Raw genomic sequence first — 72,089 nt, 5'->3', positions numbered from 1 at the left:
TGTTATTCTATTTCACAGGCAAGAAAAACAAAGCCTCTGAGGTTGTAACCTCACTACCCCTTGTGAGTGATGGACACAAAATCAGAACCCAGATCATACTTCAAATTCCATGTCTGAAAACTGTGCCCCATTGGGTTAATAAGATTGAAGGTAGCAGAAACTTTGAAGCTTGTTTTTCAGAGAACTGTTTCCCCATAATCAGCTACTGTGTCTGTCATTCCAGACCCCACTAACAAATCCACCAGCTGTCTCTGCAGAAGCCTGGACTCAAAGTCAACTGATATGGTTCCAGCCTGGGAACAAGCAAGGCCCTGCATTCCGTACCCAAGAGAAGGAGCCCAAGCCCCTGTCCAGTTTATACTTGTTCTCGGAGCATACTCAGAGTCCCTTTGCTTGTCCTAAGAAAATCTTCTGATGTCAGGGGCTGAATTCTGCCTCTTTCTGGTGTTAAGTCTCCACCTCAAGTGAACATAGGATGTATATTACATAGACGTTTGCTCAATGCGCATGCTCCATCTTCACTCATGAGTAGTCAAAAGGTTCCCTGCTGTTTTCATTAATATGTATATAATCTCCCATCCTGAATTTCCCATTTATTATTTATTATTTTCCCCTTTAATTTTGTTATAGTTTATTTATTTTGAGAGAGAGAAAGAGATAGCACGCATGAGAGAGAGACAGACAGAGAGAGAGACAGACAGACAGAGAGTGAGAATCCCAAGTAGGCTTGAATGTCAGTGCAGAGTCCAATTTGGGAATCCCACAAACCATGTGATCATGACCTGAGCCGAAACCAAGAGTTGGACGCTCAACCGACTGAGCCACCCAGGCACCCCTGAATTTCCCCTTAAAAAACCCACTCCTTAACCCAGAACCCAGGGGAGGGGATAGTCTTTGGATGTCAGTCTGCCATCTCCCCAGGTTGCTGGCCTCCTGAATAAAGCAATTTTCCTTTCCAACCAACACTTATCTCTCGAGTGTTGATTTTTGAATGAAGAGTAGCCGAACTTGGGTTTTGGTAACAGTCTTCACATCACAGTACCAATTGAAGGGGAGGAACCACAGGATGTGGCCAGGTACTTTGCCATAAGGGCTGCTTTTCAAAGTGCTCTCTTGGCATTTATCATTGATTTATCCTTGGCAGTTATTATTGATCCCCAAGTGTGAATGGAGAGAAACAACATTAAACATTCTTTTTGAGGAGTAGGGTGCTTCTGCTGTCATGACCACTGTTGAAAAGGGCAGAGCATTAAGCAGAACAGTGTAGTCTAAATATGCAAGTCTGCCCAGGTGCATTTCACCCAGACCTTTCCTCCTTTTTCTGCTCTGCTGCTGACCTTATAATATGAGAGAAATCTTCCACATGACTCTAGGCTACTTTGGATTGATATCCTTTCAATTTGTCATCTTTTACTATTTGCATACTTGAGTCCAGAATTGTAAGAAATCACTTAAGTGTATAAAACATCAATCCTTTTGCTTTGTAAAAAAAAAAGGCTCCTGACTTCAGAAAAGACCTCACTCTAGGGTTCCTTTAACTGGAGGTCTCCAAGCTTTTTTAGTATAAACTATTTTTAAGTATTAGTTGGCAAAATTGCCCAAGGACAGAGAAACTTAAAACAAGATTGTGTGACATACTGCCAGTTGACGATAAAACAGAAATCACAACACAGAACGATATACATCAGTGGGAAAATGGAGTTGCAGTTATAACCAGAAGTTTCCCACTGGCTTCTCCTGTAAGGGAAGTCCAACTCTGCCTAGGATTTCTGATAAAGAACAGAAATGTTGACAGTTGGGCATCCGGAAGCACTGGGCTCCACCATCAATTGCCTGGGCAATGGTGTTTGTGCTTTGTTCTCTTAAAACCATTTGTCATGGGATCTCACTTAAGACTATTTTGGTGGAGTTCTTCAGAAAACCATGAAGCCTGGTCTGAAGTTCTGATGGGAATTCCTGCCAGCAGCTCACACGCTGTGCCTCAAGCCCTTGCAGTACTGGAACACGTCCAGAAGATGGCGCAAAATATCTCTGGTCCTTTGGAAGAGACGTTCACCAAAAATGGCTGCTTCCTCCCTCATTCCCTTCCTCCTTTCCTCCCTATTGTCCTCTTGCTCCCTTCTCTCTGTCTCTCCCTTTCTTCTTTTATTCATTGATTAATCAAATGTCTGTGAAAGCCTAAAACTGAGCTCTGTGCAAGATAGTGGAGACATGAAAATTAGGGCAAGGTCCTTGCCTTCGAGAAGCCCAGAGCATACAAAAAGAAATACAATAGACAAGTGGGGCTGACAGGTTGCTAAGGGAATAGTAACATTCTTGAGCTCCATTAGCTCAGTCTATGGGTTTGGGAGTTAGACCTGTCTTGTCTATCTTCAGGGCCCAACTGCACACTTACTGTGACCTTGTGTAAGCGCCTTAATCTCTCAAAGCCTCAGTTTTCTTATCTGCAGAATGGGGATACGGATTACCCCGTGAGATTTTCATAATGTTGGAATAAATGAGTTAATATATATAAAGCATTAGCATATGAAAATGCTCAAAGCGTTATTTAAAACATGTAACTCATTCATTCTTTCATTCATGCATTCATTCCATAGGCATTTGTTGAATGTAACCACAATAAAAAGACCATTCTTGTTTTGAGAGGCACATTTACAGATAAAAGGAACCTCCCTGTGCTCTGGGCAGCTATGCTCAGCGTGAATACTTGTTCTGGTACTTCTGAATACCTTCTCCAGTGAAAGTGTAAAAATCTATCACAACTGAAGTTGTAACACCAGCTTAGACTATAATGAGAAAAAAGCAGCCCTGGTGTTAGCCGGGGGGGAGGAACAGACTCAGAGAGCCAGCTGCACCCTTCCCAGGAAATAGAATTTCTCCCAAGGTCAGGCTGCAGCAGGAAAATGCCTCAGAACCCCCTCTTTGAGTGATCAGTGTCTTCTAATCCCTGACTTACGCCCCACGCTCAATTTTGCTCCTCTTCTCCTTTACTGGGGGCATCCAGTCACAGAACCACCTTTGCTGGGGAGGGACCCTACTCTGAGCTAATCCTAATGCACGGCTCCTTCTCCTGCCCCAGGAACAGCAGCCAGCACACCACTGACCCACTTCCCCTAGGTCCTCCTCACACCTTGCAGGGCAGCCTGCACCTTCCAAAAGAATCTTCTGGCCTCCTTCTCACTGAGCAGTGTGCCACGGCTCAACTAGAATGTCCTCCCAAGCAATAAATCAGATTTTGTCAGACTACAGAGTGTGCCTCTAAAAGGGAGGTTCACTCACTTCTTCCGGGAGCATCCTTGGGCTAGGAATTGCGTTTGCTCACAGATGGCGGCACAGATGCCTCAGGCCAGTCCCTGCACGCCCGAACCCCTAGGCCTAGGACGATTCCCTCCAGACCCAGTGACAGTAGGGCGATCCACCAGGGGGAGTGGGCTCTGGAGCAGGTGACACCTGTGTGGTCTTAACCATGGGTCTGAGGGAACCCCCAGTGTTTCAGTTCCGGGACCTGGGCCAACAAATGGCTCTTTGCAAGCCCATGGCACTGCTGGTTTTGGCTCAGTGGCTGGTGACTCGGTTGTTTGCCAGGCAGTGCTAACTGCCCTTCTGGGCCACAGAGAGTGGCCCCAGTGCCGGGTTAGGGCACATCAGCCTACAGGACACCAGGGCCTTCACTCTCCTTGAGTTTGGGGGGTGAGAGATGCAGCTCCTCCCTGGTCTGGTGGGCTGTGGGGCCCTCTGTCTCCTCTTCCAGAAGTGGATCACAGCGCGCATGGTGCTGGGGTCAGAGCCCCCATTTCAGGATGGGGAGGAGGAAGAAAAGTGGGTCCCAGGAAAAGAAATATGGGCTGAGTATCCAGGAGGACAAATCGCGTGATGAAATGTGTGGTCCCAAACACACCCCTGCCCCTCTCCTCCTCCTCCAGGCCTGGCACTGTGAAGACTCTTAAGCAGCCTCCCTCCCCTGCTGTCCACCCCTATCTATTGAGTGCCACCTGCATGCCAGGTGCTAATTCCACAGATGCTGCTCTTAATGTCCTAGATGCTGCCTTCAAGGCATGGCCTACACTCTCACCTTTGGAGACCATGCTCTCTGGCTGTCTGTTAAGGACAAGGACCGATGTTAATCTGATGAAGTTTTGATCTTGCTGAAACTGAGGTCAGGCCAGAGGCAGGGATCCAGAAGGCCTGAATTAGCCTGTGACCACAGCATTTCACTTCACTACTTTGGGTTCCAACTCCACAGGATTTTAAATTTTGAGTTGTGGCCCTCCTCTGCCATTAGGAAATATATTTTACATTACAACCCACACCATACCATAGATGTTAGGATGGTAGCCTAACATGCTCTTACTGTTTTCAATGCATTCTGCAGTTTTGTATTCTATTCTGGTTCGTGGCTTGGAAATGATGATCACAACCCACTAAACAGACATCACAACACACTAAGCACCCCGGGTTAGTTGTCAGTGATGCTCCACAGTGAACTGGTGGCTGCCTAGTGCCAATGGCTCCATGTTTCCATTGGCTAAAGTGCCCCCACATCCAGTGGAGCTCAAGGAGGGGCACACTTGGTTACACGGGGACTTAGGCTCCCTCTCTTCCCACTGACCTGGGTGTGCAATGTCCGGGGGTGGAACACTCATGATGCTCAAGTGGTTTCAGCACAGCATCAGGCTGGGGGGCTCTCCTCCTGCTCAGCCTAAGGCCCTCCTCCCACCAGTGGGATATGGGGGTCTAGGCACCACAGGCCCTGGGTTAGTCACTCAGCTGGGGTGGACACCCAGCAGGCAACTTGTCCTGAGCTCCTTCTCCTTGGCTTTGCTGATACACCTCGTGCTGACTCTGGCTGAAGCATCAGAGCTGTGCTTTGCTTGCTCACCTGCTATGGGCTCGGCAGCTCTCCCGTCACTAACATGCACAGAAATGGCTCAAAATGCCACAAGAACAGCCCAGTAACATCATAACTTATTTGGGTGCTACATTTTGCTTTTATGTGGCTTTATTCCTGTGTTGATTTCAATTGCAGCAGGAACCTAGGGCCTCTGGGCCTCTCAGAGCCTGTAAACTGCAGCTGGGGAGGGGCAGGGGCCCTGCCCTGTCCGGAGGTAGGTGGCAGGAAGAAGGCACCATAGACCCAGCTCTGGGTACAAACTTGGTATCCCCAAACCTACGTACCCCTTCCTTTCCTCTAGCTCCAAAGCCCTGGCTCCAGCCACATTGGTTGTACTCTTCCAGAAAACAAAACACCAAAATAATTACATTCCCCAGCGGCAATCTGGTGACCGTCAGTTGTGAGCTGAGCTTTCAAAGGTCAGCTATTTATTATAGGGCTGTATTTATGCTGATTGCTAGGCTCTGCTCCTCAGGCTCCTAATGGAAATAAGACCTTTTCTCAAAAGTGCATTTCGGAAAGTCCTGAAGTGGCAAAGAACCACAGGAAGAGGGATCTGGAAACACAGCGCTGACTTGCTCTCCTGTGAGGCTGCCCATGTGGTGGCCTGGTGGCCGTCTCCCTGGGAAGCCCATGCACTTAGCAGCTGACCTACAGCTTTACGGTTGTCTGGAGGAGTTGGTGACACTGTTGCTGCAAGAGGAAGAAATCTGCTACCTGTTTCCTGTCCAAGACCCTGGGATTTCCCCCCTTCATTCTGAAACAGGGGCCCATCACTTCGTTTTTTCCAAAGCCAGCTTCTGACGTTTCATATGGAATACCGACCTCTTCCAGTGTGGGACTATGCATCTCTGTGGCAGTCTTAGGTTTGAAGAGCCAAGGAGTAAGAGGTCTCTTTTTCTTTCAACAGAGCTGTCTCACCCTTCCTGCTGAGAAAGGGTCAAGGGGGTCGGTCAGGTCCTGGAGAGACAGCCATTCTGGAATGCATGTGTTTCCTCCTGAGGCTGGCACAAATCACTACAAACTAGTTCCCTTTCAGTTCTGGTGGTCAGAAGTCTAACACAGGTCTCACTGGGCCCAAATTAAGGTGTCCTCATGGCTGCCTTTCTTCTGGAGCATCTAGGGGGAAATCTGTTTTCCAGAGTCCAGCTTTGCCCTTGCCAGGTTCTATATCCCATGGCTCATGACTCCCTTCCATTTTCAAAGCCAGCAACTGCATTGCTCTGACCTCTGCTTCCACCATAGCGTCTCTGCCTCTGACTTTCCTGTCTCCCTCTTTCACTCTCAAGGACCCTCGTGATTACACTGGACCCACCAAGAAAATCCAGCAATCTCATCTCAAAATCCTTAATTCATTCAAATCTGCAGAGTCCCTTTTGCCATGTAAGTTACGTTCCCAGATCTTGAAATGAGAACATGGGCATTATTATTTTGCCTACTCCACGGGGCCTCAACTGTCAGCCTGTGGGCACTCAGCCAGGCTCTGGGCTCTTAGGTGTATGTTGTGACTGCCCTATTGTGGTTGGCCATAAATTCTGCCCAGCTCCTTGCCCACCAATGATACGTGTGCCGGGTTATATGGTCTAAATGTCAGGATCCTTGCACCACAGCCCTCTCCATTCTGGGCCCCACCGGAAGTCAGCAGCTCTTGGTTCAGCTTGCATGCGGGTTAGAGCCGCATCTCTAGATATGAAACACGGTGCCTCCAAATCTAAAGAGGCTTTTAAGATGCTGTGCTTTCTTCACTACAGGAGGTGCAATAATGTGTACTTTACTTTGGGTGGGATGTCCTGTATGCCTCTCATAACTGGATCCTCTCAAGATTTTACTGATGTGGCAAGCCCTGTGTTTCTGCAGGGTTTATCTCCCATCTTCTGGAATGCATATATTTTACCTGGGCCTTCTACTTCTTGCTTGTCTAGGATCAGAATCAGTGGTACAGTGGATTAACGTGATGTTCTGCTGAACTCCCAGATGGTCCAGATCTCTTCAGACTATACCATGACAGAGGGCAGAAGGGTCAACATTAGTCCAGAGGAAAGACTGTAAATGTATATATTATTTGTTTCATGTAAACGCAAAGTGCCTCTTTTCTGATAGGAAATGCATTTGCTAAATTGGTATCTGTACACCATTTGCCGCAGCCCAAGTTAATATGTCCTAGCAAAGACCCATCATCTGGCATGGCTGCCGCAGTCAGAGGAGTCTGTTCTCACTTGCCGACATCCACCAGGAGTTTTGTTTGTTTTCTTTTTGAGAGAGAGGGAGAGAGAGTGTGAGCAGGGGAGGGGCAGAGGGAGAGGAAGGAAATCCTAAGTAGGCTCCATGCTGGGCATGGCTCTATCCTACAACTGTGAGATGATGACCTGAGCTGAAATCAGAAGTCAGTCATCGCTTAACCAACTGAGCCACCCCGGTGCCTGGACCAGGATTTTTCAAGACTTGATTAGTAAGTTAAATGGAGAAATGATGGGATCACTATCTCTGCATCTTTTGGCTATGTAACAGTGACACAAATTTCTGCCACCCCACTGGGACAAGATATTGTTTCAATTTACTATCTTGGCTGAGGTAGAGGGGGAACATTTTCAGAGGCTTCCACTTGCCCTTCCCCACTAGGATAGCTCTTACCTCTTAGGCCAAGGACACTAATGTAGGTTTATTCTGTTTATACATTCAGTCACCAGGGGGATCTGTGAACCAACTGACCCACAGTGACTTGGATTCTGACTGGGACTGCATTTATTACCTGGTCCTCACATGCTCCACTCCAGTAGGGGTGCCATGATGGTGCTTCATGCACCTGGGTAATGATATGGCCTTGGATCCTGTGTTCAAGAGTCCTTGAAATGTGAAGTATTCCTCTTCCCCTGGTATGTTGTTAGCTGAATGAATGGTTGAAGGTGTCTCTGGAAAAGGACCAGGGAAACTTACCATGATGTTGCAATTCCCTTTCCTCTTAGGAATCTTGTTATCTTCTTCCTTCAACAGGTTCTGGACCTGGAACTGACTCAGATAAGGAAGGTGGGGAAATGAATTTGAATTGAAGAGCAACTCTTCTTCACCTCTTGACTTCTTTGGGTAGTACAAACTGAGTAGCTCCCTTGTTGGCTGTCCACTTATTTTGCCCCATAGACACCTTGTTTTAATATCCATCCTAGTACTCTATCTATGGGTCAACAGCATACCTCCCTCCACACCTCAGGCATTAGAACACATTATAGTAACTGTTCACCTGGGTTCTGTCAGTTCTATGCTCTCATGTGGCTTCTATTCCTTTGGAAGTCTATAATCCAGTTGCCATCAGTAGGCTGGGTTCTGTAATGCCCTTTTCTATCATCAGCTCTGGGTTGGATTTTAGGGTTGCTGGGACTCCTTTCACTAGGGCACTCTCCCATCTCCTGGGGTCCTTACTACTGTGTTAAGTAAATCCTGAATCTTAGGAAACTTCTCACAAATTGGTCAGCTATCTTGTAAGCATGTTATATTCCAATCCCTCTGATGGAACACCCCAGAATCCCATCCCACACAGTCTCCTGCCTTTTGCTGGTACACATGGGCTAAGTCTTGCTGTTTTTTGTGATACAGTACTCTCTTTAACCTCTTTAGGAGGCTCAGAATATCCCTGGGTGGGTTCACTATGACTTTATCCTATTGTAGTCTTAGTGACCAGAAGGGCAGGTGGGGGTAGATGCCAAGGAGTACAAGGTGTTAGCCCCTATTGTAAGGAGACTTTGCATCATTTCTAAGATACTTCTTTGGATAGGTCATGTAAATGAAAAATAAATCTTTGCCATTTGAAGACAATGAGATTGGGGGAATGCTTGTTACTGTGGCATCACATAATCTGTCCTAACTGATACATCTGACTTCATGCTGAAAGAAGGGAAAAGATCTTTCAAGTCTCAAGACCATAAAAAGGAACATTTCCCCAGAATGCTATGCCTTTTCTTTTTTAAACACATTGATTCAATAGTCATTGTGAGCACATAGGTAGTGAGGTAGACAATTTTTTTCATATCTCCATGTTCTTAGTAAGTTATACCTAATTCACTGGCTTGGGCCCCAGTTTGCTAAAACAGTCAACAGGCCTGAAGGGGGGCCCAGAAGAAGGCACTGAGGTGGGCCACAGGGCTGGGAGTGGGCAGATTTCTGGACAAAAAGCCAAGGTTAAAACTGAATTAAATAAAAAATGCAGTTTCTCAGCCACATTAACCACACTAAGTGCTCAACAGCCACCTATGGCTAGTAACTACCATATTGGCCACTATAAATAAACATTTCCATCATCCCAGAAAATTCTGTTGGATAGTACTAAAGGATTTAAGATTAGTCACTACATGAGATATCTCAAAAAATGCCTGTATCATACAGCTGATATACAAAAGAATATCAATTTAGGTTTTCCCAAATTTGGCAACAATCATAATAATTTAAATGACATAACCAACAACTTGTGAAAATTAAAAGAAACTTCTAAATCATAAAACTTTTTCAACAACCACATGAGAGAAAGAATTTAAATATCATCCTCTCTGGGGAAACTAATACAAAATTGTCATAGGAAGAGGTGATCAAAGTAAATGCAACCAAAACACAAACAAAAAAAAACAACAAACAAAAAAAAAAAGAAAGGAAGGAAATGTATCATAAAGGTGTCAGACGTTTAATGAAAATAGTTTTTAGTATTTTGCAATGAGTGTGGTATGCCAGCTTTAAAAGTTTTTAACTTACTCCTTTTAATATTCTAAATAAATATACAGTTTCATAACCTAGTTCTGTATTTGAAATTTTATATTCCTTTTTTGAGGAAGTCGTACCCCACACTCAGTTCCTATAAAAGCTTATATGCCTTGGATAGAATTGTTCTTAAAACGTAATTTTTGTTTTTAAGACAAAGCCATTTGCAGCCTCTTCCCTATTTTTCTACTACCGAATCAATCTGGAATAGTTCCACATCTGCACTGGGTTGAAGTATTCTTTGGGACAGGGTCTTTGCGGATGTAATCAATTAAGATCGTGTCTGCTGGATTAGGGTGGGCCTAAATCCAATGACTCATGTTCTTATGTAAGAAAGGTGAGATATGGACACACACAGGCAGGTAGGCCATGTGATGACTGAGACAGACATGCAGTTAGGTGGCACGAGCCAAGGCCTGCTGGCTAGACAACCATGAGCTAGGGGAGCCAGAGAAGGATTCTTTCTGGGGCCCTTGGAGAAAGTATGATCCTGCTGATGCCCTGATTTGGGACTTCTAACCTTCAAACCTGTGAGAGAATAAATTTCTGCTGCTTCAAGCCACTGAGTTTGTGGTGACTGGTTGGAGCAGGCCTAGGAAACAAATATGATATTCTACACATTGAACTGACCTAACTTCCAGTCGTTGTACCCTATTACTTGGGTGCAATTATTTATTAAAGAGCATTTACAACACTGTAAGTTTTATTTACTACAAATATCACATTTCAGATATCGAATTCCAAGGAATGAAAATGAACAGTACAAGAATACATGAAGTAAATACTGCAACATTTAAGACTGGACTCACTGAAGTGACAAGAAATGCCAAATATTGTTATTACATCTTTAACCTTGACTTGAACTTAAAAAATAAAAGCCAGTAAGAATAATCTACATTACATGAATGTGAAAACACATTGCCTATTTCTGAACAGGTAAAAGTATAACACAATTGTAAGTTTATCTACATCGACTTATTGGTTCGAACCTGCGTTTCTAATTAAAAAGAAAAAATTACACATCAAATTTTTAATTCGTAAAATCATTTCAGTTATAAAAAGCGCTAATGATACCACTCTCTACTAGCACAGAACAATATACAAATAGAGCTGTCCAACCTATCTTCACAGTTTTCTTTCCCAGAGTTCACTGGAAAATTGTGTGTATAGGTTGGGGGTGGGGGAGCGGAGGGTGGGGAGAAAGAAGCATGAGAGATAAGATAAGCCAGTCAGTGATCAAACTGTTAGCATCCAAAACTTGACCGAACCATTCAATTTAAATGACCATGGTAAATAACAAAGGTCCCAATGCAGTGCTTCAAATGATCCCTGGAGATAAAAGATTAGAGATATTCCATGTTGCAAATGCCATTTTTGTCCTTGAGGGCCACATATACCAGCTCAGTCTCATGACTTAGGCAGACCTGCTCGGTGTAGTCTGTCATAAACTAGGTTCAAACTCTTAACGTGGGGCTGGCTCATGCTGAGGAACCTGTGCTCCACACACCTGCTCCTTTGCTGCAAGACTATGACACTGGTTCTACTGCTGCGCTCTGCACACACAAAGGTGTGTGCTCGCAGCCCCAGGCCCCATCTCTGTAGAGAAATACCAACTCATTGGAGAGTACATGCCTCTTAAAGAAGCTAAAGCCAGAAATGCTAGAATGAGCATGTCTTTAAAATATTTTGTGACATTGTGGCAACTAGGTGGCCTTCCTGACTGGGGAGAGCCTGTTCCTTGTGGACTGGCCAATTCTTAGAGACAGCAAACGGCCCACCAGGGAACACACCTTTCATATGAAAACCAACCAATCCAGAGCCCACACTCTGAGCCACTTTCTCTGTCTGGTTCTTACCCTCCAGGAGGCAATATTCTTCTGTCCTAATCACCCAGGGTCAGCACCACACAACTAGATATCAAGCTGCCCTATACATTGCCCAGAGCCGGCAGACATTACCCAAACTAGCCAATCCTAAGCTGTTCCCCTGCCCTTTCCTGCAAAAGCATTAACACTTCTCCCCCATGCTTCCCAGCACTCCTCCTGCCTCCTGACTAGCTCTGGCGCGCTTCTTTGTGGCCTCTTGTGGCATGGCATAGCTTCTCCATGTTGTTACTCAGTCACCTTCATAAATTATCCTGTGGGTATATTTTAACAATGCAGCAAGAAGGGTGACTGGTTTTGACACAGGGGCTTGCCTCTTGACTTACTAAACAGATTCACTAAGTAGCCCACGCTGCCTACAAAAGCACAGATGCTGACACGCCCGCACTCCAGCAGCTTCCACTTACGTCACACCTGCCATACACTGACACGGTTCTCCAGCCTCACCTGCAGAAGGACCTCAGAGGCGTGCATATCCATGATCCTCATTTACCTTAGGTGCTCTAGCCTAGGCTGATGGTAATCCACATTCCCTAGTGGGCACCTTCTGGGATAAATAATTGGATCCATGGGTCCCACATGATTTCCTACCCTGATTTGCTTAGTTTCTGGACTGATGACCCCTCCATGACTAGGATAAGTGGCCAAAATACAAGCCAGAGGCTTTTCGCAACAAGAAGTGAGGAGTAACTTTCTCTGACAGACTGTGTTGGGACATAAGCCTGACTGACTGAGCCAGCAAAGCCCAAATCAGTGAGGGCTGCACAACTGACTCACCTTCCTCCTCATTCTGTGAACTGATGCCATCACACTGATGCCAACTTCCACTAGACTGTCTCCTTTTTAGAAAGTGTCTCTGGCAGAAGTCCGAGTGTGAGTTCTAAGTACACTCTCGGGACCCGCTGGTGACACAGTGCTGAGTGCCCTCCTCGTGGAAACCGTGGCCCCCAAAAGGCTTAGAAAGTTGCTTCAATGGTGGATCTCGTTGTTGTCACTTGCCTTCCTGCTATTGCAATTTGTCCCGAGACCCAGAGTGATAGAAGAAACCCTTTCCATGGAGACCAGAAACTCAAGGTTCAGTATAAATTCCATCTCAATAAAGAGAGAAGAGGGAGGGACAGCTGATTACATTGACACAGCTAGGCCAGCTCTTCATCAGGCTTCCTCTGACACCACACGGGAAGGAGGGGGAAAGGACCCTCCTTCCTTCAGATGGAAGTGGACGTCTAGGCTCTCCATTCAGCCTTTGCCGACAGAGGGTCTTATATGCTTTGATACAGAGGAGCAACTTCGATTTTCAGCCCATTTGTAGAGTTTCAGGGCTACCTCAAGAAACAAGCCAAAGTACACATGGTGGAGAGTCCCAAATACCACTACGAGTAGGAAAATAAAATACCCAAGGTCTCAACAAGAGAGATCAAGAGAAACCATTCAAAGAACACTTTCTCAACGGACAAGGCTCTCTGGACAAAGAGCCTTCTTTGGTACAGCAGCACTCACAGGTGCAGAGTGCATAACAAGCTTTTAAAACTAACAAGAGATAGAAAGTTAACCAAAATGATGACACGAAAGAGCTCTCTCCAGAAATTCCAGGAAGAAATGACAGCTAAAGTGAAGAGCCAAAAATTAAGTCCTCCATTAAGAGCCACCTCGGGCTGCACGTAGCCCCAGTCCCAGTCCCAAGAAAAGCCTGAGACTGTTCAAGGCTAAAGCCATCCTCGGACCGCCCTCAGTTCAGCTAATCAAAAAGAAAAAAGAAACATTCCTACGGTCTGAGTCAAGGCTGGGAACTGCAGATACAAACTAGCCAATTTCTCACCGCTTGCCTGAACCCCACGTGGGCCCTTTGAACTCACCTCACAATTGGTCATTTTCAAAGGATTCTCAAGAGTCATGATTGGGTCCCACCAAAAGTAATGAACACCTCACAGACACTGAATGGTCAAAGCTGTAATTGTAATTGGTGCTTATGTGATGATGCTACATGTACTGTAACACCCCCATCCCTTACTCCTTAAAAACCCTGTTCGCTATTGTTCTTCGCTTCACCTTGCTGCCATGACACCGGCAGGCTGGTGAGCCCCTGCTCGAGCTTGTAATAAAGACCCTTTTGTACTTGCATCGGTGCCGGCTCCTTGGAGGTCTCTGGGACTTGCGATTTGGGCACAACAAAAGAACTGTTCAAAACAGATATAAGCAAAATAACTGAACAAGAATTTAGAACAATGGTCATAAAATTAATCGCTGGGCTTGAAAAAGGCATGGAAGACATCAGAGAAACTATTGCTACAAAGACTATGGAGCTTAAAAATAGTTGTGATAAATTAAAAAGTGCTATAAATGAGATGAAAAATAAAATGGAGGCATCCAGGGGAGGGGCAAGATGGCGGAGAAGTAGGAAGCTCCATACATTGCACTTGCCCCCATATCTCACACGGAAAAGATCTGAAGCCATAGGAAAACTTACAGAACCCAAAAGATTGGGAGAAAAAGGATGCAGGATCCATTAAGAAAGCCTTCTTCATGTTAGCCTTCGCACTAACATGAGTGCGAACTGAGGAAGGTAAAATCGGGCCAAGATCGTAGACTCAAGGGGCAGGGGCGATGCTCCTCTGAGGGGAGTGAGAGGGGAAAAAGAGAGAGTCCGAAACTACTCAATATACGGTCCCTGTCGCTGGGAAACAGAAAAACCTGTGCTCGGGGCACAGAAGGACCCTGCGCGCCAAATCTCTGCGCACCAGGTCCCCGCATGCCAACTCGTCCTGGAGGGGCCACGTGCGCGGACTGCTCCTTTGTGCTCCTGGCTGGCTGGACCCCTGGAGGAACCACGTGTGTACCGGGCGTCCGCGCTCCTGGCTGGCTGGACCTCTAGAGAGAAGGCGAAGGGCTTAAAACTGGGAGATTTGCCTGCAAGTATGTGTTTCGGGTGACAAGACACAGAGGGACCCGGTTTCCCTCTCTCCAGCGGGCCCGGCATGCCCCCTAGGTAAATCCCCGTCCTTGCTCGCCAACCTGACCCAGAGGAGAAGGGAGCAGGGATTCTGGCTCCACCCCCAGGGCTACGCATGAGGCTTGGAATTGCCCCGAGCGGATTGCCTGCGAGGTTGTGTCTAAGGCAATTTCAGTGGGGCACGCGGACTGGGATTTGGAAACTAAGCCTGGCCTGAGTTAAAGAGCGAGACCCACTTTGGCTGTGCCCCCGGCACAGGGAGTTTACACACCCAAAAAAGCGAGGCTCAGCGCTTGGTTCAAGAAGGGACTGGAGCGCCGCCACTCTCCTCCCCACAACCTCCAAGGCAGAGCTCCTGCCTGACGCGTTGGATCACACCACGCCCATCCCTGCTAGAGAGCTGCCTCCTCCTTTTTTTTTTCTTTTTCTTTTTTTCCCCGGAACACTGACCCGATTAACTCTGGTCACTGGCTTGCTTAAACAGTCACATTTAGTCCCTTCTGTAGATGTAAATTCTACACCTACTGACCTTTTCATCTCTTTCTCTCAGGACTAATTAGACTATATAGTTTCTCTGGATAAAACCAGCGTCCTTCTCTCACCCCTCCAACCATATTCCACCCTTTAGCTTTTTGAGAAAAGCTTCTTATCCCTTCTGCCTGTCATTCTATTTCCAATTTTGTCTCATCCACGCCCTGTCTTCTCTTTCTCTATGCTCTTCAACCAGCACTGCATACACCCAGCTATTTAATTGTAGCTGGGAAATCCGGTTATATGCTTTAAACCATTCTTTATCCATCGGTTTTCTTCTTTTTTCCTTTTCTTTTCTTCTTTTTGACCTTTTTATGTATTTTTTTATTTTCTATTATTCGCCTTCCCACCTCCGTCTTATCTCCTAACTTTTTCGTTTTCCCTCTCAGTTTGCATGTTAGTTGGATTTGTCTGTATGTTTGTGTGCCTCTGCTCCCTGTGTGTCTGTCTGTTTTCTTCTCCAGGGCTACCTCAAGAAATAAGCCAAAGTACACATGGTGGAGAGTCCCAAATACCACTACGAGTAGGAAAATAAAATAACCAAGGTCTCAACAAGAGAGACCAAGAGATACCATTCAAAAAACACTCTCTGAAAGGATAGGCCCTTGACAGTCAAAGAGTCTTCTTGGATAGAGCAGCGCTCACAGGTGCAGGGAGCATAACAAGTCTTTAAAACTAACAAGAGACAGAAAGCTAACTAAAATGACGAAACGAAAGAGCTCTCCTCCAAAGAAATTCCAAGAAGCACTGACAGCTAATGAACTGCTCAAAACGATGNATGGAGAAATATATATCATGCTACTGGAAATCAAAAGAAATCTGGAGTAGCTATACTTATATCAGACAAACTGGACTTTAAATTAAAGACAATAACAAGAGATGAAGAAGGGCATGATATAATAACTATAGGGTCTATCCTTCAGGAAGAGCTAACAATTATAAATGTCTACACACCAAATATGGAAGCACCTAAATACATAAAACAATGACAAACAGAAGCACTCTTATCAATAAGCACNTATATGGAAACAAATGAAAATGAAAATACAACAATCCAAACTCTATGGAGTGCGACAAAGGCAGTCCTAAGAGGAAAGTACATTGCACTCCAGGACTATTTCAAGAAATTAGAAAAAGCACACCTAAAGCAACTAGATGGAGAGCAACAGGAGCATCCAAATCCAGTAGAAGAAGAGAAATAATAAAAATTAGNTCCAAAAAACAGAAATTGAAGGAAAACTTCCAGACTCATTTTATGAAGCCAGCATCACTTTGATTCCCAAGCCAGACAGAGACCCAGCAAAAAAAGAGAACTACAGGACAGTATCCTTGATGAATACAAAAGCAAAAATCCTCAACAAGATACTTTCAAATTGAATTCAACAGCATATAAAAAGAATTATCCACCAAGATCAAGTGGGTTCATTCCTGGGTTAAAGGGTGAGTCCAGTACTCGCAAATCAAACGATGTGATACATCACATCAACAANTAAACCTAACCAAAGATATAAGAGATCTGTATGATGAAAACTATAGAAAATTTATGAAGGAAATTGAAGAAGACACAAAGAAATGGAAAAACACTCCATGATCATGGATTGGAAGAATAAATATAGTTAAAATGTCATTAGCATCCAAAGCAATCTACACATTCAATGCAATCCCAATAAAAATTGTACCAGCATACTTCTCAAAACTAGAACAAACTATCCTTAAATTTGTATGGAACCACAAAAGATTCCGAATAGCCTAAGTAATATTGAAGAAGAAAACCAAAACAGGAGGCATCATCATCCCAGACTTTAGCCTCTACTACAAAGCTGTCATCATCAAGACAGTATGGTATGGGCACAAAAACAGACACATAGACCAATGGAATAGAATACAGAACTCAGAATTGGAGCCAAATGTGTACAGCCAACTAATCTCTGACCAAGCAGGAAAGAATATCCAATGGAAAAAAGACAGCCTCTTTAACAGATGGTGCTCGGAGAACTGGACAGCAACATGAAGAATGAAACTAGATCATTTTCTCACACCATACAGAAAAATAAACTCAAAATGGATAAAGGACCTGAACGTGAGACAGGAAATCATTAAAACCCTAGAGGAGAAAGGCGGAAACAACCTCTTTGACCTCAACTGCAGCAATTTCTTACTTGACACATCCCCAAAGGCAAGGGAATCAAGAACAAAAATGAACTATTGGTACCTCATCAAGATTAAAATCTTCTGCACAGCAAAGGAAACAACCCATAAAACTAATAGGCAACTGACGGAATGGGAAGAGATAGTTGCAAATGACATATCAGATAAAGGGTTAATATTCAAAATCTATAAGGAACTCACCAAACTCCACACCTGAAAAACAAAGAACCCAGTGAAGAAATGGGCAGAAGATATGAACAGACACTTCTCCAAAGAGGACATCCAGATGGCCAACAGACACATGAAACGATGCTCAGCATCCCTCCTCATCAGGGAAATACAAATGAAAACCACACTGAGATACCACCTCACACCGGTCAGAGGGGCTAAAATGGGCCAATCAGAAGACTCTAGATGCTGGCAAGGATGTGGAAAAACAGGCACCCTCCGTTTCTGTTCGTGGGAATGTAAACTGGTACAGCCCCTCTGGAAAACAGTGTGGAGGTTCCTCAAAAAACTAACAATAGAACTCCCCTATGACCCAGCAATAGCACTGCTAGGAATTTACCCAAGGGATACAGGAGTGCTGATGCATAGGGGCACATGGACTCCAATGTTCATAGTAGCACTCTCCACAATAGCTAAAACATGGAAAGAGCCTAAGTGTCCATCAGCTAATGAATGGATCAAGAAGATGTGGTTTATCTATACGATGGAATACTACATGGCAATGAGAAAGAATGAAATCTGGCCATGTGTACCAACATGGATGGACCTTGAGGCTGTTATGCTGAGCGAAATAAGTCAGGCAGAGAGGGACAGCTACCATATGTTTGCTCGTATAGGAGGATTAGGAGGAGCTTAACAGAGGACCGTGGGGGAGAAGATGGGAGGAAAATAGTGGGGGAGAGGGAGGGAGGTAAACCATGAGAGACTCTTTAAGCCTGAGAACAAACTGAGGACTGATGGGGGTGGGGGGGAAGGCAAGGGGGGTGATGGGCATGGAGGAGGGAACTTGTGAGGAAGCATGTAGCACTGGGTGTTATATGGAAACCAACTTGACAGTAAACTATTAAAAATAAATAAATAAATAAATAAATAAATAAATAAAGTAAAAAAAAAAAAAGAGAGAGAGAGAGAAGAGAAAGGACAAAGAAAAGGTGTAGTCTGGTTCCCGCTCCCATTAGGATGTGAGGAAGGTTCTCAGCTCATCCGAGATTATAAATCCCCTGGCTGCTGTGTCTGGACACTCGTGCCTGTCAATGTGCTCTGAGACTCCTCTTTAAAACTATGTGCTCACAGAGGTCCCTGGGTGGCTCACTTGGTTAAGCCTCTGACTCTTGGTTTCACTTCAAGATCTCATGTTCATGGGTTCAAGCCCCACACCGAGCTCTGCACTGGCAGTGTGGAGCCCGCTTGGGATTCTCTCTTTCCCACTTTCTCTGCCCCTCCCCCACTCTCCCTCTCTCAAAATAAATACATAAATGTTAAAAAGACAAACTACGTGCTCACACACTCAGGATGCTTCCACCACTGCTCTCTTGGATACAACAACAAATTATATAACAACATTTTATATAACAAATTATGTAGAATAATCATATATGAAGAAAATATATATTAAAATTCATATACTAAAAGATTTATATAGCCAAAAGAGAAAATTTTCATTGGTTTTTGTGCCTCTACAAACTAGGTTCTAAATTACCTTGAACATTTTGCTAAAACGCACTAATTAACAAAACTTGACTTAGTCAATACTGGGGCTTAAACTATAGTTATACCTGGGGATTCTACCAAGTTTAGACATTGTACCTCCTATAATCTGAAAAAAAAGTAACCACATAGAAAACAGAAAAACATCTAGAAACACACAGATATGTCTCACTGTAAATGTAGCCTTGTCTCAGTCTCCTGAGTGATAGTACCCACTCCCCTAAAATACCGCATGTCTGGTGTAGATACTCTAACATAATGAGTAATAAACTAAATTACAGTAAGTCTTTGTCACTTACAAATTAGATTGATAAAAATGGGACTCCATGATCCACCCTCTCTTTTAAAATAGTTTATCTGGCCCAACGTTAAGTTAATAAGGCCTTTCAAGAATTAAAATTTATTAAATTTATTCTAGGGGCTGGCTGCCGGGTGGCTCAGTCAGTTGAGTGTCTGACTTTGGCTCAGGTAATGATCTCATGGTTCATGAGTTCGAGCCCCACATCTGGCTCACTGCTGTCAGTGCAAAGTCCACTTGGGATCCTCTGTCTTCCTCTCTCTCTTCCCCTCCCTAGCTCATGCTCTCTCAAAAATAAACAAACATAAAAAGAAAGGAATTAAAATGTATTCTATATAACCTAATTCACAAAGGGGTGATTATCTCAAAAGCTTCTCCATTTTTACAGCCCAAATATGCCAGTTCTTAAACCCGGGAAACATAAAGCGTCCCTCATGGTGATTAATACAGCCTTGTTGCTATGGTCCTATTGTATTAGGGTCCTCATGACCAATATCCAATATTCTTAAAATTACTAATTCTATTCTATCAGTGATTGGTAAATATTTTGCTCCTACAGACGGCTAGTATGCTCTGCTCAGCACCTACTTAAACAGTCTCTCAGGCACACTTTGCCTCCACCTCAAAGGGATGTACCCATCTTCTCCAGGCTCCCTGTGGGGGCACCTCAGCAGCTTTACAGACAAGATCTTTGCTGCACCCATCTTCTTCAGGAACACAGGCATGGCATCACAATGATGCCATCCTTGCTCCAAGGAGACTCACCTGACACACTCACCAAGTGACACATGAGCCCAACATCTTTCAGTATTTTAGGGGTTCTGAACCAGTCTTCTGAAATATAATGTAAATAGTCCTCATTTACAAATTGTCCTTAATCTCATGGATGCTGCTACTTACAAATCAGTCCCCTAAAATGGGGCTCCTTTAAAAAACCTCTGAAATCTGATCAAATTAACATCAACAGGCACTGCCCTCAGAGACTCCTTCACTCAAGAGATGCTGGCCACCTCTTCTCACCTCTTCTCAGGTCTCCTGGCATCTCTGGACCACTGATGTGGCTATAAGTGGCCAAAAGCTATAGATGCAAAAAACTGAGTCTCTCGGTTTCATGCTATGTACCATTAAACAAATGACTGTCCACATACCGGACTCTCCTGAAAACAGAGGCTCTCACAGACCCTGGGTTGTATCTCTGTATCCAGGTGCCTTGAGTCATGAAACTAGCACCCCACATGGTCTCATGAGTATTGAGGTTTTCCTGATACAGGATAGAGCCAAACCTGGACTCTTTGACACAGTTCAGCTACAAGAGAGGGTGGGCTCCCCTGCCCTTAATTCTTTGCCAGATGCCACTGTGCCAGAAGAGGTCACGCTCCCCAGACTCCCTGGCTACCTGAGAAGCCCTTGGGATTAACTGAGTGAACAGCAGTTAAGATTCATAGACCACATGCGTAACACTGCCCACCATCATAAAAATGATGGCGCTCAGTTGAACACTGCAACTTTCTGTCTCTTAGCCAGGATGTCTCTAAAAGGATGGGACCCCAACGGTCAGCAAAACCAGCCAAACTGTAGGCAGTCATATTGAGCGCTGGATTCTCTGCTCGGCAAATATCACAACTGCTGCCATTGCCTAAGGGCTGTCCCTTTTGGGATAAAAATCTCTGGGAATCGTCTTCCTCACAGCTATCTAAAACACAAATCTCACACACACACACACACACACACACACACACACACACACACTAGACCCACAGCATAAGCCCTTGCCAGGACAGTTGTTACTCCCCTTGGGGTTACAGGCATTTTCGATAGTAACCAAGACATACATGTCACTTCTCAGAATATGCAATGCCGGGCTTTTGGAAAACATGTTCAAAAGAACTTACGTGACTCTGTTAGGTTCCAGATAACCAGTTTAAGAAATAATGATGTCCTCAAATACCTTTACAAAGTCAAGTCTAGCAAACAGATCTTTTGATGGCCCCAATCGTGCCCCAGGCATCAATGTCTCTTAAATTCAGGGCCTCTTGGCTGACTCGCTCCTCATACAAACTTTTAAAAACTCCCCCCCGCCACAAATATTTGGTGAGTTGATGGGTAGGTAGGCCCAATGCTACTCTCTACCCACAAAAAAACAACAAAAGCAACAAATAACTCCATGCCAGTGGGAATAGCTCTGGACTACAAAAAAAACAGCAGCAACAATCCTGCAGAGGTCAAAACCTGAGAGTGGCCACTAAGAAAAGTGTAGGAAGGGGTGCCTGGGTGGCTCAGTTGGTTAAGCATCCAACTTCGGCCCAGGTCATGATCTTACGGTTCATGGGTTGGAGCCTCGCATCGGGTTCTGTGCTGACAGCTCAGAGCCTGGAGCCTGCTTCAGATTCTGTGTCTCCCTCTCTCTGCCCCTCCCCAACTCGCACTTTGTCTCTCTCTCTTAAAAATAAACATTAAAAAATTTTTTTAATTAAAAAAAAGAAAAGTGCAGGAAGCATTTTATATTCACCGCCCCAATCTCAGTCCAAAGCAGCTAAGCACTAAGGGGGATCCCCTCAGAGGATGTCACTCCACAGGAAAAGGAGAGCAGTGCCCCCCAGTAGTGGGCATTTGCAGCCTTTATTACTGAGGACCAGACAGTCTTCACTGGTGCTGAACCCAGCTAAGGGAGCTGCACAGGGTCTTCTTCCTGGGACTGGAGTGGTCCCTGTGATGAGACCTGCCCCCGAGGTCCTAAGTCACAGCCTAGTCACAAGCTTGTGTTGTTGCAGCTCTGTGTGTGACCCCAGGGTTCTAATTGGGGCTTTAACCCACCATTACTGGGGCAGAGGTGCGGCTGCTCCACACCTTGTCCCTAGGTCCTAAGTCACAGTTCTGCCCTGCTATCATCAGGCCATGCCACTGCAGTTCTGTGTCCCCCCTGGTCCTTAGTTGGAGCTTTGATCCAGCATAACTACTGGCCAAGCTGCTGTTGCTCTTCCTCCTGCCCCCTGGACTCAGAGTTGGAGCTTTGACACACTACCCCCAGGGTGTGCTGATGGATGCTGGCCACCACCCCCGAGGCCCAGACCACCGCTGCACTCTGCCATCCTAGGGTCTGTGCCACTACTGTATCCCCTGCTCCTAGAGCCCAAGTCATGCAGCAAGCTCCAGACCCTGGTCCCATGGCAGATCTGCAAATGCCAGTACCTCATCATGGGTATCGCAGCTGCAGCGGGTGCACCTGTGCCTCAGAACCCAGGCACCATGGTAGTTCTGCATGCAATGAACCTGGACCCCAGCTCCACTGACTATCAGTGTCCTGACTTGATGCGGGAGGGATGCTCTCAGCTAGAACTTTCTTCCATGGGCAACAAAACAGAACAGGAGAGCTCTAGCAACCTTCACCACCAAGGACTCCAGTAGTCCTAGGTGCCACTGCCACCAGCAAGTCTTGCACAGTCTTGGCCACTAACGATCCCCACAGTCTTTATTAACACTGACCTCATCTAACAGACCTCTATGGGGGCACCTGGGTGGCTCAGTCAGGGGAGCATGTGACTTCAGCTCATGTCATGATCTCACAGTTCATAGGTCTGAGCCCCACATCGGGCTTTGCACTGACAGCACGTAGCCTGCTTTGGGTTCTTTGTCTCCCTCTTTCTCTCTGTTCCTTCACTGCTAGTGTTCTCTCACGCTCAAAAATGAATAAACATTAAAAGATTTTAAAACTTGAAAAAATTAACAGACCTGCATGGAGACTATGTCACTGTACCCTCCCCACAAGAAAATGCATCCTATTAAGCCAGTGCCCTCACTCACAGCCCACCTTCAGATGAAAGTCTTTCCCTACCAAAGCCAGTCTGAAAAGCTTAGAGGAGGTGAATTCTCCCTCAAATGCTCAGACATCAATGTAAAACCCACTAGAAACATGAAAAAGCAAGGAGACATGACATGACAAGAGGAACACAATTAACTTTCCAGCAACTGACCCCAAAGAATTGGAACTCTACAAGTTACCTGAAAAAAAAACTCAGAATAATTATGTTTAAAAAGCTCAGTGAAATTCAAGAAAACATAGATAAACAACTCACTGAACTCAGGAAAAAATAATGCATGAACAAAACAAAGAGTTCAACAAAAATTAGAAATCAGAAAAAAAGAACTACACAGAAATTCTAGAATACAATACTGTGAAGAATACAATAAATTAAATGAAAAATACAACAGAGAGCTTCAATATCAGCCTCAACAAGTTGAAGAAAGAATCTTCAAACTTAAAGACAGAGCACTGATATCCAATCAGTGGCTAAAAGAAAGGAAGGAAGGAAGGAAGGAAGGAAGGAAAGAAGGAAGGAAGGAAGGAAGAAAGGAAGGAAGAGAGAGAGAGAGAGAGAGAGAGAGAAAGAAAGAAAGAAAGAAAGAAAGAAAGAAAGAAAGAGTGAAGAAAACCTGTGTGTTATGGGACATCATCAAGCAAAAAATTATTCATATTACGAATGTCACACAAAGAAAAAAAGAAAGAGAAAACCATTTAAAGAAATAATGGAAGAAAACTTCCCAAATTGGAAGAGAGATATGAATCGTTCAGGCATATGAAGCTCAAATAGATTCAACTTAAAGAGATCTTCACTGAGACACATTTTATAATGAAACTTTCAAAAATCAAAGGCAGAGGAGAATTTTGAAAAAAGCCAAAGAGAAAAACAAAACTCACTGCATACACAGAAGCCCCATAAGCCTATCAGCAGATTGCTCTGCAGAAACCTTGCAGACCAGGAGAGAATGGGATGATGTATTCAGAGTTCTCTAAGAAAAAACCTGCCAAGCAAGAATGCTTTTCCAGCAAAGCTGTCCTTAAGAAAGGAAGGAGAGATAACTTTCTCAGATACACAAAAGCTGAGGGAATTCATCACTACTGGACCTGACTTACAAGAAATGCCAAAGAAGTTCTTCAAACTAAAACTAAAGGATGCTAATTAGTAATATGAAAACATATAAAAATATAAAAACCACTGGTAAGATAAATATATATTCAAGTTCAAAATACCCTAATGTTGTAATGGTAGAGTGCAAAGTACTTCAACTCTAGTATCTAGGTTAAAAGACAAAAATGTTAAAAATAACTATGGCCACAATATTTTGTTAATGGACACATAATATAAAAAGATAGAAATTGTGACATCAACAATATAAAAATGTAGGAAACAAGTAAATGTTTTGTGCAATTAAAATTTACTTTTTATTAGCTTAAAATAGACTATTAAAACTATAAGATGTATTATGAAAGCCTCATGGAAATCATTAAGCAAAAACCTATTAACAGATACACCAATGATAAAGAGAAAAAAATTCAAAGCATATCACTATAAAAACCATTAATTTAGAAAGACAGACAACAGAAGAAAAAAAGGAACAAATGCTACAAATCAGAAAATAATTCACAAAATGGTGATAGTAAGTCACTGCCTATCAATAATTATTCTAAGGTAAACGGTTTAAATTCTTCAGTTAAATGACACAGAGTGGCTAAAGATTTAAAAATATAAGACCCAACTATATGCTGCCCATAAGGACTCAATTAAGCTTTAAAAACATACATAGGCTAAAAGTGAAGACACAGAAAAACATATTCCATGCAAAGAGAAACCAAAAGAGAGTAGAGGTAACTATACTTAAAGTCGAACAAAATAGACTTTAAGTCAAAAGTTGTAACAAGAGATAAAAAAGATCATTATATAAAGATAAAGGGATCAATTCATCAAGCGGATATAACAACTGCACATATACAGATACCATATATCAGGGCACCTGAATACAATGAACAATTATTAACAGATCTGAAGTCAGAAGCAGACAGCAGTACAGTAATAGTAGGCGACTTCAACCCCACTTTCATCAAGGATATCATCTAGAGAGAAAATCAGTTAGAAAACAATGGACTTGAAGTATATACCAAAAGGATCTAACAGACATATACTGAATATTCTACCTAACAGCAGCAAAATATACATTCTTCTCATGTGCACATGGAACATTCTCTAGGACAGATCATATAAAGGTCACAAAGCAAGTCTTAATAAATTTAAAAGATGTATCAAGTATCTTTTCTAAGCACAATGATATGAAGCTAGAAATCAATAACAGAAGGAAAGCCACAATATTCACAAATATGTAGGAATTAAACAGCATACTTCTGAACAATCAATGAATCAAAAAAGAAATCGAAAGAGTTTATCTGGAGACAAAAGAAAATGGAAACATAGCATACCAAAACATGGGATGCAGCAAAAGCAGTTCTAAAGAGGGAAGAATACAGAGATAAATGCCTACATTAAGAAAAAAAGAAATAAACTTTAAAACTTTAAGGAACTAGGAAAAGGAGAACTAAGTCCAAAGTTTGCAAAAGGAAGGAAATAATAAAAATTAGAACGGAAAGTAAATAAAATAGACACTACAAAGACAACAGAAAAGATCAATGAAGTAAAGCATTGTTTTTAAAAATAAAATTGACAACCCTTTAGCCAGACTAATAAGTGAGATGATTCAAGTATGTGATAAACAAAAGAGGAGACATTACAAATGATACCACAGAAATACAAAGGCTCTTAAGAGAATTCTCTGAACATCTATGTCAACAAATGAGAGGACTTAGAAGAAATGGACAGATTCAAAGAAATATACAATTTACCAAGACTGAATCATGAAGTAATAGAAAATATGAGAGTGTCAGTAACAAGCAAGGAGACTGAATCAGTAATCAAAACTTTTTTAAAAGGAAAAACGTAGAAACAGATGGTTTCACATGCAAATTCTACCAATCATTTAAACAAGTAATACTAATCCTTCTCAAACCATCTCAAAAATGGAAGAGGGAGCACTTCCAAGCTTACTTTACAAGGCCATCATTACTATGATACAAAACCAGGCAAGGACACTTACTATAAGAAAAGAATATTACAGGCCAATATCCCCAATAAAGACAGATTCACAAAATCCTCAACTAAAGCCAATATCCCCGATAAAGACAGATTCACAAAATCCTCAACTAAATACTCATAATCCAAATTCAAGAGCACATTAAAAAGATTATACATCATCACTGCAATGGATTTACCCCTGTGATGCAAGGAAGAATCAACATATACAAATCAATTAATGTGACCCCACATTAACAGAATGAAGGATAAAACACATATGATCTTTTCAATAGTGCAGAAAAAGTATATGACAAAATTCAATACCATTTAATGACAAAAACTCTCAACAAATTAGGTGTAGAATGAATGTTTCTCAATGTCATAAAGGCTAGGTATGATAAGCCCATAGCTAACATCATACTTCACAGCAAAAAGTTAAAAGCCATTCCTCTAAGGTCACAAACAAACTAAGGATTCACCATTTTTATTAAAGACAGTACTGGAAATCCTAGAAATAAAAGACATTCAAACCAGAAAGGAAGAAGTAAAATTAACTCTTATAAACAGAAAACCCCAAAGATCCCACCAAAAACTGTTAGAACTAATCAATGAATTCAGTAAAGGTGCAGGATATGAAATCAATATATAAAAATTGGCTGCATTTTTATACACTATCATAAAGAAAAATATTAAAAATCTCATTTATAATTGCATCAAAAAAATACAAAGAAATAAGTTTACTGCAGGAGATGAAAGACCCATACACTGAAAACTAAGAGACACTGATAAAAGAAACTGAAGACACAAATAAATGAAAGACATCCTATGTTCTTAGATTGGAAGAACTGAGACTGTTACAATGTCCACACCACCCCAAGTTATCTACAGGTTCAATGTGGTCCCTATCAAAATTCCAAAGTAGGGGCGCCTGGGTGGCTTAGTCGGTTAAGCGTCCGACTTTCGCTTAGATCATGATCTCGCGGTTCGTGGGTTCGAGCCCCGTGTCGGGCTCTGTGCTGACTGCCAGCTCAGAGCCTGGAGCCTGTTTCAGAGTCTGTCACTCTCTCTCTCTCTGACCCTCCCCTGCTCACGCTGTCTCTCTCTCTCTCTCTCCTAGAAATAAATAAAAGATTTAAAAAAATTAAAAAAAATTCCAATAGTATTTTTTTACAGAAGTAGAAAAAAATCCTAAAATTTATAGGGAACCACAAAAGACCCCAACAGCCAAAACAATCTTGAGTAGGATGAATAAAGTTGGTAGCGTCACACTTACTGATTTCAACCTACATTACAAAGTTATAATAATCAAGAAAGTGTCATACTGGCATAAAAAAGCACACAGACCAGTAGAAAAGAACAGGCAGCCCCAAAATAAACCTATGCAGATATAGTCCACTAATCCTGACAAGGGTGCCAAGAAAACACAATGAGTAAATGATGGTCTCTTCAAAAAATGGTGCTGGGAAAATTGGATATTTACATGCAAAATAATGAAACTGACAGCTATCTTATACCTATAAAAATTAACTCAAAAAAGGGCCTCCTGGATGGCTTAGTTGGTTAAGCATTCAACTCTTGATTTTGGCTCAGGTCATGATCTCACAGTTTGTGGATTCGAGTCCTACATTGGGCTCTGCAATGACAATGTGGAACCTGCTTGGGATTCTCTCTCTCCCTCCCTCTCTCTGCCCTATCCTTGTGTTCTCACTCTCTCAAAAGAAAAAAAAAAACTTAAAAAATTAACTCAAAATGGATTAAAGACTTAAATGTAAGAGCTGAAACTGTAAAACTCCTGGGGGGGTGGGGGACAAGAGAAGTAGCTCCTTGATACTGGTATTAGCAATGATTTCTTTTTGGATAAGATGCCCAAACACTGAGCAATGAAAGAAACAAGTAGGACCACATCAAATTAAAGTGCTTCTGCATAGCAAGAGAGCAATTAATACATTGGAAAGGCAATCTATAGAATGGGAAAATGTATTTTTAAACCATTTGGGAAATAAAATGAAATCCTATAAGGAATGAAATCAGTATTTTGAAGAAATAGCTGTATTCCCAGGTTCACTGCAGCTTATTCACACAATAGCCAAGATATGGAAACAACCTAAATGTCTTTCAAAGGATGACTGGATAATCTCTCTCTCTCTCTCTCTCTCTCTCTCTCTCTCTCTCTCACACACACACACACACACACACACACAGTGGAGTATTATTCTGCCTTAAAAGGAAGGAAATCTTGGCATTTGTCACAAATAGGAAGAACACAGAGGGCATTACACTAAGTGAAAATAAACCAGACATAAAAAGATAAATACTTATGATATCACTGTATATGGAATCTTGAAAAAGCTGATTTCATAGAAATAAGGAATAGAATTGTGGTTGCTAGAGGCTGAGAAGAGGGGGAAGTGGGGGGATGTAAGTCAAAGGGTACAAACTTTGAGTTATAAGAAGAGTAAGCTCTGAGACTCTAATGTACAGCACAGGGGCTAAATTATACGGTATTGTGTTCTTAAAAGTTGCTGAGAGTAGATGTTAAGCATTCTTATCACACACACATACACAAGGTTAACTATGTGAGGTGATGGATGTGTTAATTATCTCAGTGTGTATGTATAACAAATCATCATGTTACACACTTTGAACATATATAATTATATTTGTCCATTTTCCTCAATATAGTTGAGGAAAATTTTTTCTGATTGCACTTTCCTCTATTCAAGGGGAAAAAGAGTGCCTGGGTGGTTGAGTCAGTTGAACATCTGACTCTTGATTTCGCATCAGGTCATGATCTCAAGCTCATGAGAAAAAGCCCTGCATCAGGCTCTGCACTGAGTGTGGAGCCTGCTTAAGATTCTCTCTTTATCTCCCTCTTTCCCCTCCCCTACTCTCTCTCTCTCTCTCTCTCACACACACACCCACACACACACTTTCTCTCTCAAAAATAATAAAACAAAATAAAATAGAGGGGGATATGTGTTGTTTTCATGTATATTAAAAACTCATTATGTATGTTAGGCCCTTTAACAATGTTTCCCCCTCCCTTTATTAAGGTTTCTATCTTTGCCCCATCCCACAAGGCCTAGAGGCTAGAGTGAGGGCACATGCTTTCTTGGGATCCATTAATCACACACATTCCCATAGGCCAGGCAGGTGCTCAACTGAAAAGGGAGCCAAGTGAATCTAAACAAAAAATCAAAACCCAAAACTCTTCCAGGTGGAGTTTCCCACCATTCTTCTGACGGTTGGTCTTATTACTATTGATCTGGATGTTTTCACTGGTTTGCAGACACCTGAAGTAAACCACTGTTTCAAACAAACATAGCAAACATTGAGATCCACATCAACCTGAGCGGGTACCTACTTAAAATGGATATCCCAAGTCCCAAACCACAGACAGCAGCACTCTGGCCCGGAAGCTCATTGCCCAGACCACAAGCTTGCCACTGGAGACAACTCCACCCTGGACACTAGAACTTATGCCCACAGACTGCCTTTGCTAAGTCACAAATTAAACCCAGGACATGTTTACTTCTCTTCCTTCAAATATCAGGGATTCTATTATGTTTCTGAGCTTGCTGCCTGTTTACTGCATTACCCTGATCTATTCCCTGCTCTCTGCCAAAACATATACCCCGACACTCCCCTGCCTAAACTGAAATCTGATGGAGGTTACTATCTGTACACTATTCCATAAATTAATGGTGATTATTCCTTTCCCCAGGAAGCACCTGCCTTGTCTCTGCCAACCCCTCCAGTCTCGGGGAGAGGACCACTCTCTCTCCACTGCTGCCTTCTACTGCCCTCTCCAGCTTCCCAACACCATCCCCTGCCCCGTATCTCCAACTGTAACACTCCTTTTCCTTGGTTACACACACATACCTGCTTAACCATTAATGTACTTACAAAATTATCATACCCTCCAATAGCGTAACTGATGGGCCTGCCATCTTGACTAGAGAAATACATCGAGATATTATCACACTGATACTTTTTATACACTTTACAATTCCACCAAGATAGTGTTGAAGGCCCCCCAAAGTTCCAGATCGATGATCCTGACTGAGGCCTATAAGTGGGAACCTTAGTTACAGACTGGCCTCAAGGACTCCTTATGGCATGGGCCTATGCTTCTTTCTACTCTCATAATAAAATGCTTTATATGCTGTTTAAGGTAACTTATGCCTTATTCTTTAATGTCTGCATTGTCATCACCCTGAAGTTTCCTTAATATGATGTCAAAACATCAGCGGACCAATTGTACTAATCATTGTTTAAAAAGACTATGGCATTTTGAAATCTCTGGGGCCTCATTGGCTGAGGAGACTGCCCCTCCTGGGCTGGCCAGTGAGAGACAGCAAACGGTCCACAAGAAAGCATGCCTTTCATATGAGAACCAACCAATCCAGAGTCCATATTCTGAGCCATCCCCTTTGTCTGGGAGAAGAGTCCTTGCCTTAATCACCCAGGGCTCAATACCAGACAAGTAGATCCCACTCTTATAGACCAGAGCCAATCACAATCATCCAAACTAGACAATCCGAAGCTGTTTCCCCTGCCTTGTCTGGTGTTTCCCACAGAAGCACAATAAAGGCTCTCCCCCATGTTTTCCCCTCACTCCTGCTACTGCCTTCTGGCTCTGGTGCTTTCCCGTGGCCCTGAGTGCATGCCTCTCATTTCTAGTGGAAATATGAGTAACAACAAACTTGTCTTTCAATGGCATGGACCTCCCTGCACTGTCACCCAGTCACCTTTAGAAATTAAGACTTGGCCACAAGTCAGAACTAATGTCCCCAAATGGTCCACCTTTAGTGGTAACACTTTAATTTCCTCAAAAGTTTATGCTACTCCAAAATTCTAATATTCAATATGCTAATATTCACCTAAAAGCAGACCTACTACTAAAAGCTACTTGACAGGATTCAGCAGATACTGGTAATTTTTTTTAGCAATCGAGAGGCCAAAGTTAAGGTGAAGGTGAGGAGTTGCAAAGGCAGAAAAACCTTCTCCTACAAGTCAGAAGTCAATAGCTCAGAATGAAGCATTAGTGCCAGTAGGGACAAGGTGATATTGGGCAACATTAAGGGTTCAATTTTTCCCATGTGTGGCTGACACAGCTCACCCTACTCCTCCAGATCTAGCCTCCCTGGTTTTGGGTTGTGACGAAAGCTAGAATCAGCACAGGGTCTTTTAGTATGGGTAGAGTTACAGAGAAAGAACTTCTTTCTTCAAGCTGCCGCTGCTATTGAGGTTGAAAATGGGAGACAGAAACCCCTGTACCCTGTTTCATAAGGATATTTAGAAGAAATAAACCCTATGCCTTGAACAAACGAACAAAAATCATACACATTTCTTTTTCCTCCTAATGCTGTTTCTTCTTCATATCTGTCACATCATTTGATAAATAGCATCTAAATTTTAAAGAGGGGTAACTACAAAGTAATTTAAGTGGTGGGAGAAAACACAAAAGGAGAAAAGGAGAAATAGAGGAGTACTTTAAAAAATCAACCTAAAAAATCATAGTGACTTCTTTGTGATACAGCTAGGTCAGGCAAAGGAGTATTGATTACAGCAACTACCAATTTTCAAATAATTTTATGACAAAATGATAATATCATAGTTCATGGTAACTCTACCATCTATTTTGTTCCTTGATGATTCAAAAGTCCTGTAGTAAGATTTGATGTATGTTAATAGTTGAAATACAACTTTTAAACAGTCTTGGTGCTTTTTGGTTTGGGAGGTCGGGGAGTCACGGTGATGCTTAAGAGAAGAAAGGACTTCACTGTGGTTATAAAAATGGGATAACACTCCAAAATTCAACACATGAATCAGCTAATACTTATTGTGGTTTTAATTTAAATTTTAATTTTTTTAAATGTGGAACTTTAAAAAGTATTTGACTTTCAATTCTGAAGATGAGGACACGTAGGGAATGTGGTACCCTAAAGATCTGAGCTTTCAGAGTACTGCCTGTCAGGATATCAGTTGTGTATCAGAGACGTAGGCAGGGATGGAATTATGAGTCAAGCCACTTAGGAGAGTGAAATGGAAAAGTACCTAACAGAGTGTATAGAATGTACTTCAATTACTATATTTAAAGAAGAAAAATTACTCCCCCACCCTGTTATTAGTACTCTAAGTAGATTCTGCTTTTATTCTGATGTAGAACTAGACCATTAGTGTTGGAACATTTTCAGTAAAATTAAACTTGAATGTTCTGACTCTGAATGGAAGCTTATTTTCTTAGAAATATTAGAAAAGACATCTCCATGACAGAAAAGAGGTCAGGGGAAGGGGCAAAGCTATTCTGTTTTAGCTAAATTTGTAACAAACTAGAATTTAGAGTTTCCTTTTTTAAGTTTATGAAAGGAAGCCTCCCTCATAATATGACTTGAGGTCTTATTTCTTTGGTCTGACTTCCTGATAAAGAATGTCATCTAAGTGCTCAAGAAGTGCCCATCTACTCCTGCTCTGCTCTGGGAAGGGAGGTAAGATGCTGGACAGAGCATGAAGCAGTCACAGTCGATTCCCTTGGGTGTCAAAAGACAAAAACAACAAAAATGTTTGCTGCTCTATCTACACCATAACTGTTAAATAGTCTTTTACATAAGAGCACTAGGAAAAAGGTGACAATTGAGAAAGAGGCAGACAGAATCAGGAAGCAATAACGTACTGATTCTGATCAGAGATCTGTGTCAGTTACGACATTTCAGGAGTAAGTTTGAGAAAGCCACATGGGGACAGGAAAAGCCCTGGTACTCTGAGCACAGAGACTTAACTTCAGGAAGGCTTCTGCAGAAACTAGGATCACACTGTGGTTATTTCATACACTCCCAAATGGAAACAACAATGATATGATTTTTAGGTAGGAAAGATTCTCCAAAAAAAAGAGAATGGTCAATGCATACCCATTTTTTGGAGCCATTTCTAAGGAAGGTCCTCCGGCATACTAGATACAGTTTTGCTTTCTTTTAGATGATCAGATTAGGATACAATGCCTAAGAATGTTGCATACTATCATTAACACATGAATCAATAACATATTTTAGAAATCACTTGGCCAAATTGCCTTTAAACCATGTTCAAGATGAGATTTAAGATTTTCAATAAGCGAGGTACCAGAAACGTCTGACTGGAAATACTTTCACATTTTCTCTTTATGACTAAATTATGCAATAAGAATATTTTCTCACTCCCTAATGAAACTGAACGTTAGCTACTGAAAACCAATACAATTAAAAAAATACAATTTTAAAGCTTCTAATATAATGTTTGATGGATTGATAAACATCTGACGTTATGCAATATATCTGTTAAAACTCAAATATGATACACCTTAAATGAAAAAAGCAAAACTTACAGCTATGATTTATTCTCTGGTCTGGTTCTTGTCGTCTTTCAGTTAGGAGCATCCATGGCCCAAAAAGCCAACTCAGTGCACCAACTGGTTAGGCCAGTGCGAACGATTCAGTATCTTAGTTCACATGGTTATTCCAATTAATACTACCAATAGGCATTAGAGGTTACAGTTGTAATGCACTGTTCTTTAATAGGTAACACTGGGTCTGATCATTTTTAAAACTTCTTTTCAAAAGACACAGAGACAATTTTTAGGTTGAAGATAGAGGAAAAACTTGCCAAAGATTTACATCCCATGCCCATCCCCCTCTTCTTGCATCCTGTCCTGATAGGTTTTCCTAGAAGAAATAGAGTCCCATTCCATAGCAGGCTTTTAATCCACTCATATATGAGTGGATGGATGGTGAACTCAGATTTACTGAGAGGCCTAATTTCCAATGCAAATCCTAGCAGGAAGAGGACTATTTCCTACACGTTTAGTATCCACCAAATTAATGAGACAGGGTTATGCTTTCAAGGGAGTTTTTGTACTAGTTTGGTCATATGTTTGACATTCCAATACACATACAGTTTTAGTGAACTTGTGCTCACTCTTTATCGAGTGTGTGTAAATATATATTCTCAAATCAACTATACTGTTGTCAGATTTTTCTATATCCAAGGTACACCTTCATGTATTCTGATGTTCACCTGATTACCACATGCAATGTACGAGATCTGAACTACTACGGGACACGCGACACAGTTCTATTTGGTAGCTACTACTTCTTGGGTAAGGACTAATTTTGGCTCCTGCACTGGACAACAGTTGGATTCCTCAATTTCACAGACAACTTCACAGTGACACACAAAGCTGAAGCGCATTTTCAGTTAGCCTGTGCTCTGAGAAATCTGCTTCCAGATAAAAATGTGGTTCCCCACATACCGTCTAGCCACCAGAGCATGCTGTTCCCATCTGGTGTAGCGAGATACTTTACCAGGGAGGCAGTCCTTCTTTCTTCCAAAACCTAAACCGCTTGTCAACCATCTGTGGTGTTTCCTGCTGTTAGTGAATTGCACACTAGAGCGTATGCTTCAAAGAGATTTTCTTAGGTTGTTATTGAACCATGGGCTCCATTCAAACTTCAGGCTAACCTTGTACCCAGTCAGGTTCCGCCGGGCACAGACTTTTAACATTTGAGTAGGAGACAATATTTGGTAAGTGTTCCATTTTGTAACCCTCAACAAGCATGTTACAAAGCATGATGAATGGGATGCTACTTGTCCACGTCTAGTATTCCTCATAAAAGTACAAGGGCTTCCAGAAACCTTGACAGGGAGAAAAAATCAATTATTTCTCTCCCTGCTATTAACCAGCTCCTGCCGACTATTCATCTTACGCGTGATGATGACTAATATCCGTCGAATGGCAAGCAGACGCTCTTTCAGTGAGATCATGCCAAGAATAGCCAGCTGAGCCTTGCGTTCTAGTGGTAAAACTGCCAGGATCCACCAGGACCACGCGGGACCACTGGGGTTACTCTGCAAGAGAAATGAAAGGGAAAGAAAATTTTCACCTAAAATACAAGACTCTTCCCCCAATACTGTCCTTTTGTTTCACCAACAAGGTGCGAGCAAGAATTAAATGCCACCTTCTATTTTAGGTCTACTTTCCATCCATACAGCCCTTGAGATACAAAGTTTCTGTTACAAATTTAAATGTGAGAGAATTCACAAAATGTAAAGCCTGCAAAGAGAAGCATCTTCCATGGGGAAATTCCATGAATTAATTGCTTCTGTTCTCTCAAAGTTCTTGTTGGGAGTATATACCAGTCAGAAGAGGGGACCATAAATTTTACCTCTACTTTCCAATGTTCTGTGTTATTTTTTTTTAAGTTTTATATATACTATAGAAAGCTCAATATTAGGAAGGCCATCAGTAGGTGTACAAGTCTAAGTATTATAATAAAGCTTTTAATAATATCCATGTGATTAATGTGCACATGTATTTGAAACATCTATATATGAATTATTGTTAATTATATTTAGATCGGAGTCATCATGAATTAAATATATAAGAATTATTCTGCTACCTGATAGCCTTTATTTCATAGAACCCAACTGGCACTTTTGGATTGAGCTCTAAGCAAAAGCTAGTCATAAGTTGTTTTTAGTATTCCTAGCATTAAGAACCAAGATATGCAGGCCTCCCTGCTTCTCGTCTTGGATTCTCCTCCAACCCTACTCCCAAAGAATAGAGAATCCAACTGGGAACTAGAGAAGGTGGACTCTGGAGTCACCTTAGCTTAGGATGCAGAAGCTTCTATTCAAAGATTAGGAGTAACAATGAAGCAATTTTTGGCTTAAATGATGGTCCTGAGTTTGGAAAAGACATAACTCAGGTCGGGGTAAAATACAGAAGTCCTTGAGCGAGATAGTAAAAGAATGTAACAACGGATGGGAAAAATACAAAGGACGTTTCATCTTCCCCCAAACCTGCTGACGGCTGGTCCCAGAACCCTCGCTTTCTCCACAAGACAGGTGAGTTTGTACAGAAGGAATGATATACTCTCAGTCATAAGCCTAAGCCATCCCTGCCTGGCTCTGTAACCCGGGGGAGGAGGAGGAGAGGACTCAATGTGCCCTTAGAACTGCTTCCCAGCCTGAAGCATCACACTGTGTGAAGACCCAAGTTCACTGAAGCACTCTTGCAGAGCACCAGAGAAAGCATGACTGGGTAGAGGGCAAGGAAGGCTCCTAATCTGCGGAGTAAGATTTTCTCTGCATTCATTCAACACCTGTTGATTAGGCCCAAGGCAATAGTATGGCAAAATATGGAGTGTTTGTGCCAATATACACAAATTATTACTATCTAAATCATAGGACTGAAACAGTTGATTTAAACAGTGGGTGAGAGAAGTAAAAGTACCAAAGCTGACAGCCAATCAGAATAAATTTAATTTTGATGAAAAGAAATTACCTTCCTGCAGTGTTAATCAAAAAGCATTGGTTGTCTTGCTCCAAAAGGCACATGCTACTACATGAGGTGATTCTTTGGGCTGTCGATAAATGAACTGGTTCATAAGTGATCACAATGGAGTATATAGCACAGCCCTGGCAAATTTTCCAGAATATTTGCATCTTAACACATCAGAATAATGCATCTTAATGCATCATAGCAGGAAATAATAGCATTCTAAAAGAAGTAAGGAGAACATACTTGAGGCTCAGATTCCCTGTCTGGCATCAATCCAAAATGGCTTAAGATTTGTTCTTTCATGTGATCCTGAAGTGAAGTAAACCAGGAAACTGACTGCTGATAAACTGAATCATGAAGACTGGTAAGTTCTTCATACTCTGGACCTTCCACCTGATTAAAGAAAGAGGGATGACCATTTTAGCAATTCATTACTAACACATGAAATACAGTGATTATCTACTGCATTTGGTAAGTGGACCCAGGACATTTATTATTCAAATAATTTATCAGTGTTCTATAAACATGACATGCGCTCAACACAGAAATTTGTACTTTTTTTTATACAGTGAAGACCTATCTACCCCACCTATCTATAACATCTTGATTTTTCTCTTAACAAAATAAACTATGAATCATTTTCAATGGCTACATATAGTCCTATATTGGAGATACACTATAATTTACTCCATCATTAAGATAAATAGATTTTAATATTACACAGTAATGTAAATATGCGGAAGCAGTTTGTTTTTTGTCAGTAGTGGTGATAGAAGGGGCTGTCATTCCTTCAGGATAGTTTCCTAAAAGCAGAATTGCCAAGTCAAAGAATGAGACATTTAAAAAATTGTATTCCAAATCACCAAACTATATTCCAAAAAAATGTTATAGCTACAGTGCACTCACTGTATTAGCCTTATGCAGGAGTAAGTCCTGAAACCTTAGATTTACCGCTTTCCTGTTGGGTGCCTATCTCACTGGCAGGTCATTATTTTAAGTATGTCCTACCCCTACTGAGGAACACCTGAGTGGGAAAAGTTTGGGCTGGGGACCAAGTGACCCAGGTTTTTTCTGGCTTCACTGCTGATTCTCATGAGCTGGTCACACAACCTCCTGGGCGTAGAGTTTTCTCATCTACAAAATGGGCATAAACCATGCAGGTCCTTTCTGGTTATAAAATTCCAGAATCTCTGTACACTAGGGTAAACTGAGAAATTAGATGATAATGCACACAACCATTCTCAATTTGATTTATACTAATCAAATATTCCTATGTAGTAGAGGGTTTTCTTTAAAAAAAAAAAACACCAAAATTATCTCATGCTGTAGCTACGTAAGCTCTTGCTTTGTTTTTTTTTTTTTAAATGTTTTTATTTATTTCTGAGAGAGACAGAGAGAGAGACACACAAACACAGCATGAGCAGGGGAGGGTCAGAAAGAGAGGGAGATACAGAATCTGAAGCAGGCTCCAAGCTCTGAGCTAGCTGTCAGCACAGAGCCCGACACTGGACTTGAACCCACGAACCGTGAGATCATGACCTCAGCTGAAGTCGAGTGCTTAACTGACTGAGCCACCCAGGCAACCCTCTTGCTTTGAAATAAATATATACACCACTAAAAACTGCCATCCACAGCAGTCAGTCAACTCTTCCATTGGAATTGTTATCCGGGCAACAGAGAACAATCACATTCAATCCCATCCTTTAAAACCACTCCCTGCTCCTGAGATGTTGGGGTTGACTTGCTGCCCTTGGCTCCTCTGCACTGTGTTGCCCTGTGCCTAGGATGACCAGAAACAGCAGTGACAAAGGGGCAGTGCTGGCAGTGCGGGTGTGGGTCTATTCATGGGCGTCACAAATGTACAGCACTGTCCCCAGAGTGACTTCCAGTGTGATGTCAGACAGCTAAAGATGCTCACTCACCATGGCTCTAGATGTGAACCAAAGAGTTCAAAAGAGGGATACAGTAATTCCAAGGATTTCCTCCTTCTAAATAGCTCTAATGTTTTTGTTGCAGGATAATTTACATACAGAAAGTCATAGATCTCAATGGTTGGCTCAGCGTTTTGTCAGCCATACACACCAGTGGAATCACCATCTTTAACAGGACAGAGAACATTTCCATGGCCCACAGTGGCCCTCCACCTGCTCTCTAGTCAGCTACGCCACCCTCACCCCCAGCCTGTCGCTGCCCTCCATAACCAGAGACAGGTGATGCGTGGTCTTGGAAGTATATGAATGGAAGCACTCAGCACATGTGGTTGTGTGTCTGGCTTCCCCGGCTTAACGTGATGTTGAGAGATGTGTTCGTTGAGAGATCTAGGAGATTCTTCCACATTGTTCTGTGTGTCAGGGGTTCCTTCCTTTTTATTGCCAAGTAGTATTCCACTGTGTAAATGTACTACAATTTGTTTATCCATTCCCCTGTTGATGGTAAGTAAGACTGCTACAGATATCTCTGTACACATCTTTTTGAGAATCCCTTCAAACCATTTTGTTAACCAGTCAAAACATGGGCTCTGATATTTGTATTAGGCATATAAATAATTCTTAATGGGTAAGAGAGCCAAACCTTTTCTATATAGCTTTAGAAGGTATTTTTAAGTGCTATTTTTTATATCTCATTCTGACCTAGTATCAGTGTCCAGAAAAGGATGGACTACTCACAGATTAAATCCTGTTCATTGCATGTCTATGTAAGTAGCATTTTATTGGAAACCAGTCATGCCAACTCATTTACATATTGTCTACAATATGCTGCTTCTGGGCAGTAGCAGCACAGCTGAGGAGGTGCGCCAAGGCTGTGTGACCTGGGCAAGTATACAGTATTGACTCGATGGCTCTCTAAATACACACCGGAAAACAAACCTCACCTTTTCATCTTCGAGATATTCAATGTCGGCTGTGTTATAGCCGTCTCTGTGACGATGGCTTAGAACTCTGAACCGACTGATTCCAATGGCATCCACAACTGAACTCCCATCGGGGAACGTTCTGACGTCCTTAATCTCCAGCATGCAGCCGTACTCCGAAATTCTGACAGGACGGGTGGGAGAAATAACCATGATTTTTAAAACGCAGGAGGTCCAAACAAAACAAATGGTGTCCCACGTGGAACCAGCAAGCTTGTTTTCTCTAAGAGACACCTGTAGATGATTTCTTCTGTTAAATGTGAAATATACTGGTGTGCAAGGGCCACTGAGAGAGGGCTGGAGGGGAAAGAGCCCTTGTGCCTCAGCAGTTGAAACGAGCTAGTGCTTCGGAAGGACCTAAGAGGTGGAGAAAGACAGGATCCTCAGCCCCCTTGGCCAGGGCACCAGCAGGGGGTACAGAGAGCACAAAGTATGCCCGGAGCCTCGTGCCACTCACAGATTCTGCTCCCTCCTCTCCCACTTCTACTGATGCTGGCCAACTCTGTCCTCCTCAACTGACTATGGGAAGTCGTCTACAATCACTGCCTCCATCTCCTAACTCCCCATCAGGCCTCAGTACCCCACCATTCCACTGAAACAACCCTAGTGGAAGTCACAAATGACTCTGGCATGACCCTATCTGGTGCTTCTATCCTCTACTCACTTGTAACGGACCTAACATCCACTGCTGCTCTCAGCTGTCCTCCCTGACCAGTGCAGCCCTTCACAGTTTGGCTCCTCCTCATGTCCCTTAAACACCGGAGCCACCAACAATGGGGTCCTCGCTCCAAAGCTCTCCCATGTAACTTTACTCGCTCTCATCCTTTTGAATTGTCATCTATATCCTGAGGATACTGATTGTGCTTACTACGTGTCATGCACTACAAGGAGCAGTTTATAATATGTGCCCATTCAAGCACAAAAACAGGAAAGCTTAGAAAAATCACACAACTTCTATAAGGCCACAGTAAGATTTAGAGCCAAGATCTGAACCCGAGGCTACCCAATTTTAAAGTGAACGAACAACTTTACTACATACCTTCAAACTAACAATGAGTGATGGTTCCCAAGTCACATGCCTGTAAGGCTGGACACCTCTACTTGAATCTCTAATAAAATTATCTCTTCCTGTTTATCTAGCAGGGCTATCTTATCCATAGCTGTGGCATGGGCGGAGATGCCCTGAAGATCCCATTCAAGAGAGGACTTGCTGCCCCAGCTATCAGCAGACAAATGTCTTCAAACACCAGCTCCTCCAAAGCTCATCTCAGCTGCAGAATCTGCCTCTCCAATGAGCCATCCTGTTTTGTCTGTGGACAAGCATTTGTGAGTGGATGCAAACTCCCCTTGCACTTGCAACTCCCAGGGTTTTCTGGACTCTCATGCTTGTCCACACGAGGCCATTATAATGTGGTTCCAAAAAACTAGCTGAATTCCTCCTACACAAATGTGCAGTCTCCCTCTCGTGGGCTCTGCCACAGGTGAGCCATGCTTTTGTCTACTCTCTCCCTAGAGAGACTTGCCTTTCCTCACTCCCCTGAGCAACCTCTGCTCATCAGAGCAAGGTTCAAGAGACTCATATCTATATTTTATCTGGAGTAATGCTTTTCTTAGTGTTCTATATCCTCAGTGGAAGTAGAACTTCTGGATGTTTTATCATTTTGCTTTTGCTGATTTTGAGGAATCAAATTTTAATATGTTCAAATTTATTAATCTCTTCCTCTATGCTCTGTGTTCTCAGCACCTTGTGTAAAAAAAACTTTTCCTAATTATTGTCTACAACGTTTTCTCTTAAAATTTTTATGTATTGTTTTTCACACTGAGAATATAAATAACATGTGTTAACTTGTGTGTACAGTGCCAGGCAGAGAAGAGATTATTTTCCCACATTCGGACTGCCAACTAATTTTCTCAGCACGTTTTAAAAATGAGCAACTTCTTGGGGCACATGGGTAGCTCAGTTAGTTGAGCATCCAACTTCAGCTCAGGTCACAATCTCATGGCTTGTGAGTTTGTGCTCCACATCAGGCTCTGTACTAACAAACAGCTCAGAGCCTGAAGCCTGTTTAAGATTCTCTATCTCCCTCTCTCTCAACCCCTCCCCTGCTCATGCTCTGCCTCTGTCTCTCAAAAATAAATAAATGTTAAAAAAATTTTTTTAATGAGCAGCTTGCTTTTTCTCACATAATTACATCTAAATATGGGGTCCACGTATGAGTGGATCTCTTTCTTATCTCCATATTCTGTCTCAATGGTCTACTAGGGCTTACAAGTTTATTACCGGAGTGTTCTCCCATCCTGTTCAGCTGATTTCCTCAAAACTATCTGGTTTTCCATAATAATTCTAAAGTCAGCTTGAACAAGTCCATGAAAAAGCCCACTTGGAATGTTGACTGAAACTACTTTAGATTTAGAGACTAATTTAAGTAAAATTGGCATTTCTACTATGACATTGAATCTATGCATCCATCCATGGATATGGTATTTCTCTCTGTTTATTTAGGTCTTCTTGAATATTTTTCAATAAAGCTATAGAATTTTTTTCCACAAAGGTCCTCTAAATATCTTTAAAAAGATCAGTTCCTAGGTATATATGATGGAAGCTAGTAGATGGTCCTAGGTATCCATTCTCCCTTTCTTCCTGAGCACATGGATGGGCTACATTTCCCAGCCTCCTTTGCAGTAGGTGTGAACAATAGTGATGAGAACTCCTTTTCTCCAGAATCCTTTCAGAGCAACTGTGCCTCTTCTACTGGCTAGAACTTACATGTATAGGCCTCATCATGACCACGCAGTAATGACAAAGTCCTAGGGGATAAGGAAGCCAACAGATGGGAAGGACCCAGAGTCCCCAGAGCAGCCCATGGAAAGGAGCTGCCTGCCGATTTGGAACACCTTCCCTACACAAATGATGTAAAATAAGGAGGGGTCAAAACTAAAAGCTGTGGGTTTTTATAAGACTGAAATTTGCCTATATAGATGGAGGTTTCACAGAAGATATATATACATATGTATGTAAGTATGTATGTATGTACTTACCTACCTACCTACCTACCTACCTACAAGTAGGCTTCATGCTCAGCGCAGAGCTCAATGCAGGGCTTGAACTCACAACCCTGAGGTCAAGACCTGAGCTGAGGTCAAGTGTTGGATGTTCAACTGACTAAACCACCCAGGTACCCCTACATAGCAAATTTTTAGATCTTAAAAAGTTAGACTGGATTTGTTTGTACGATGAACTAGAGAAGAATTACAGGCAGAGGCATGGAATTATGAATATGAAGTGTATTTAGAGAAAGGCAAATAATATGGTAATGGACTAGCAAATATGAGGTCTGAAAGAAAGGACTAGGAGATGAGGCAAAAGAATACGGGGATCACATCATGGATGGTCTTGGATTTATACTGTTATGTAATGGAAGCCACCAGAATTTTTCAACATCATCTTAAATTGTTCTTCAAGAAAAATGACAAGTTATGCATTTATTTAGGACCCTCTGAATGCTGGCAGTTCTTACCCTGCATGTTCAGCAGATAAACACATGCCAAACCGCTTGGTGCCGGTTTCCATGCATCTTCTTATCATAAGCCGATAGCGGGGCTCAAACACATGCAGTGGACATGGGACAGTGGGGAAGGCCATGGCACACACAAAGATGGGGACGTCTCTGGTCAGACTGTAGGATGAGTAAAAATGTTAATTTAGAAGTTGGAGCTGTCAGAAACAGAAGGAAGTATTAGTCACTGTAAAATAGTAAAAGCTAGCCAACCTCAATTCTCTCATTTACAAAATAAAACCATGAAGCCTGCCTCATTCTTTATTATTATTTTTTAAAATTTTCTTAATGTTTATTTTTGAGAGAGAGGGTGAACGAGAGATAGAAAGAGAGCGAGAGAACGAGAACATGAATGGGAGAGGGGTAGAGTGAGGGAGACACAGAATCTGAAGCAGGCTCCTGGCTCTGGGCTGTCAGCACAGGGCCCAACATGGGGCCTGAACTCACGAACCATGAGATCATGATCTGAGCTGAAGTCAGGCACTTACCTGACTAAGCCACTCAGGCATTCCCTGCCTCGGGCTTTAGTGGGAAAAGGAAGCCCACCACATGAGAAAGTTCTCAACTCACCAGGTTTCCTGCCAAGCCTTTTTTATTTAATTTGTTGAGTTAGAACATACTGAATTGTATTAGTTTACTTAGAAAAAGTTATAGCTTATGACCACTATAAAAAAATTCTGAGAGACCTTGAGGGCATTATGCTAAGTGAAATAAGCGTCCAACTCTTGACCCATATCAGGCTCTGCACTGACAGTAAGGAGCCTGCTTGTGGTTCTCTCTCTCTGCCCCTCCCCTACACATTTTCTTTCTTTCTCTCAAAATAATCATTTTAAACAAAAAAACATAAGTCAGAGAAAAATGAATGCCATAAGACCTCACTTACATGTGGAATCTTAAAACAAAACAAAACCAAGTTCACAGATATAGACAAAAGATTGGTGGGTGCCAGAGGCTGGTATGGGTAGGGTGGTGTGCAATGGGTGAAGGGGGTCAAAGATACAAGCTTCCAGTCGCAAATAAAAAAGTCCTGGGGACGTAACGCACAGCACGGTGACTACAGTTAATAATATTGCTTTGTATATTTGAAAGTTGCTAAGAGAATAGATCTTAAAAGTTCTCAGCACAAGAAAAAAATCTGTTAATTATGTATAGTGATGGACATTAAGACTTATTGTAGTGATCATTTTGTAATATACATAAATATCAAAGCATTATGTTACATATCTGAAATTAATATAATGTGTCAATTACATCTTAATAAAAATAAATAAGAAAAAGAGAAAAAAGTTCTGATGAAAGCATAAACTACATAATAGTCAAAGGTAATAAGTTCTAAATAAAAAAGAGTAGCAGAATTTTAAGACCTCAGTAGTTCAAGGATGCTATAACACAGAACTCTGATCACTTTAAAAGATAAAAACAACTATCAAGCTGATTTTGAGTGGTAATCCTGCTCTCCCTTCTGTTTTTATATACTGCACCTTTTCAATTCTGAAAAATTCAGTACCACTTACTTAGATAGTAAAAGCAACTACATAATTTTTATTTATTTTTATTTTTTTAATGTTTTTTATTTATTTCTGAGAGAGAGAGAGAGAGACAGCGTGAGCAGGGGAGGGTCAGAGAGAGAGGGAGACACAGAATCTGGAACAGGTTCCAGGCTCTGAGCTAGCTGTCAGCACAGAGTCCGATGCGGGGCTTGAACCCACCAACCGTGAGATCATGACCTGAACTAATGTCGGACGCTTAACCAACTGAGCCACCCAGGGGCCCTAAAAAGCAACTACATAATTTTTATGAAGCCCCATCTTTGACGTAGTTCTTATAACCCTTTTCAATTAAATTTCCATAAGTCTTTGTAATTAATCTTTTTTCTTTTCTGTGGGATTTCTAATTTCTCTGCTAAGGAGAAAAAAAAAAACCTGATAAAAAGCTAAGAGGTTAACAAGGACTTCCTTCTTTAATCTGAACTCAAGACCAAGTACATACAACATGAGGACTTACTTGGACAATTCTGTCATTTCTTCATCATAAATTCTCTTCCTATCAGAGAGTTCATCTGACAAATATCGAAATATTAATTCTTCGGCCAGAATAGTTATATTAAAATTTCTGCTTGCCAACAGCTGTAACAAAAGGAAATGTTAATACCACACAGTAATTAATTCCAAAGGACAAAGCACTGTCTTGCCAGTAAGAAAGGTGGACAAGAAGGTAGAGGGGTGCAGTCTTTGGGAAGACCAAAGGATGGAGATAAAGGGCTTTGAGGTCATCCAGCCTGGAACACGGACAGGGGCAGGGTGGTCCCTCCCCTCCGAGAAAAGGGCAGGAGAAGGTGTTCACCCAGAGGAAGGAAGAGTGAGTTCCAGCCTCGCTAGCTTCTGCATTCTCAATCACGTATCATAATGTCAGGGAGAGGAGAGAAAGTAAGTAGGGTATGTTAAAGAAGAAAAATAGGAAATACTCATTCAGGAAAATGGAAAACTGAAGCTACTAGAGAAGCATAGTAAGAATGAGTACAAATGTTTTGAGTCTAAGATTTAAGATTGTGAATTTAAACTGAAACCAATCTCCCCAATTTTGTGGCTTTTCTCTAGCTCTGCTTTGTTATTTATATGGAGACGTGCAAGAGGCAGAGTTGGCTTTATTTGGATTGGGAAAGGAACTGAGGGACTGAGGAATTACAGCTGGATATTAAGGGAAATAGGTGGAAACTGAATTAAAATGTGCTAGAATCAGTGGGTGAAAGGGTTATACATAGTAGAAGATCTATTATTCTGTGTCTGTATATATACTGCTTTTATCTTAGGCATATGACTTTGCAAATAACAGCTCTTTTTCACTAACATCTGAATATATATCAGGTACTAGCTACAGATGCCTCGTATAAATTAAGTTAGGCCTTAAAATAGCACTGTCCCACAGGCACTAACGAACTAATACAGAAGATGGGTCTCGGGAAGGTTGAGGGACCAGTGTAGAGTCACAGTGGTACAGCTAGAACGCCAGGGCTGGTAGGGTTCAATGTCTTACTGTTTCTTTGTTAACTTGCTGCATTTCTGGGCTGCAAACTACATGAAACAAGGTACAGGAAGCAAGGAACAAGTGTCACTGTACCTGACTAAGAACTAGAAGTTCAACCTTGGGAAACAAGTGTGTTGGAGACCCTCAGTGACAGAATAACCAGCAGAAACAAGTTTCACTTATTTCAAAATTAGTATTATTAATGATATCAGTATTTTACACTGTTAGTTTAGGGTATCATTTTATTGAAGAGTAATACAATAAAATTTGCTTTACTTGGATTTACATTAACCAAGACTTCTGCATGTACATAATTGACAACTTATATTTATAATAATGCATGTGAAAAAGTTTAAGCTCATGAAGGGATTTCTACATTGAAGAAAAATCAAATTTTGATTTATTTTAGTTAGTTTTATTATATTTTAATTTATGGAACACTGGCAATCTACACAGAGCTTGCATTTAGTCATTCACTCATTCATTCATTCATTCATTCAACATGGACTTTCTGAACCTTCAGTACACGTTCTGGTCCCTGGAGATACAGTGAAAACAAGACAGAAGTTGTCTTGGTCCCTAAGGAGCTTATATTTTAGTGCCAACCTCAATGCACTGCTTCATCACAACCCCCCTAACCAGACAGCACTGAACACAGACGTGAACAAAGGGTCTATTTTACAAATAGTGGTCATAATGACATGCATCTTACTCTCTGAGAATAAGAAAGCTGCCTCCAGGCCCACCGGCCCATACAAGCATGGGTACAACAAGGCAGTGGGTCGGATGCTATCCACAGTCAGCAAGAAGAAAGAACAGACACCGCAGAGTAGACCAAAGGAAACAGCCAAAGGAAACTGCTACAGAGACTCAAAAAGCATCCACCATCATGACACATGGTGCATGGTACTATAAATGATATTCATGATTATTCAGGCTCTCCCTGAATAACTCAGAAAGATTCAGGATGTATGCAATTTAAAAAAAATGTATGTACAGGTAATGATCTAAAAAGGTCTCAATTATAGTAACATTTTAATAAGTTTGAGCAATAAACTAAGTTACCATTATTTAAAACTTCAGATAAGTATAACATCTCCTTTACCATATCAAATTCAACAATAAATTTTGCTATACATTTGTTTTTAAAAAAAAAAAACACTTTATCCTATTTAAAATGCATTAAGTGAGTTTGATCTCTAGAAGTAATTAAGGCAAATATTTGTAGTATCCTTCTATAGATAACCACCCCCCCACCCCCCACCAGAAATTAAATAACTTGCTTCGTAGAAGGTCAGTAGCACCAAAAGTACCAGAGCCCATACAGTTGATACAGATTCACAATGTGAAAAGTTGATCAAAAAGCTTTCAAAAGCTTCTAAGTGTTGTTTGTTGTACTTACTATACCAATGGTATGGATTTAAACAGTTTATTTTTGAGTTAGACATAACTGAACAGCTTCCCTCCATGGAAACTTCTGTATTATTGGCTCTGATTTCAGACAAAAGATGCAAACGATGGCCCACCAGAGGGATTTCCCAGTAATCAAAGACGATCAAGTCTTCAATCCTAAGGAAACGAAGTCCTATACTATGACTTCGCCTTGAGATGAGGTAAAGGACAGAATTCTTGGCACATATTAAGTGTTCCATAATGTTTCCTCAACCCTTTATGATTAACATATGGTAAGGACTCGGCAATGTTATCTCAACTATTTATGCTTAACGCATAGTAAGAACTCCAATTATGTTACCTGTTTTTGGTATTCATGCCTGAAAATTTCCCTGACGTTTAATGGTTTCTGTATCTAAACTCCCCCTGTGTACTTTCTGAGAAATCCAAAGGGGAAAAGACCTATCTTTGACTGGAGAAACCCAACTTTTTTTAATAAATGGGTAGTCAAAGCCAAGAAATGAGCACCTTCTGAGGGGTGAGAAGAGGGGCTGAACAGTCTTCTTGTTTCAGAATACTTACTTCTGAAAGTTTTTCTTTGCACAACGGACAATGCGGGGCATGGTCGAGGCAGCGCTCAAGGCATTTCAGGCAAAATGTATGTCCACATGGAGTAGTGACAGGCTCAAATAGCAACCTGGAAAATATACCTGAGTTTTTAGCCAGAAATTGTCCAGAAGAGACTTTCAAATAATCTATTTATTTTCTAAGAATTCCTTAAAACAATTCCCCTACTGCTATAGAAACCAATTATACCTATTTCCATTTATATGTTCCTTATCAAATTTTCAGAAAATAAATCATTTTTTATTTATATATATATATAATTTCTGAGGTATATATAATTTCTCTGATAATAAAAAGCATATTATGTTTATGATATCAAATTCAGAAAGGATGGATTTTTCAAAGAGTTGCACAGATTCTATGTTATCCTACCTCATGCAAAGGGCACACTCAAAGTCTGTTACATCTATGGAGAGCTCTGGACCTTCTCCTGCGTTAGAGGTCATGTTCCTTTGAGGTGAGGAATCTGCCTCTGAAAAAGTTTAAAATGCCAAAATTAACATTGCTCTTCTGGATACCACCATGCAATAACTGTACTTCCTCTGGCTAAAAGCATTATATCAATGTAATAAATCATGCTGGGAAGGAATAGTTCCGAACCTGTTTAACAATATATAGCAATAATTTATCTGGACAGAGAACATGAATAAATTTTCCCTCATTTTGACTATGAAGTCTTTGTGAAATTAACCATTTGAACTGTTCTATACTCTTAAAGCTGACATATTCCTTTTATTATTAATTTTAAGCTGTGTAAAAATTTTTAAAAAATATATTGAATATTAGCTAACATTCTATCACTCTGGAGTCACACAATTCCATGATAAAATAGTTTACTGACCTTTCTTGGGAATTTTCCCAGGGCCGTTCAGGTCATGTGCATCCTCCATATCATTTGGAAACTGTCTCTTTAAACTTGTGCTGGGTGCTCCTGGAAGGATACTTTCTAACACTTCTCTATCCTCCTCAGAGTGCAGACCCAGTATAAAATATAAAACTGAAGAACTGGTACTTCTGAACACATCAGATTTTTCAGCTGGATTCTGGTTAAATAGGAAAAAAGAATCCTAAATATTAAAGAAATCACGGAATAAGAGAAAACACTATTCATGTAGTAGCCTTTCTTAGACATCTTTGGAAAAAAGAGGGTTTGTATTCTTCCTTCATGACTGGTTTCATCTATTAACTTCTAAGATGAGCTTTACACTTCCCAAAGTAAAATACAGAATGATTCTCCTTGAGACAGATCAACTGAATATCAGTCTTCAAATATTCAGATCATCCCTCTGCTTTCTTTTCTCCAAGCCAAAGTAAGTTCAAGTCTCCTGATGCTTGGGGTTCCCAGTGTGTGATGTCCTAACTCTTTCTACATGCCTCTTTGCATCATTTTCATTACTTCCACCAGCTTCCTTCAAAAGGTTCAACTCTCAGGTTGAAGAGCTAGAACAGGTCTTGAGAAGTCCTTCCAACTAATATAATGCCACAGTCTGAATAACCTGTAAATGCTGAAAATTAAGGAATTACATAAAGCTTCATCAAGAGAATATTGACAGACACATGCACTTTGTACCTTAGAACTCTCTGCACTGTCACCTTCTTCCAGAGGCTGGGTGTTTATATCGCTGGCACACTGAGCCTTCAACCTGCTGTTCAATATTCTGCTTTGGATGGAAGGTGTTAAATTTTGATGCACATTTTCTGAAGCTGGGAAAAATACTTCACACATGACCTATGAAATTTCCGAGAAGAAAAAAGATATTTTAAAACACTTTTGAAAAACACATAATATACCTTAAAAGATCCAAAGGAAACTATGGGGCCAAATTGGCCTAAGACATTGAAAAGAACAATTATAATATTCCAATTACCAGTGCTTTAAAATTCAAGCTTCTGAAACCATAATCAATGCTTTAAGCATTTTAGCTAGCAGTCCCTTTCCGCCTTAGTCTTACCAACTACAAAATATGAGTATCACTATTTCTTTCTGTCTGGCTCTTACGCACCTGCTATGGTAACATCACCCCTAAAAGTCTCATGGTCAAGAAAGAAAAGGGCTTGCAGGGATCCTAAATTAAATCCAAGCCGTGATCACCCACAGGACTGAAATATTTCTCGAGAACTGTTCAACTTACAAGAGAACTGGAAAAGCCATCTAGTAAAGAACTATAAAAGAAAGACAAGATGAAGGGTCACAATTCTAGTTCAAGAGCCATGGACCATCCTTGACCATCAAGTGATGGTCCTCCCAAACTTCATGTACTCAGCTGAATCCAAGGGCTTAAAAGAAGTACAAAGAAAGCAGTGACTGAAACCTAATAAAGAGCCCTCCATAGTTCTTTGTGTCACCGGTCAGTGCACCACACCCATAACCCCTGTGTCAAGAAGAAACAGCACTGAGCATGGACATCAGTGTCCTCACCATTGGCTCTGAGGGACTTCAGGAAAGCAGCAGAAGGCTGCCTGGGAGGATACCACATTTCACGGGCACCACCAGGCACTGCTTTGGGACTGTGTGAAACAGAAGACATCTACCATTCACAGAATGTTCCAGGGAAAACCATCATATCTGATAATCATCATATCTTGTCAGCACCAGACTTACAAGAAGCACTACAAGACCTAGATTCTGGTCCTGGGACCTCTGTACACCTGCTTAATTTTGAGCTCAGGCTGAGCTTCCTATGATGCTGTTGTAAAGGGCAGTTGAGACGTGTTTTAACGTTCTTGTGAAATCTGCAGGTGGGGCAGAGCAGGCAGGGATAGTTAGAAAAGCCAAGGTTAAGCTTCAATATTATTTTGACAAGTTGAAACAATGTCCGAAGCCAGTAAGAGATAATCCGACAGCACTAACGAAGGCCAGTCAACTGCACAATAAAAGGATAAAAAAGTATTGCTACAAGTTTCTCACTGAAAACAACAACAAAAAACTATGTAGGTGTTTTGGCTAACTATGGTTCTAATAGGAGCCAACAGTATGATGGTATTAGGCTAAAAATAAACATACCTCATGAGATAAACACAAAGGAAGCTGAAAGCTACCCCCTGCAGTTGACAGATGTGGATGCTGGCGTACACTAAATGAATCCAAAGGAGGAAACCTTACTACCTTGTAAGGACGTTCAGGCCAAAGAAAGACTTGAGGCAAAGATAATAGTCCATCTCAAATATCTAAGGTGATTTAAAATGGAAGAGGAAGAAGAGATTCATTTTCTCTTGCTGCCAAAAATAAAACTAGACTGTAAAGTGGAAATTACAAGGTAAATGTACAGTAGAAGCTAGCAACAGTGGTAAAATAGGGAAACACTGACAAAAACAAGAACTGATGGTCATTGAAAGTGCTAAGACTGTAACTATTGTACAGGCTCTTTTACAGTAAGCATGGCTCAGTGACTTCTAATAAGATTGGGTTAAAGATGTGAATAAGAGAGCAGATATTTCTATGCTGTGCTGGTGAAGTTTTGCTAAAACTTCCAAGTCAACCTATGCAGCTAGACTGGTATATTTTGCATATTATCACAAAGTATTTTATAGGGCTCCTATACAAACTATAATGCTTGAAATTACAACTCTAAGAAAACTCACTTTGCCTCCCCAGTCTCACACGTGCCCCCCACCCCCAAGCACGTGCCATTATTTCAGCAGAACGGAGTGGTACACAAGCCATATCATTGTGCTTGATCCTTGGATAAAAGTTATCAAGAGCATGAAACTCATCATTATTCCCATACATTTTTAATCATGTCCTGAATGTGCAGAATTATATTTCTTGTTTATTTGGTGGGAGATACTAGCAGGACACAAGGGCTATATAAATGAGACTCAAAGAAGAAAGTCATTTAAGGAAAATCACACCTTCTGAGCTTCTTTCTTCACTGAGTTACACTCAGGATTTAAAGCAAGGCAGTAGAGAAACTCCTTTAACACTTCCTTACTTCTTCTCAATCCAGAAAGAGCCTGAGCTTTCACATGATGCCCCTGGATATATCAAAAAACAAGATATACATTTTTAAAAAGCACTGTGATTACATTCTTGCACACAAGGAGCCCTGAAAAAAAATCACCAGAACTATTTCATTTTTGAATTAGCTAGAATAAACAAAAACCCATCAAGGTTGGCTCTAGCTCTACTATCCTGGAAACAAAGCAAACCCGAATGTCTCATAAACACAATCCACAATCAGAACACAGGAGTCACCAGACTAGGAATTTGAGCCAAAAGCAGTTCCAAGGTACATGCTAAGAGAGAAACTGGCTGTCTACCAACTTTAATTACATTCTGTAATCACAGATCACAACCATGTTCCTGTCTTCATGAAGCATATAGACTTGTGAGAGAAGACAGACATGAGCAGAAATGCTTGCAACACAAAGTATAGCATATAAAATACTACAGCGGAAATAAACAAAGTATAATATGGATCAGAATTTTCCACCAGCATTTTTTTTGGTAGATGCAGTATTTTCTAAAATCATTGTAAATATTGTAATTTATCAGTTCACATATTATCTTCAGTCTTTTGTCTTTTTCTTATTTGATTGATTTTTTTCTTATTACTCCCTGATTCTTTGTTCATATTTAAGAAGGATGTACTGTTTCCAACTGGTTTTCTCTCATGTAGAGTCAGACCCTGGTCTTCATAGACTCCACTGCTGAATGGAAGACTTTTTGGTCCCTTCGTCTACATGCAAGAGATCTATTTGAGAGCTTTTATTTTCAGGTGTGTGACAGAGAAGCCAGGCCTTACACTGGGAGCCCCATGTACCAGGATTTAGAGGGGCTTACTCGGTGGGGGTGGGGAGAACCTGTCACATGCACTGGCAGCCACAATTTTCTCCAAGGCAGTTTGTCCAAATTCTTTGCAGGAAGTGGGAGTGAGGCACCATGACTTTTTCTTCTCCCACTACTGCTCTGCATGGCAGAGTGAACTGGCACTGTCAAGCAAACCTTCTTTCTTATTCCAAGAGCTTAAATCGAATTCTCTCAGGAGTTGTATTATGATGTGAACTCAGCTCCCATTGAACTATAACATCCTCTGCTCTTTCATCCATTTACCTGCATTCCAAAATTTTTCTGAGTTTTCTAATTTCATAAATGTTCCTCATTCTCTTTAGTTATGGACTTATACTTGCTTAGACTTTCTTGCCACCACGGTTTTATGGAGATATGTTATATATAATAAAATCCACCAATTTTATGAACACTTTTTACATTTAAATTTTCGTTAATATACAGTGCAATATTGGCTTTAGGAGTAGAATTTAGCCATTCATCACTTGTATACAAGTGTTCATCACAAGCACCCTCCTTAACACCCATCACCCATCTAACCCATCCCCTACCCACCTACCTCCATCAACCCTGTTTGTTCTATAAGAGTCTCTTGTGGTTTGTTTCCCTCTCTTCTCTTCCTCCACCTTCCCACATGTTCATCTGCTTGGTTTCTTTTTCTTTTTTTTTTTTAATGTTTTATTTATTTCTGAGAGAGAGAGAGCATGAGCAGGGGAGGGTCACAGAAAGGGAGGGAGATACAGAATCCAGGCTCTGAGCTAGCTGTCAGCACAGAGCCCAATGCAGGGCTGGAACTCATGAACCATGAGATCATGACCTGAGCCGAAGTTGGACGCCCAACCGACTGAGCCACCCAGGCACCCCTCATCTGCTTGGTTTCTTAAATTCCACATATGGGTGCAATCGTATGGTTTTTGTCATCCTCTGATTGACTTATTTCATTTAGCATAATACATACTAGCTCCATCCATCTTGTTGCAAATGGCAAGATTTCATTCTTTTTGATGGCTGAATAATATTCCATTGTATATATATACCACATCTTCTTTATTCATTCATGAATCAGTGGGCATTTGGACTGTCTCCATAGTTTGGCTATTGTTGATAATGCTGCTATAAACATTGGGGTGCATATACTTCTATGAATCTGTATTTTTGTATCCTCTGGGTAAATATCTAATAGTGCAATTGCTGGATCACAGGGTAGTTCTATTTTTAGCTCTTTGAGGAACCTCTATACTGTTCTCCAGAGTGGCTGCACCAGTGTGCATTCTTACCAGCAATGCAAGAGGATTCCCCTTTCTCTGCATCCTCTCCAAAACCTGTTGTTAATTGTGTTGTTAATTTTAGTCATTCTGACCAGTGTGAGGAGATATCTCATTGCGGTTTTGATTTGTATTTCCCTGATAAGTGATGTTGAGCATCTTTTCATGTGTCTGTTCGCCATCTAGAGGTCTTCTTTGGAAAAGTTCCTATTCATGTCTTCTGCCCATTTCTTAACTGGGTTATTTGTTTTTTGGGTGTTGGGTTTGGTAAGTTCTTTATAGATTTTGGATACAAATCCTTTATAAGATGTGTCATTTACAAATATATTCTCCCAATCTGTAGGCCACCTTTTAGTTTTGTTGATTGTTTCCTCACTGTGCAGGAGTTTGTTTTTTTTTTTATCTTGATGAGGTCCCAATAGTTCATGATTGCTTTCATTTCCTTTGCCTTCAGTGATGTGTCTGGAAAGAAGTTGCTCCAGCTGAGGTCAAAGAGGTTACTGCGTGTTCTCTAGGATTTTGATGGTTTCTGGTCTCATATTTAGGTCTTCAATCCGTTTTTAATTTATTTTTTTGTATGGTGTAAGAAAGTGGTCCAGTTTAATTCTTCTGCATGTTGCTGTCCAGTTTTCCCAACACCATTTGTTGAAGACACTTTTTTCTATTATGTATTCTTTCCGGCTTTGTCAATAATTACTTAAGTATAGAGTTATGGGTCAATTTTTGGGTTTTCTATTCTGTTCTATTGATTTATGTGTCTATTTTTGTTCCAGTACCATATGGTCTTGATAACTACAGCTTTGTAATACAGCTTAAAATCCAGAATCATGATGCCCCCAGTTTTTTCTTTTTCAGAATTGCTTTCAGGGTCTTTTCTGATTCCATACAAATTTTAGGACTGTTTGCTCTAGATCTGCAAAGAATGCTGGTGATATTTTGATTGCATTAAATGTATAGGCTGCTCTGGGTTGTGTAGACACTTTAACAATGTTTGTTCTTTCAGTCCATGAGCATGGATTTGTGTCCTCTTCTTTTTCTTTCATAAGTCTTCTATAGTTTTTGGAGTACAGGTATTTTACCTCTTAATTAGGTTTGTTCCTAGGTATCTTATTGGTTTTGGTGCAATTGTAAACAGGATTAATTCTTTGACTTCTTTTTCTGCTGCTTCATTATTGGTGTATAGAAATACAACAGATTTCTGTACATTGATTTTATATCCTGAAATTTTATTGAATTCATGTATCAGTTCTAGCAATTTTTTTGTGGAGTCTTTCAGATTTTCTATATAGAGTATCATGTCATCTGCAATAGTGAAAGTTTGCCTTCTTCCTTGCTGATTTGTATACCCTTTATTTCTTTTTGTTGTCTTATTGCTGAGACTAGGACTTCCAGTACTATGTTAAATAGTAATGGTAAAAGTGGGCATCATGGTCTTGTTCCTAACCATAAGGGGAAGGAGTTTTTTCCCCCCGCTGAGCATGATATTAGCTGTGGGTCTTTCCTATATGGCCTTTGTGACATTGAGGTATGTTCCATCTATCCCTACTTTGTTGAGACTTTTTATCAATAATGGATGCTGTATTTTGTCAAATGGTCTTTCTGCGTCTATTGACCAGACAATATGACTCTTATTCTTTTATGTTTTTAAATGTTTTTATTTATTTTTGAGAAAGAGAGCACGGGCAGGGGAGGGGCAGAGAGAGAGGGGAAAGAGGATCTGAAGCAGGCTCAGCAGAGAGCCTGATGCAGGGCTCAAACTCACAAACCATGAGATCATGACCTGAGCCAAAGTCCAATTATCAACCTATTGAGCCAACAAGGTGCCACATATCTTTTCTCTTATTAATGTGGTGTATGGGTGGCTCAGTTGGTTGAGCCTCTGACTTCGGCTCAGGTCACAATCTTGCGGTTTGTGGGTTTGAGCCCTGCGTCGGGCTCTGTGCTGACAGCTAGTTCAGAGCCTGGAGCCTGTCTTCGGATTCTGTGACTCCCTTTCTTTCTGACCCTTCCCTGCTCACGCTGCCTCTCTCTCTCTCTCTCTCTCTCAAAAATAAATAAAACATTTAAGAAAATGTGGTGTATCATGTTGATTGATTTGTGAATATCAAACCATCCCTGCAGCCCAGGAATAGTGAATAATTCTTTTAATGTACTGCTGAATTCAATTTCCTAGTATCGTGTTGAGAATTTTTTGCATTCAGGTTTATCAGGGATATTGGTCTGTAATCCTCCTTTATAGTGCAGTCTTTGCCTGGTATTAGAATCAAGGTAAAGCTGGCTTTTTAGAATGAGTTTAGAAGCTTTCCTTCCAGTTCTATTTTTTTGGAACAGTTTGAGAAGAATAAGTATTAACTCTTCTTTAAATGTCTGGTAGAATTCCCCTGGGAAGCGATGTGGCCCAGGACTCTTGTTTGTTGGGAGATTTTTAAAAAATATACAATTTATTGTCAAGTTGGCTAACATACAGTGTATACAGTATGCTCTTGGTTTTGGGGGTAGTAGATTCCCATGGTTCATCACTTACATACAAGATTCAGTGCTCATCCCAACAAGTTCCCTCCTCAATGCCAATCACTCATTTTCCCCTCTCCCGACCCCAGCCAATCAACCCTCAGTTTGTTCTCTGTATTTAAGAGTCTCTTTATGGTTTGCCTCTCACTCTGTTTGAAACTATTTTTCCCCTTCCCTTCTTCCATGGTCTTCCGTTAAGTTTCTCAAGTTCCACATGAGTGAAAACATGTATCTGTCTTTTCTGACTGACCTTCACTTAGCATAATACCCTCCAGTTCCATCTATGTTGTTGCAAATGTCAGGATTTCATTCTTTCTCATTGCCAAGTAGTATTCCATTGTATATATAAACCACATCTTCTTTTTTAAAAAATTTTTTTAATGTTTTTATTTATTTGTGAGAGAGAGAGAGAGACAGCATGAGCAAGGGAGGGTCAGAGAGAGAGGGAGATACAGAATCTGAAGCAGGCTCCAGGCTCTTAGCCAGCTGTCAGCACAGAGCCAGACACGGGGCTCGAACTCCCGAACTGTGAGATCATGACCTCAGCCGAAGTCAGATGCTTCATGGACTGAGCCACCCAGGTGCCCCCCCCTTTTAAAAAATTTTTAATGTTTTTATTTATTTGAAACCACATCTTCTTTATCCATTCATCAGCTGATAGACATTTGGGCTGTTTCCATAATTAAAGAGCTGCTATAAATATTGAGGTACATGTGCCCCTATGAATCAGCACTCCTGTAGCCTCTGGATAAATTCCTAGTAGTGTTATTGCTGAGTTGTAGGGTATTTCTATTTTTAATTTTTTGAGGAACCTCCACACTGTTTTCCAAAGTGGTTGCACCAGTTCGCATTTATTGGGAGATTTTTTATTATGGATTCAAATTTCTTTGCTGGTAATGGGTCTATTCAAATTTCTTCTTCCTGTTCTGGCTTTGGTAGTTTGTGATATCCTAGGAATTTGTCCATTTCTTCCAGATTGTCCAGTTTGTTGGCATATAATTTTTCATAGTACTCTCTTATAAGTGTTTTTATTTATATGGTGTTGGTTGCGACCTGTCCTCATTACTATTTTGTTCCTTTCTTTTTTCTTTTTGATAAGTCTGACTAGGGGTTTACCAATTTTAAATGTACAATGTATGACTTTTGACAAATCTATACACTGTGTAACTACAACCGTAATCATGATGTAGCACATTTCCATCACCCCAGAAAGTTCCCTCATGCCCTTTGAAGTCAATCCTCTCCTCTCTCCAAGTCCAGGAACAACTGATCTGTCACTGTAGTTTCGCCTTTTTGACAATTTCACATAAATGAAATAACACATGTATTTGTGTTCTTTCCTTCATTAAATGTGATGCTTCTGAGGTTCATCTACATTGTTGAAAAGGTGGACACTTCATAATCCCCTATTACCATATAAGGTTCCATTAAATGATTATACTACAATCTGCTTATTTACGTTTTTTAATTTTTAAAAAGAAATTTTATTAATTTCATAGTGCTTCATTCAGGCAAGTGAATCACACAAAATGAACCAGAAATTTTTAAGTTATCAGACATTTGCTTACCAGCAACCTTACTCAAACTGACAGTTATGATAGATCATATGCACAGTACAACTCATCTTGTTTATGAGATGGTGTCATACACACACATACACACACACACACCACAGAGGGATATTATTCAGCCTTAAAAAAGAAGGAAATCTCGGAAATGACATGTTTTGGGAGTTAAAGCAAACAGAAAAAAAATACTGTCACAAAGCCCAAAACTGGGAACTTGAACTCCTTCAGATGATAGCTGAATTCATTTTTTTCAACCCAGATTTATTGAGGAACAATTAACAACTTTAATATATAAAAGGTAGCACCCAACATGATTTGATACACACATACATTGTGAAATGATTCTCATAACCAAGGTAATGAACACATCCACCACCTCACATAGTTAACTTTTTTTTCTTTTCTTTTTTTTTTTTTTTGCAGTGAGGAGGCTTAACATCTACTTCTAACAAATTTCAAGTATGTAATCCTGTATTACTAACTGTAGTCACCATGCTGTATATTAGATCTTCAGAATCTACTCTTCTTATAATTGAAAATTGTACCTTTTGACTTACATCTCCCCATTTCCCCCTCCCTCCAGGCCCTGGCAGTCACCACTCTATTCTATGATATCAGATTTATTTTTAGGTCCCACATATACTGGTAACATACAGTATTTGTCTTCTCTTTCTGGTTTATTTCACTTAGCATAGTGCCCTCCAAGTTTATCCACATTGTTGCAAATAACATGATTTCCTTCTTTTTTTTTTTAAAGGCCGAATAATATTCCTCTGTGTGTGTGTATGTATGTATGTCTGTATGTGTGTATCACACCTTCTTTATTCATCCACACGTAGGTTGCTTCCATATCTTGACTACTATGAATAATGTTGCAATGAACATGAGAGTGTAGGTATCCGTTCAAGATACTGATATCATTTCCTTTATATATCCAGAAGTAGGACTACTGAATCACACAATAGTTCCATTTATTATTTGAGGAACCTGCATACAGTTTTCTATAATGGCTGTACCAATTTACATTACCACTAACAGTGTACAAGGGTTTCCTTTTCTCCACACCCTTGTCAATATTTGTTATCTCTACTCTTTTCAATACTAACTATCATAACAAGTTGTAAGGTGATATTTCATTGTGGCTTTGATTTGCGTGGCTTTGATGAGTGATGTTGAGCACCTTTTTATGTACCTATTGACTATTTGTGTATCTTCCTTGGAGAAATGTCTATTCAGGTTCTTTGTACATTTTTTAACCTGACTATTCAATTTTTGCTATGGAGTTGTAAGAGTTTTTCAACTATTTTGGATATTAGGCCATTATCAGATATATGGTTTGCAAATATTATCTCCCACTCCATTGTTTGCCTCTTCAATTTATTGATTTGTTTCCTTTGCTGTGCAGAAACTTTTAGTTTGATACACTCCCACTTGTTTATTTTACTTTTGGTACTTCTACTTTTGGTATCATATCCAAAAAAATCATTGCCAAGACCAATCTCAAGGAGCTTTTTCCTTGTGTTCTACGAGGAGTTTTATAGTTCCAGGTTTTACATTCAAGTATTTAAACTATTTCAAGTACATTTTTGTGAGTGGTATGAGATAGGAGTCCAGTTTCATTTGTTTACGTATGGAAATCTGGTTTTCCTAATACCATTTATTGAAGAAACCCTTTCCTTATTGTGTGTTCTTGGTACCCTGGTAGAAGATTAGTTGACTACATACACATGGGTATATTTCTGGGCTTTAAATTTTGTTTCATTGGTCTATGTGGCTGTTTTTATGCTAGTACCATACTATTTTGCTTGCTATAACTTTGTAACATAGTTTGAACAGGAAGTGTGATGCTTCCTGCTTTGTCCTACTTTCTCAAGATTGCTTTGGCTGCTAGGGATCTTTTGTGCTTTGCTATGAATTTTAGGATAGTTTATTCTATTTCTGTGAAAATCCCATTGGAATTTTGATAGGAATTGCATTGAGTCTGTAGATTGCTTTGGGTAGTATGGACATTTTGACAATATCAACTCTCCCAATCTAAAAACACAGTATCTTTCCATTTATTTGAATCTTCAATTTCTTTCATTAAGATCTTATGGCTTTCAGCATATGGGTCTTTCACTTTAATGATTAAATTCATTCCTAACTGTTTTTTTTTACTCTAGTTGCTATTGTCAATGGGATTGCTTTCTTAATTTCTCTTCGATAGTTTGTTGTTATTGTATAGGAATGCTAATTTTGTGTCCTGCAACTTTAGAGAACTCCCTGGTTAGTTCCAACAGTGTTTGGTGGAATATTCAGGGTTTTCTATGTAAACACCATGTCGTGTGCAAGCAAGTAATTCTTCCTTTCTGATTGGATGCCTTTCCCCCCCCCTCCCTTTTCTTTCCAAACTGCCGTGGTGAGAACTTCTATTATGTTGACTAGAAGTGGTTAGAATGGGCATCCTTGTCTTGTTCCTGATCTTAGAAGACTTTTAACTTTTCACTCTTGAGTATGATGTTAGCTGGAATTGCACATATAACCTTTCTTATGTTGAGGAACACTCCTTCTACACCTAATTTGTTGACTTTTTATCATGACAGGATATTGAATTCTGTCAAGTATTTTTCCTGCATCCATTGAGATTATTATATGATTTTTATCTTTCATTCTGTTAATGTAGTGTATCACACTGATTGATTTGCAGAAGTAGAATCATACTTGCATCCCAGCAATAAATCCCACATGATCATGGTATGTTCCTTTAATATGTCCCTGATTTTGGTTTGCTAGTGTTTTGTTGAGGATTTATTTCATCTATGTTCATTAGGGATATTGGCCTATAATTTTCTTTTCTTGTAGTGTCCTTATTTGGATTCAATATAAAGGTAATGTTGGCCCCGTAAGATGAGTTTGGAAGTAGTCCTTCTTCAATTCTTTCTAAGAATTTGAGGGTTGGTATTAATTCTTATTTAAATGCTTGGTAGTGGCACGCCTGGGTGGCTCAGTCAGTCTGACTCTGACTCAGATTATGATCTCAGTCTGTGAGTTTGAGTCTCATGTTGGGCTTTTTGCTAACAGCTCAGATCCTGGAGTCTGTTTCAGATTCTCTGACTCCCTCTCTCTCTCTCTCTCTCTCTCTGCCCCTCCCCTACTCATGCTCTGTTTCTCTTAGTCTCAAAAATAAATAAAACATAAAATTGTTTTAATTAAAAAAATTAATGCTTGGTAGAATTTTCCTATGAAACCATTTGTTCTGGGCTTTGCTTTTTCAGATTTTGATTACTGATTCAATCTCTTTGCTGATTACTGGTCTGTTCAGAATTTTTATTACTTCATGATAAAGTCTTGATAAGTTGTATGTTTCTAGAAATTTACCCATTTCTTCAAAGTTAAATAATTTGTTGGCACATAATTATTCATAGTCCTTTATGATCCTCGGTATTTCTGTGGCATTAGTTATAATGCTCCCTCCATTTATAATTTCATTTCTTTCAGTCATCTTTTTTTCTCAGTCTAGTTAAAGGTTTATCCATTGTTTTCTTTTCAAGACACCAATTCTTAATTTTCTGTTGTCTTTCTAGTCTCTATTTCATTTCTGCTCTAATCTTACTTCCTTCTGCTAAATTTGGGCTTAGTTTGTTCTTTTTGTAGTTACTTGAGGAATAAGATTAAGTTATTTGAGATCTTTATTTTTTTATTAATGTAGGTGTTTATTCCTATTAACTTCCCTATTAGAATTGCTTCTGTTGCATCCCCATAAGTTTTGGTATATGTGTTTCCATTTCCATTTGTCTCAAGATTTTTTTTTTAATTTGTGTTTTGATTTCTTCTTTGACTCATTGGTTGTTTGGAAGTCTGTTGTTTCATTTCAACATATTTGTGAATTTTTTAGCTTTCCTCCTGTTCCTTTTTCTAGTTTTATACCATTGTGTTCGAAAATGATATTTGATAAAATTTTAATCTTCTTAAATTTGTTAAGACTTGTTTTGTGACCTAACATATGATCCATCCTGGAGAATGTTCTCTGTGGTCTTCAAAACAATGCTATTNCTGATTTGTGACCCAGTATGTGATCTGTTGTGAAGAATGTTCCATGTGCATTTGAGAAAAATGTGTATTCTGCTGCTCTTGGGTGGAATATTCTGTATATGTCTGTCAGATCCATTGGCCTAAAATATGGCCCAAGGCCATTATTTCCTTCCTGATTTTCTGTCTGGATGATGTGTATTTGATGGGGAAAGATATTCATCTAAAGTTGGCTGCAAGAGTGCTGGCTCGGGTGCAGTGGCATAGTCTCCACACAGATCTGTCATCTGAGTCCAAAACTGGCCAAGGTTGTGGGAATTCTCAACAACCAAGACTGGGCATTCTGTGGGTGTCTGTGATGGCAGTGGTGGCTGGGGCTGTTGGCGTCCTAGGTGGTAAAGGCTGCTGGGATCATCCTGTTCTACTTTGTCTGTGGGTGTTAAGTTCTGGCCAAGAGGATCCCTTTTTTGTTTTTTAAATACAATTTATTGTCAAATTGGTTTCTATACAACACCCATTGCTCATCCTAACAAGTGCCCTCCTCAATGCCCATCACCCACTTTCCCTTCTCCCCCAACCCCATCAACCCTGTTTGTCCTCAGTATTTAAGAGTCTCTCTCTCTCTCTCTCTCTCTTTTTAAATAGGCTTCATACCCAGCACAGAGCCCAACATGGGGCTTGAACTCATATCCTTGAAATCAAGACCTGAGCTGAGTCACCCAGGCACCCTGCCAAGAGGATCCCTCTTGGTGAGAGTCCTGGTGTGCTGGCATTCAGAGCAGCAAAGGAGGTGGAGTCATGGGCTCAGTGACATGCAGAACTACTCCAGCCCAAGGCCTGGGACACAGGCTCATTTGCTGTGTTGACAGTATCTGAGATGTAAGAGTGTGTGCAGGGATGCCTGGGTGGCTCAGTGGATTAAGTGTCCGACTTCAGCTCAAGTCAGACCTCATCGCTCAGGAGCTCAAGCCCTGTGTTGGGCTCTGTGCTAACAGCTCAGAGCCTGGAGCCTGCTTCAGATTGTGTATGTCTCCGTCTCTCTCTGCCCCTCCTCCTGCCTCTCTCAAATATAAATAAACTTTCAAAAAGAAGAGTGTGTGCAGATCACCCATGGAAACAGGATCTGGGAAACTCCTGTAATGACATTAGTTTAGGGGGATAGAGGGGGAAGCAAAATGCATCAGCACCACAGCTCAGGGACGATAGAAGTATCCCAATTCAGGACAGAGGGGGTGGAGCACAGAGCAGCAGCTGCATGGCCCTAGTGATGGCACAACAGCAGCTACACAGCTCCCCACTCAGGACCAAGGGGGTGGGATACAGAGCAAAGGCAACATGATCCAGTGATAGCAGGTAAAAACTGTCACTTAGGACCCAAGATGCAGGGCATAGAGCAGCAAAAGCTCAGTTTTGGTAATGGTGGGACAATGACAGGGCTTAGGACTGAGGGGAGGTGACACAACACAGAGGTCCCTGTAGATGGTGAGGCCCTGTGGCATCCCAGTCCCCCAGAGCAGGGCACAGCAGTAATCTGGGTTCCACGGTGCAGGTGTCACCACAGGAATGGCTCCAGCCTGGAAAAGAGACCCTGAGGCAGGATTCTGGGCAGTTCCATCAGCTTGGTTTGGCATGGGTTAAGAGTACTGGGGTCCTCAGTAGCAAAGGCTGCAGACGTTCATGGTAAAAACAAGGACTGCTAGAGTCCTCCTGCGCTCCTTGCCCCATGGGGTGAAATATCTCTGAGGGGATCCTTCCTGGCGCTGAGCTGCTCTTGACTGCGGGTTGGAGTGATACCGGTAAAATACTTCCTATACTTTTCTTTCTGGCCATCCTTGGTTTGGAGGCTCTACAGGGTTTCCACTGCTGCTTTGTTGTAGTCCAGAGCTTTCCCAGAGCTGTTTTCATTGTTTTGTAGTTGTTTATTGCTTTGGTTGTTTTCATGGGGAAGATGAGTGTTGGGACAACCTGGTCTTCCATCTTGTAATAGCCTCCATTTCCACGCTGATGGACACACATATGGGTTATACTCAGTCTTGGACTATTACGAATTAAGCAGCTAGGAATACTGTATTAGTATCTTCTACTTTTCTTGGGAAGAGTGACTGTTAGGTCAGGCAAGAAGTGTATTCTTAACTTTAAAGAAACTTCCAAACTGTCTTCTGTTGTGGCTGTACTATTTTGCATTCCCACATTATGTGAAGGTTTTATGTGGAAAAATCTACCACATTTATGTGAAGTTGCTGGACATCCTCCCCCACACTTAGTATGGTCAGTATTTTAAATTTAAGCCATTTGAGTGGTATCTCCTTGAGGTTTTAATTTGTATTTCCCTAATGACTAATGATGTGGAACATCTTTTCATGTGTTTAGTTGATATTCCTAGGTCTTCTTTGGTGAAGTATCTCATAAAATCCTTGTCCGTTACTTAACTGAGTTTACTTATATTACTATCGAGTTGGTAAGTATTCTTTATATATGCTATATACAGATATATGCCTTGCAAATACGTTCTCCCATTCTGTCTGCCTTTTAGTTTTTGTAGCAGTACTTTTTGAAGAACAGAAGTTTTCAATTTTGATGAAGACCAATTTACTAACTTTTTCTTTTACAATTTGTCTTGACTAAGAAATCTTTGCTTAACAAAAAGAGACAAAGATTTTTACATTTTGTTTCAGATATTCTATAGCATAGCCTATATATTTAAGGTATGCTCCATTTTGAATTAATTTTTATATATGATATAAAGAGAGGGGTGAGGCTCATTTTTTTTTTTTTTTGCAAACAGATATTCAATAACTCCTTACTACAAATTATGAGAAGACTATCTTTTCTCTAAATCTTTGCACTATTGTAAAGAACTAATTCACCACTTATGTGTAGGTCTATTTCTGGACTGCCTTCTGTTTTAGTGATCTTATGTCTATCCTGATCTTATGTCATTACTTTAGCTTTATAGGAAGTCTTGGAATCAAACAGTATATTTCCTGCAACTCCATTCTTATATTTTAAAACTGTTTGGCTATTATTTCCCTTGTATTTCCATAAATGCACACACACATATACATACATACACACATACATATTAGATAGATAGATAGATAGATAGATAGATAGATATGTATATAATTTGTAGTAAGGAATAATTAGATGTATATATATGTATACACATAGATAACAAATTCTCCAAATAAAAACAACACAGTCCCAATTAAAATTCCAGTAGGCTTCTTTGCAGAATTTGGCAAATTGGCTCTGTTTATTTGGGGAATCTGTCATCTTACTAACATTGAGTCTTCTGATCCATAAACCTGGTACGTATTTATACTTATTTAAGTGATACTTAATTTCTCTCAGCAATGCTTTATAGTGTTCAGTGTACAGATCTTGTAGGCACTTTGTTACCTTTTCCCCAAGCATGTTATGTTTTTTAAGCTATTTTAACAATATTATTTTCAAAATTTAATTTTTATAATTGTTTCTTGTTGGTGTGTACAAGTACGATTGGTTTCATTTTTGCATATTCACCCTGTATACTGCAAGCTTTATAAATTTCTTGAGATTTCCTCACAATTATGTCAACTGTGAACAGATAGTGTTACACTTTCCTTTCCATTATGCATGCCTTTTATTTCCTNCTTTTTTTTTTTTTTTTTTTTTTTTGCTTTATCTTCCTGGCTAGGACCTCCAGTACCATATTGGTAAGTGGTAAAAGCAAACATATTTATTTTTCTTGGTCTCAGTAGAAAGGCATTCCATTTCCTACCATTAAGTATTACGTTTGCTGTAAGGTTTTTCATAGATGGTCGTTATCAGATTGAGGAAATCCCTTGCTCTTCCTATTTCATTCAGTTTTAACATGAAGGGTGTTCAATTTTATCATGTGCTTTATATTCATTTATTTTTTTTTTCAGTCTGTTAATACAGACAAATTGATTTTCAAATGAGATAATGAGAGATACTGGTTTGAAGTTTGTTTTTTAACATTTTTGCCTGGTTTTGTTATCACAAAAATGCTATTTTCATAAAATAAGTATTTTCTCATTTTCTGTTTTCCAGAAGAATTTTTGAAGGATTGGTATTATTTCTTCCTTAAGTGTATGATACAATTCCCCGGTAATTCCATCTTGTCCTGATATTTGCGGGGGAGGGGCAGATGGGGCATGTGATTAACTACAACTTTAATTTCTCTAAATAGAGATATGGCTATTGAGGTTATCTATTTCTTCTTGAATTAATATTGTTAGTTTGTGTCTCTCAAGGAGTTGTTAACTTCTATGTTGTTGAATGTATCAATATAAAGTTGTTCATAAAATTATTCCTTTTTTATCCTTTTAATGTTTCGTAGGCTCTATAGTGGTATCTCCACTTTCATTCATGGTATTAGTAATCTGCACCTTTTCTCTTTTTTCCTGATTAGTCTGGTGAGGTATGTCATTTCATTGATCTTTTCAAAATGACAGGTTTTTGTTTCATTGACTTTATTGTTTTTCTGTCTTCTGCTTATCAGTTCCAACCTCTTCTATGCAGTTTTTTCTTTTTGCTTACCTCTGTTTTAATTTGCTCTTTTCTTAGTTTTTTAAACTGGAAATTTCTATCACTCATTTGAGACCTTATTTCTTTAATAATTTATTCATGTTAGAAATTTCCCTCAAAAAGTGTACTTTTATTATCAATGATTTCAAAAGATTTCCTGGTTTCCTTGTGATTTCTTCTTTGTTCCATGGATTGTTTAATGGTAATCTAATTAAAAACAAGTATTTAAGGATTTTCTGGTTATTTTACTATCATCGATTACTCTTTTCATTCTATTGCCAGTATACTCTTCAAGATTTCAATGATTTGAAATCTATTGAGACATATTTTACCAGCATAGGATTCTATGAGCATTACAAAGCACAGGTTACGTAAGGTCAAACTCATCACATGCCCATTTCTATTTCTGCATATGGTCAAATATTTTGTTAGCACTAGTTTACCTCAATTTGCAACAAAAATTGTAAATCAGTATCAGCCATGACTGGTAGCTTGAAAGCATAGTTTTGCCTGGATAAAACACATTGCTAGAGTAGCCCCCAACAGAACACTCAAGGTGAATTCTACAAGTGCTTCCATCTCATCTCAGCCATAGTTGGACAACTTCATCCTTCCCTCAGTCTTTTCTACATACTTAACAATGTTGCTTCTGCCCTAATCCTTTAGTTATGATGCTAACCTGGAAACAAATTTCTATCCTTTGCTACACTGAAGTGATTTATCCTTTGCTATATTTACACTTCTGCTAAAGCTGTTCTTCACTAGGCATTTATCAAGAATTGAGGTCCACATATTTGCTATTTGCAATAAACTCTAATGACAGGACCAAAATCCCAAAAGCAAATGATGCATTTTTTGGCTCTCTTATAGTTAAAATTAGCCATGTAACTTTGCAGTAATGAAGTCTGTCTTTTATCACAGACATACTGCCAAGTTTTTAGCTCAAAGACCAATACTGTGGAGAAGAAACTAGCTTCATGGGGGCAATACAGGTCTACTGTCAGTCAGAAATACTAAGCTTATAATTTATAACAATTACGGCTCAATCACTGCTGACAGAAATTAGCTCAGAAGATTGAAAAGTCATCAGAAGAAGGAGGAGAAAATGTATTTAGTAAAGCAAGCAAGCAAGCACCAATACAGATTTCTGGACTTGGTCCAATAAACATTTGTTTCCCATCCTAAGGTTCATCCCTAATTCCAATTTAACACTCAATCTAATCCAAAAACATTTTGTTTTAAAGAACAGAAGGCTGGATGGAAGGAAGAAAAGGGCATCTTTTCTATTAATATGGGTTAATGCCTCTTCAATGTTTCTAAAATGAAAATGACAAAAAGTAATACAATGGGACAAAAATATTTTTATACTAGCTAATAGAGTATGCAATTGGTATTATTTTTATCACAGGTTCTTTAAAACTTTAAAATCCTTTTTGGGTTTAAAACTCCAGAGATTCATGAAAAAAGTTACAACTTTGATCATGTGGCTTCTTAATCTTCAAGGGCAACGTAAGCTACTGTTATTACATTAACAAAGCTTATACTGTGTCATCACAGGAATATTAGACCTTTCCAACCCAAAGACTAAAATTATTCCAAAATACATACAAAACATTCATCCTCTCGCTAACAACATTTATATGTTCTCTGCAGAGTAAGGCTCAACTGTTAATCATGATTATTCTACAATCTTCCTCTTTTAAGTGTAACTTTAAATATTTCCCCCTTATTCACAAATTTATCCAATTTTATCATTGTGTTTATGTATTTATTTAGTATATAAGTCATATCATTCAGCTAAGTATCTCCTAAGAATAATCTAAATTCGTGTTTCTTAATTAAATCCAGCTGGGAGACATTTTGGTCTTTCACACTGAGTTGGTTTATTATGAAGTGGATTGCTACATTACTATTATTGAGGGATACATATACCGTGTGTAGGTGCCTAATCACAGTTATCTTAGTTTATTCTTAAGAAAATCCCATAAACGTACATTTATTATCTCTAAAGCCAACCAACACAAATACCTTAGTCAAGAGAGGTTCATTCTGACACACTGCATTGGCATCCTGTAGAGCCTGCTCATAGTTCTTCATGGTTAAATATAACTCTGCTCGCAGCAGCAATAATGAATTATCTCTAGGAGCTGAAAGACATGGGGAATAGAAAAAAAAATTAAAATGACTACACTTAAAAACAAGTCTTTAACTCACTAAAAATATTAAACTGGAAAATAACTAAAAGGCAAAATAAATAATTCCTCCCTCAAATCATATGTGGTTTAGTCACTTAATAAATATATTTTACATAGCTTCTCTAAGGAAAACAGAAAGATGACTGACGAGACTCCAAAATGCAGCCAGAGGGGCACCCGAGTGGCTCAGTCGGTCAAGCATGTGACTTTGGCTCAGGTCATGGTCTCATGGTTCATGGGTTTGAGCCCGGCGTCAGGCTCTATGCTGACAGCTTATAGGCTGAAGCCTGCTTCAGTTTGTGTCTCCCTCTCTCTCTGTCCCTCCCTGGCTTGCTCTGTTTCTGACTCTCAAAAATAAATAAACATTGAAATGCATCCAGAAAAACAGACTGCTGAACACACACTAGGTACAACGTAATTTGCAATAATACTGAGTAAATGCTGAATCATCCTAATGCTATAACAAGGTATTAAAAATGAAAAGATTTAAAATAATTTTCTTGAAAATATACATGGAAATTCATGCTCAAGAAACTAACAGAGGTACCTGGGTGGCTCAGTCAGTTAAGTGTCTGAATCTTGATTTCAGTTCAGGTCATGATCTCATAGTCATGAGATCGAGCCCCAAGCATTGGGCTCCACTCTAACATGAAGCCTGCTTAGGATTCTCTCTCTCCCTCTCAAAAGAATAAACATTTTAAAAAATGGTTTAAGAAACTAACAACAACAACAAAAAAACCCACATAATTTACTTTCCTATACAACAGCATGGATGTGGCCTTGTTATCATAATTGTGCCTAAAGTACATTCTCTTAAGTGGGAAAAGAAGGGGGGGAAATCTGCCTCATCCCTAGAGTCTTCAAACAGAAGAGAGCTTGAGAATTGCTCATATGAGACTATGGGCATAAGCCTAGCCATGCAGAAGCCAAGAGTGACTCTATGGACTGATACGTAGTATATGAAGTCATTGATTTGGCAAGGTACCATGGAAAAGTGACAAAGCCAGAGCTCATGAAAGCCATTTTTCACACTGGTGGACCTGGTTCACTCTCTATACTCATTGCAGGATCTTTGTAATACAGCAATAGCATGCATTTTAATTGATAAGAAATATTCTAAGTACAGTACCTAAAATATGTTCTCATCTCTCTACCCAACACCATTTCTATTTGCTCCAAATCCTTGACTTCGGCTCTCTCAAACTAGCCCCTTGGAACTTTGCAAATGCTACTCTCCTCTTAATTTGTATAGGTAACTGAGCAAGTGACCTTAACAACTCATGCAAAAAGATATCACAGCCACTACTTATAACTGTGTTATTGTTACATATGTGTAACAGGGGTGGCAGTGGACATTTTTCTCTTATTCTTGAATTTGAAAAGGACATGTATAATGTTTTAACATGAAATATGCTTCCTGTAAACTCCTGACAGAGAATATTTATCAAATTAGATAAGTTCCCTCCTATTCCTAGTTTTCTATGTACGCATTGTAACAAGAGGCTATTGAATTTTACAGAACGCTCTTTCAGCATATGGGAGATTATATGGAATATATCTCCTTTAATCTGTTAAGAGTGAATTACATTGAACAATTTGTCTAATACTGAATTATCCTTATATTCTTGGAATAAGCATATTATTCCATTCACCTTAACTCTTATTATATTGCTGGATTCAAATACTAAGAAATTTAGCTAAGATTTTGGCAACTATGATATGTAAGACAGTCTACAAAATTTTTCCTAAACTTTACCAGATTGTATTATCAAGATTATACTAATCTTATAAAATTAAATGTGGGGAACCTGGGTGGCTCAGTCAGTTGAGTGTCTGACTCTTGATTTCGGCTCAGGTCATGATCCCAAGGTTGTGGGATTGAGCCCGAGATAAGCGTGGGGCCTGCTTAAGATTCTTTCCTCTCTCTCTCTCTCTCTCTCTCTCTCTCTCTCTCTCTCTCTCTCTTTCTCTCTCTCCCTCCCTCCCTCCCACCCTCCACTCCTCTTTGCCACTCATGTGTTCTCTCTAAAATAAAATGAAAAATGAAAAATCTTTCATATCTCTCCATGATCTGAAATAAGATGAAAGTTTATCTTCCTTGAAAGTTTGTTAAAACTTGCTTGATCTTACTGTTAGTTAGTTACTTACTTAGTTATTTAGTTAGTTAGTTAGTTTCAAAAGAAAAGCCCCGAGTAGCACTTCTATTTCATTTATGGTCATTAGTCAGTGTTAGGCTTTTACTTCTTCCTGGGTAAATTTTGGTAATTTATAGTTTCCTTAAAATTGTCCTTTTTTATAGGCTTCAAAATCTGTTATATTCATTTACATCTGCGATTCTGCTGCTTCTTCATTCTGGACCCTCCTGTTTCTTCTTCATTACATTCACCAAACATTAGTTTCTTTTGTTGGTCTTTGTAACGAACTAGCTTCTACCTTCTTAACCAACTCAATCTTTTTGTTTCACTAATGTTTTCTTCGTTATCTCTTTGCTTACACTTGTGTTAGCTTAATTGGTTTTGACAGTTTTTGCAGTGAAAAACACTCTTCATTTACATTTGTTTTTAATCGTTCTTCTCTAATGAATACGTTTAAGCCTCTACTCCTCACATTCTAAAGGCTGTTTTTAATGAAGTCCAAAAAAGCCACTTCCCGGCCAGACACTGAATGAATCAAACTGTTTTCTTTGTTGACTTTTATTATTTGGCAATCCATTTATGAAGCCAGAACTTCATAATGTTTTTTTTGTTTGTTTTTTTTTAGCATTCAGGATATTTATTAGGGAGTGCCTATGGACAGGAGAGGCAGAGATAAAACTGAGTAGAGGGAGAGGTGGTGATGTAGGCCTTACAGACTCAGCTCACACTATGGAGAAGCCCCAAAGTTGAAATGACCCATCTCAGTTATCCTGCTTTGGAATGAAATGGCAGGACCTTTATACCTTGTTTGATTAGTCATTTCAGTGGGTAATCCACTGGAAGACCATGACCTTGGACAGGAAGGCTCTGTATAGGTAGGGTAATCTCTGAAGATACTGACAAATAAAGGCGATATGTTGAAAAGCCATTCACAGAGTTGAGGGATAAAACCTTCCTTGAGGGGGATGTGGATGATGCATTTCCGTGTGTACCATAGCAACTCTAGTTAGTGATAAGGTAAATATTATAAAAGTATTGTTTAAATTCCATTTTCTCTGAAACTTACAATGAGTAAATAAAATTACCTCTACCGATAAGAACAGTGAACATCACAGTAACTTCATATTTTAAAACATTTCTAATAAATCTCTACACATTTCCCAACCATTAAGCCTTAAGCTTAGTAAAACTGAGAATTTA

At 40.2% G+C, this 72,089-nt stretch overlaps 1 protein-coding gene across 1 annotated transcript; it reads right to left on the bottom strand.

The window, feature by feature from the left end:
• Positions 1 to 34,744: 34,744 nt before the first annotated feature.
• Positions 34,745 to 68,671, bottom strand: LONRF2 (LON peptidase N-terminal domain and ring finger 2). Its single transcript, XM_077749321.1, has 11 exons — positions 68,588 to 68,671; positions 51,738 to 51,860; positions 49,456 to 49,614; positions 48,727 to 48,928; positions 48,258 to 48,351; positions 47,841 to 47,955; positions 44,847 to 44,968; positions 42,804 to 42,962; positions 39,247 to 39,409; positions 36,618 to 36,767; positions 34,745 to 34,939 (listed from the first exon to the last, which is right to left on the bottom strand). Exons 1-11 carry the CDS (start codon positions 68,654 to 68,656, stop codon positions 34,745 to 34,747), a joined length of 1,551 nt encoding a protein of 516 aa, XP_077605447.1. The 5' UTR covers positions 68,657 to 68,671.
• Positions 68,672 to 72,089: the final 3,418 nt, after the last annotated feature.

The sequence above is a fragment of the Crocuta crocuta genome, unplaced genomic scaffold (assembly GCF_008692635.1).
Source record: "Crocuta crocuta isolate KB4526 unplaced genomic scaffold, BGI_CrCroc_1.0 scaffold118, whole genome shotgun sequence".
Taxonomy (NCBI): Eukaryota; Metazoa; Chordata; class Mammalia; order Carnivora; family Hyaenidae; genus Crocuta; species Crocuta crocuta.
This window is presented reverse-complemented; position numbering and strand designations above follow the sequence as displayed.

Excerpts from the sequence above, each read along its gene's own strand:
- LONRF2 (XM_077749321.1), bottom strand. The coding sequence starts at position 68,656 with ATGAAGAACTATGAGCAGGCTCTACAGGATGCCAATGCAGTGTGTCAG. Across the intron at positions 51,861-68,587 it reads ATGAACCTCTCTTGACTAAG|GGGCATCATGTGAAAGCTCA; the intron begins GTATTTGTGTTG and ends TGATATATCCAG. Across the intron at positions 48,352-48,726 it reads TGGGAAAATTCCCAAGAAAG|ATTCCTCACCTCAAAGGAAC; the intron begins GTCAGTAAACTA and ends TTTCAGAGGCAG.